This window comes from Symphalangus syndactylus, chromosome 22 (genome assembly GCF_028878055.3).
Source record: "Symphalangus syndactylus isolate Jambi chromosome 22, NHGRI_mSymSyn1-v2.1_pri, whole genome shotgun sequence".
NCBI classification, from domain to species: domain Eukaryota; kingdom Metazoa; phylum Chordata; class Mammalia; order Primates; family Hylobatidae; genus Symphalangus; species Symphalangus syndactylus.
Window position 1 is genome coordinate 50,685,001 of NC_072444.2, and position 60,893 is coordinate 50,745,893.

Genomic DNA, 60,893 nt, shown 5'->3' on the forward strand with positions numbered 1-60,893 from the left:
GGAGAAACAAGTGCCTGTTCTGTGTGTGGACGAGTGTGCCGGGGGCAGGAGGTGGCACCAACGATGTCAACAGGGAGAAAGAATTACGTTGAAGCCCATGGAGTGAAGAGTGTTCAAGACAGAGATGGGAAAGCCTGGGCGTGAGGAAGGCACAGATTGCAGTCAGTTGTTTAAGGACAGAAGAAGTTAGGAAAACACTGCCCTGGGTGATTTGCCTCCTACACAACAAAGGTTTCCTCCAAGGCTAGTGCAAGCTGGCAGGAAGCCCGGCATCTTCCGTGAGCCCAGCCACATCAGCGGCACGGGCTTCCACCTTTGCACCGCTTCAGAAGAGCTTGCTCAGTCTGGCTGTGGCTGTTAAAAGTGTGCTTGGCTTTCTAATTAAAAATAAAACCCCAGTCCAGGGATGAAAGAAAGTGCTTTGGAGCTCCTCCAGGGACCCATCGCATACAGGTGGGGAAGGAGGAGGCTGGGGAGGGAAGGAGGGCCAGGGGAGGCTGACACAGCACCCGCATCCATGAAGAGCAGAAGCCGGAAGATGTCTTTCCATGCACAGCCCAAGGATCTGTGGTTTCGGGAGCGCAGAAGGAAAGGCGCAGGACAGGAGGGGAGAGGTGTGAACATCTATGGCAAGGCGAGTCCAGCTATTGTTAGCTGGGTGACAAGGAGCTGCTACGACAAGCCTGCGTGGAGATTTAGGCAGCAAATGGTCACGTTTCATTACGTGCAAGTGGCTTTCTGCTGCCAGCTCCGTCCGGAGCTCCTGGAGGCAAGGCTGAACTGCAGGGTCTGGAAGGTGAGCGCATTTCCCAGACTCCACAACCCCCGCAGTCAGAGACAGTTTCCCCACACCACAGCTCTAGGTCAGACGCACGTGGCTGGAACAATGTAGAAGGACAAAATGACGTGTAAGACAAGATGGTCACCACGACCTGCCACGCACCCAAGCAGAATATGCCAAAAGTGCCCCATGGTCCAGCTCACAGGTCACGGTCAGAAACCACACAGAGGACTGCCCGCGGGTGGGAGTGGTGCGTCCCCCGCCCGGCTGCCCCAGACCTCTAAGGTCAGCTTGCTTGGGTGTGAGAGGGCAGTCCTTGAAGTAAAGGCCATTGCGTCGGATCACAGCGGGTGGGGCCCGGGGCGGCCACTGCACCGGGCTGCTGTTGACACGGCGCGAATGTTTCTTGAAATCAAGGTCTGCTGCTCTCTGGGGGAAGGCAATGGAGCCCGGTGCTCCTCGGGGCGGGCGTGGCTCCGCCTGGCTGTGGGGTCCTCCTGCTTCTGTTTCACCTGGAGGAAGAGTTTGCTGGGATTCCAGCTAAGGGCTAGGGCCTCGCTTTACTCTCCAAACCTTTTCTCAGTAAACAAAACTCAGTGTGGGAACAGAATTCCTATCAATTACAATACAAACTGATTGATGCCATAAAGGTGCGACTGAAATCACCGGCCCTCACAAACGGTGCGGCTTATGTTGTCTGCCCCGCTCTCCGAAGGAAACCTTCCCTTCAAGAGTTTGTGTATTGTTCACCTCTTCTTGGCACGCACACAAAATCCAAAGCCTGTAACGGCGCAGGTCATGAAATGAAACAACTGCACTTGGGCCTTTTTCAAGGGAGTGATTCAGGCAGGTGCTCTCCTCGCGGAATCAGTTTACAAAGCGTTATCACAGCTACCTCCGCTGAGAGGGGAGCAGGCCAGCCACGCCGCGTTTTCTCGGGAAAACGGACTTTCCCGTGGCCACTAGGTGGAGCTAAGTGTTTACCAAAAAGGGCAGCTTGCGCTTTGGTGCTTCTGGGGACTTAACGATATTAAAATGTCATTTTTATATGCAACTACCCTTTACACATAAAAATGAAATGGAGTGGGAGCTATAAGAAGCACCTGAAAGTTTCATACTGGGGGAAGCCCCCCAGATGTGGTCAGGAAGGAGTGCATGTCTCATTTTTTTTTTTTTTTTTTTGAGACGGAGTCTCGCTCTGTCGCCCAGGCTGGAGTGCAGTGGCGCAATCTCGGCTCACTGCAAGCTCCGCCTCCCGGGTTCACGCCATTCTCCTGCCTCAGCCTCTCCGAGTAGCTGTCTCATTTTAAGTGCGGAGAATGGGAGGAAGGGAGGAGGTAGAGGAACCCTTCAGAACCTGAGGCGCCACGTAGTCCTGATTCGCCTCTCTCCATCTCCCCACCTGAGCAGTCCTGAGAATGCGGAGACCGGCACCATTCACTGCGCAACTAACTTCAACGCCTGCTGTGCTAGGTCACTGCGCCCAGGGACCCACGAACCAAGAAGCAATGCTGACACACTCCCTGCCCAGCAGCTAGGGTTGCCAGGGGATGTGAAAGGATTCTGAAAAGATAATGCAATCTTCAGACGTTGTTAGGACTGTTTTGTTATTTATTATCAGAAAACAGACGTAAACTGAAGAGGGAGACGTAAAGCATTGGCTGTGTGATAGGTCTTTTTCAAACTCATGTTTTCTGACACTTTTTAACACACATCCTCGTTGATAGAATTTCCTTCTCGTCCGAGCGTGATGGCTCATACCTGTAATCTCGGCACTTTGGGAGGCCGAGGTGGGTGGATCACCTGAGGTCAGGAGTTCGAGACCAGCCTGACCAACATAGTGAAACTCCATCTCTACTAAAAATGCAAAAAAAATAGCCGGGTGTGGTGATACATGCCTGCTTTAATCCCAGCTACTTGGGAGGCTGAGGCGGGAGAATTGCTTGAACCCACAAGGCGGAGGTTGCAGTGAGCCAAGATTGCACCACTGTACTCCAGCCTGGGCAACAAGAGCGAAAGTCCATCTCAAAAAAAAAGAAAGAAAGAAAAAAGAATTACTTTCTCGGATAACTTTAGAAAGAAATCATGGCAGGGGGCATAAGTTTGTACATGGTAATCAAGTATACAAGATAACCAGAGCTCAGAGCAGCCCCGTCCCAGCAATCAGGGATGGTGAATGAACCCTTAGGGCCAGGATCTGCAAGGCCACAGTGGAGTCACCTGTGAGGCTTCTTCCTATAGGTGGGCAGAGGATGAGCTAGAGGGCCCCAAACAGCTTCCAATAGGAATCTCTGGCTCCGTTTATGGCTAATCAATGATGAACCAGAAGAGGAAAGCTAGTTGCTAATTTCCAAACAAACCACAAAAAAACATAAGAAATGATAAGTTTATGAAAGCAGCATGCTTTTTAAAAAGAAGTCTAATTTTTCGGCTGAGCCCCGTGGCTCACGCCTGTAATCCCAGCACTTTGGGAGGCCGAGGCGGGTGGACCACTTGAGGTCAGGAGTTCGAAACCAGCCTGGCCAACGTGGTGAAACCCTGTCTATACTAAAAATACAAAAATTAGCTGGGCATGGTGTTGTACACCTGTAATCCCAGCTAGTCGGGAGGCTGAGGCAGAAGAATCGCTTGAACCCGGGAGGTGGAGGTTTCAGTGATCCAGGATCATGCCACTGCACTCCAGCCTGGGCGACAGAGACTTCATCTAAAACAAACAAACAAACCAGCCAGTAGAGTTTGGTTGAAACAGTAGCAACAAGTCAACAAGAAAAGACATGATGGAGAGGAGATTCCATCAAAAATGTACAGTCAGGAATGCAAAGACCCCAAATTTGTCATTAAACCTTTTCGGTGACCTAGCTAGGCCTCTGTGCTAGGGCTTAGCAATTGATGTGGGAATCTCAATCTATAGAACAGGTTTCTGAAAAGTCATATGCAAATGAAGCATTATAAGCAAATAAGCCTGAGACAGAAAAGAAGCAACTCTATTTAAAATAGCTGCAGCATCACAATGGAACTCTTTGTGGTGTGATTACACCCCTGGTGTGTATTTGGGCAGCCAACACCTGTGCTTTGTTCTCCTTTGATCCTAACCACAAGCCTGGGAGAGGGTAGCCCCAGAAGTTCAGCACCTCAGAAACAGAGAATGGCTTACTGCCCCCCTCATTTTACAGATGAGGAAGGTGAAGCACAGAAAAGTCAAGTGAGGCCGGGCACGGTGGCTTGCGCCCGTAATCCCAATGCTTTGTGGATTTTTGTTGTTGTTTTTTTAAAAAACTGAGTCTCGCTCTGTCGCCCAGGCCAGCCGGAGTGCGGTGGCGCGATCTTAGCCCACTGCAGCCTCTGCCTCCCGGGTTCAAGCGATTCTCCTGGCTCAGCCTCCAGAGTAGCTGGGATTACAGGCGTCCCCACCACGTCTGGCTAATTTTTGTGTTTTTAGTAAAGACGGAGTTTCACCATGTTGGCCAGGCTAGTCTTGAACTCCTGACCTCAGGCAATCCACCCACCTCGGCCTCCCAAACTGATGAGATTGCAGGCGTGAGCCACCACGCCCAGCCCATAATCCCAATGCTTTGGGAAGCTGAGGCAGAAGGATCACTTGAGCCCAGAAGTTTGCGAGTAGACTAAGCAACATATCGAGACCCCAACTCTACAAAAAAAAAAAAATCAAGCAATTAGCTGGCCACACCTGTAGTCTCAGCTACTCGGGAGACAGAGCCAGGAGGATTGCTTGAGCCCAGGAGATTGAGGCTGCAGTGAGCTATGATGGCACCACAACATTCCAGCCTGGATGACAAGCGAGACCCTGTCTCAAAAAAAAAAAAAAAAAAAAAAGAGCCAAGTGACTTTTTTCTTTAAATTAGAAAGACAAAGTTCTCATATTCAGTGTTAAAGATTTTTGTTAAACTGTTAATTATTTATGTCAAAATTTTTTGTAACTTCAGAAAATGGGGAATGCTGAGTATTTTAAACAGAAATGAGAAAACAGCTACTGAAAAGTTGATTTATTTTAAGTGTTGAAAATCAGTGTAGAAAAATTGGCCGGGCACGGTGGCTCATGTCTGTAATCCCAGCACTTTGGGAGGCCGAGGCGGGCGGATCACCCGAGGTCAGGAGTTTGAGACCAGCCTGAGCAACATGGAGAAACCCCATCTCTACTAAAAATACAAAATTACCTGGGTGTGGTGGTGCCTGCCTGTAATCCCAGCTACCTGAGAGACCGAGGCAGGAGAATCGCTTGAACGCAGGAGGCAGAGGTTGTGGTGGGCCGAGATTGCGCCATTGCACTCTAGCCTGGGCAACAAGAGCGAAACTCCATTTCAAAAAAAAAAAAAAAAAAAATCAATAAATGTGTTACTACCCATTCTGAGGAGACAGAACATGAGAAAAGCTGAGACAGCATCCAAAGAATGCCAATGTCAATCCTTAGACTACCCAAACCACCTGCTTACCTAGAAAAAGCAAATCTCATGAGTAGAGTACAGGTTTCTACCAGCACAATGTTTACTGCAGTGTGAACTCAAGCCAATTCCCCTTGCCCCTGGGTCCCAAAGAACAGGACATGATGCCCTTGGCCTGCAATGCCAGGGACCCCCTGGCACAGGTGCCCAGAGGCAGGTAGCACGAAGAGGCTGCCATGCTCCAGGCTGGGCAAACTAACCCACTTCTAGCCAACAAACAACTCCTCTAACAGCCAACAAAAAACTAAAACTCACTTTTTTTGTTTTTTGTTTTTTTGAGACAGTCTTGCTCTGTTGCCCAGGCTGGAATGCAATGGCACGACCTCGGCTCACTGCAACTTCAGCCTCCTGGGTTGAAGTTCAGCCTCCCGAGTAGCTGGCGCCTGCTACCACGCCCGGCTAATTTTTTTGTATTTTTAGTAGAGACGGGGTTTCACCATGTTGGCCAGGCTGGTCTAACTCCTGACCTCAGGTGATCCGCCCACCTCAGCCTCCCAAAGTGCTGGGATTACAGGCATGAGCCACCGCACCCAGCCTAAAACTCACTTTTATAGCTGCAAGGAATTGAATTCTGGGAACTTGGAAGTGTATTCTTCCCATGCCGAGCCTCCAGAGGAGAAAAGCCCAGCTGACACCTTGGCTGCTGCCTTGTGAGACCTTAAGCAGAGGACCCAGCCAAGCAGCACCCACATTCCTGACCCACAGAAACTGTAAGATATAATAACAAATTTGTGTTTTCTGAGCCACTAAATTTGTGCAGCAAGAGGTAACCAATACGTCACCCAAACAAGGGTGTCCAATGTCAGAGATGGCACTTGACATATACAGAGAATCAGTCAGTGGTCACAGCAGCACAGCAGACATGGCAAATGCAGGAGGAGGTGCTGAGTCCCAGAGGAGCTGCTAGCAGGGAAGGGAGCCCCAGGTGCCTGGTCCTGTGGGGGCAGGGGATAGTCTGTTCACCAGAGCCCCGAAGCATCCTACTTGACATTCCAGTCCTACAGGGCTGGCTCTCACATGCACCCTCTCACAATTCACTCCCTCCTTCTCCAGAAATCTGCTCATCTCCCCGTGGCCTCTGTGTCAGATGGCATACCATGAGCCTTCCAATCACCTGCCAGGGAAACATGGAAGTCACTGTGAGGCCGGGCACGGTGGCTCACGCCTGTAATCCCAGCACTTCGGGAGGCCAAGGCGGGCGGATCACCTGAGGTCAGGAGTTTGAGAACAGCCTGGCCAACATGGTGAAACCCCATCTCTACTAAAAATACAAAAATTAGCCGGGCGTGGTGGCAGGAGCCTGTAATCCCAGCTACTTGGGAGGCCAAGGCAGGAGAATCGGAGAATCGCTTGAACCCGGGAGGCGGAGGTTGTGGTGAGTCAAGATCGGGCCATTGCACTCCAGCCTGGGCAACAAGAGTGAAACTCCGTCTCAAAAAAAAAAAAAAAAAAGAGGTCGAGGCTGTAGTGAGCCAATATCGCACCACTGCGCACCAGCCTGGTGACAGAGTGAGACCCTGTCTCAAAAAATATATATATCTCCACATATATAGCTAGTGGAGATGAGTATCATCATGTACTGTTTTACTCAGCATCTATCATAAGTTAAATCTTGTATATAAACGCATATACACACTCATTACATCTTTCCAAGGACAACAAAGCAAAATGGCATCATCCCCACTTAAGAAAAACCATGAGAAAATGATGCTCAGAGAGATTGAGGAATTCATAAATGGGCATAGAGCTTCATTGCTAAGACTCAGGCTGCTCTATTTAAAGCCTACGTTCTTTCCACAGGCTGCCCCCGACCCTGATACAAACAATCCTTACAACCCGGCCTGCCAGCTCTGAGTCTTCCCTTAAAGATGAAGTCTGCAGGTGGCAGCACGTGGAGGACGGGTGTGACCAGAGGTTGCTTGGATGTGTTTGTGCTCCAGTGTGGTCCACTACAAGCCACTCCCCAAAGGCACTTCAAAAGAGAGTTGGGTCCCCCTCCACATGGGACTTCCCAGAGCCTGCCGCCATCTGGCCTCCCCATCTTCCCATCAGGATGGTGGGGCCGCTTGCAGCTCCCCAGACACAGCTGGCTGCTTTGCTGCTTCTATTCTGCTCATAGTCTCCTTTTGTCTTGAACAAACTTCCTCTTTTCTTTGCCTGCCTCTCTACTTTCCCACCCTTCAAGACTCCTCTCATCACTTCCTCTAAGAAGCCCTCCTTCTTTCCCTTTCTAGCCTGGGTTACTTATTCCTAACACAAATGCATACTGCTAGCGTAGAGTATTATTGCACACGATGACAGTTGTGCTAGCTAGTGCATTACTGCATGGTATTACTTTTATCAGTATACATGTTCATCTTCTCCAACAATGTGGAGACTCCTGAAGTCAGGGCTGTGTGTATTTCATTTTGTATCCCAGTGCTTAGCCCAAAGCATGAGACAGAGCAGGATGTTGGTCGAAGTGATGCTCCTGCCCAAGAAATGACCAGCAGCACTAGAAGTTTGGAAAGTAATTAAAGGCGAGGCTAATGTTCACTTATCCTTGAAGCCCTACTATCACCCACGTTAGCAGTCACCCGGCACAGGAGTTTCCACAAATAACCACTGGACAAATATTCTTTGCATAACTGACTCTACGGACCTACCCAGGAGCTTGCTAGGTTCACCCTCCTTCCAGGGAAGGAGAGTCCATGAGAGTCTCTGACAGCCTCGTTCACCCGCTACACATGCTTTCCTGTTGGCTGGACTGCCTGGTGGCCACTGAGAGGCCTCTGGATACACACTCCAGTGCCCTGGGGAGCTTCTGCAGACCTGAGGAGGCAGAAGAATGACCTCTAGTGGTCCTCGCTGCCTTTGTTCGTCCATGAAGCACTGGAACCGGGAGGGGTGTTTTCAGTGGGAAAAGGTGCAGTAATTCAAAGACAACTGTCTAGAAAGACCGCTTATCAATACACAAGAATTCTGGCAATCACAACAGAATAAACAGCTGTAGAACCACAGAGTAAATATTAAATACACCTCTTTATTACTGGTAATAAACCCATCTAATATAGCAGTAAATAAAATATATGTTATAAATCTTTTAAAGTCTATGAAATTTTCAACCTTAAAATGCTTTAAGAAGCTCTCATGAACATTCAAAATAATACAGACAACAGGTACAGCACACTGTACAGTTCTTCAAAGGCATATTTTTTTAAATAACTCATCAAAAAAAAAAAAAAGACTCTGCCCCCAACCACCCACCCCAGCAAGAATTACTATGATTTTACAGTAAGAGATTTTGGAAAAACAATCTATTAAAACCAGGGCTCCAGTTCTGCCAAAGCCACACAAAGGATCTGTATCTATCAGCATACACTCTCTTTAAATGGAAACGTTTAACTTACCCTGTCATACCTGTTCTCCCAAAGGCAGTTTGTTACCATGTAAATTCAAAGTTGATCAAATCAGTTGTCATATACTCATTTTCTGATTTGATTATCCTTGTTTTCTTTGGAGGAAGGATTGTAGTTGTTTTTCTAATGAACAGGTAGAGTACAAAAAGTTTGATTTCTTTTGTTAAACAGAAGTTCTGTAGGATTACTTTCTCCCTGATTTAGCTCTGAACTAAAGTTCATAACTACCTTCGTGGTAACAATCAAAGTTCACCTCCTGTAGGTGCTTATAAACTGCTTGCTTATAAACCCAGGGCCTCTGAAATATACTGACATATTCTCTTCACCGACCTAGGGCACTCACTTCCGTTAACCACCCACTCAGTGCCACCTGGACCAAGCTCCTCTGCTGCAAGCTTGGCCTGAGTTTGGTTCCTGGACCCAGCATCCGTAAAACCTTAGGAAAGTGCTCTGAGCCTTTGATCACAGGCTGGCAGAGCAAGCCCACCCTCTGGATTAGACAACCACAAAGCCTATATAATCCATATTGAAGGCAATGAAGTAATTATTTCACCCAGAAATAATTACTGTTTCAGGTTCACACAGGAGTTGAGTTTCACACACTTAACACATCTTCCTTGCACAGTTTGTGTGTGCAGACACTCAGCTGGTTTATCCTCATAGCTAGACATGTACATTTCACACACATTTCAAGAAGGGACTTAGAAAGAAATTTCAACATTTAAAGTTGCTTTCTAGTCGCAGGTGAGTGGTCTCTTGCCTCTTTGAAATATAAAGTTTCTTCACAGCCCATAACATGGAAAGATTGCTAGAAGACTTTTATGCAAGACAGCCAGAATATGGAATACAAGGCTCCGTGACAGGTTTAGCCAACTTCTTGTGAAAGCACCTGTAGTTGACGCTGACAGCTCCCTCTGTTGAAGGAGTCAGGTGCGACAAGGATGGACACATGGGGCAGACCCTAATCCCACCCAAGAGAATGGTCAGAAGGCAATCAGAGCACAGAGTGGAGGCAGACAACCAGGAGGAGCCAAAGAAGGCATGCCAGGGGTTCTAGGAAAAGAGCGGGGACATCTGAAAAGAGTTCAATAGGGTGACCAGGAGGGATGACCAGGAGGGGTTCAGGCTGCTGTGCACAGTGTGGAGCTCGAGATGTGGGACATCTGTGTGGAGGAAGAAGCACCTTTGCAGGGTGGTGGCCCTGAAAGGATGGGTACAACTGTGTCAGAAATTGGAGGAGAGTAAGAGTCCAGGCGGAATGAATTGCATGAGAAAAGGCACAGAGCGATGAGGGGAAAGGAAGGGGCTTTGCATAGCATCCATCTTTACAATCACCTGTGAGGCCACTCTAACCACCTTCATTCTACAGACGTGCCAGCTCACAAAGCCCACATGGGGCAGAGCTGAAATTCACAGAACTGTGTGTGATTCCTCATCCAGAGCAACCTCTCTATGCCAAGTACAGGCACTGCTCAGGGAGAAGGAGAGTGCTGAACGGCAAGGGTGCGGGTGGAGGGATGACAGGCATCCAGATGGGGTGAGGTACCTGGGGCCTTGACAGAGCGCTCCAGATTCCCTACAGAGGAGAAGTTTGGAGGAACAGCTGGGGTGGGGGATGGAGGAGGCTTATCCAAAGCTGCATTTCCACAGCATTAGTGTGCCATGGCTCACGTAGGTGTGTGTTCAGTTGAGGCAGTTCCATCGTTTGCTCCAATGCTGGCTAAATCAGTTGTACTTACTTCTGCAGGCAGTGGGTAGGAGTGCAATCTGGGTAGTACTTAAGCCAGCTGCCAAGGCAGGGGTTCCTACAGTGGACAGAAACAGGGAGAGACCTGAGTGGGAAGACCACCATGACTACCAGACCACATCTCCAAAGCATGTGAGGTCAGGAAAACAAAGAGGGAAGAAGAAGAGGCTGAAAAGTAGAAACGGAAAACTATGTTCTGGGGGATACCAGGGAGAAGGCATGCTGGCCAGCAAACATTAGGAAGAAAAACAGGGCAGAAAAGAACGTGAGGGTGAGCTCACCACCACCGGAGCTAAGGGTGGGGAGCAGCAAGGCAGACGGCAAGTGTCTACTTTCAAGTTAGCAGAAAACTTTCTCACTGAGAAAACAATCAGTCCTCCAATCTGGGTTTAGAGAAATAGAACCTGGTCAGACTTCTAAGATCACTGCTCTAGCTCTTATTTCACGATGCCTCTTGGTACCAGTCCTCAAAAGAGAGCCCCTGCTTTATAGAGAAACTTGAAGTGCTTCCTCAAGGCGACATGATCTTACATTTAAGCTAACTCATTCAGTTTAGCCAACACCTAAGATCCTGCAATGAGTCCACATCAATAGAGGGCCCGGAGATACACAGTGAACAGTGCATGGTTTCTGTGCTCATGGGGCTCACATGACAACAGGGGCTGAGAAGAGCACGAAGCAGCAGAAGGAGCCGTGAGGGGCTCATGAGGAGCGTCAGGGAAAGCCCTCGGCGTGTCCAGAAAGGCTGCAGAGCAGCTGCACAGTACTTAAGGGTGAGCAGAGGGTCAGAACGGGGCTTTACAAAGACATTTTATTGTTTGTATGTTATAGGTCAATAAGCTTTATTCTTTTTTTTTTTTTTCGTCTCACTCTGTCGCCCAGGCTGGAGTGCAGTGGGATGATCTCGGCTCACTGCAACCTCTACCTCTTGAGTTCAAGCGATTCTCCTGCCTCAGCCTCCCGAGTAGCTGGGACTACAGGTGCGCACCACCACAGTGGGCAGTAAAGGAGTGAGACCCCAAGCAGGGAGAGAGGTGAAAGGAGAAGCAGGAGGAAAGCTCAGGCACGGGAGCACTGGCAATGCTGTAAAGACTGGAAACAGCCTCTGACTGTGCAGGGGGAGGTCCCTGGTGACTCTGCCCCAACCACCCTGTCAGAAGTGGAAGCAGACTGCAATGGGGACTGACGTGTGTTTCTGGAACATGCAGCCCCTGCCCTGTGCCTGAGGTAAGGAATACGGCTTAGCCATGAAAAGACAAAAAGAAGAAAGGGATATTTTCCTACACCCATGTAATTCAAGAATCTCTGCAGGAGAAAAAAAAAATCCATACACATACCAAAAGCAATTTTTCCCTAATAAAGAACATAACTTGCACAGATGAGTTGATAAGTTGGCCAGTCACACATGGAAAAGTGCTGACTGAAAGTTACGCAGGTATCTTAGTTATCTTGACCCAGGAAGTCAGGGCCTTTAAGGAAGCCACACTCCACTGCTGTCTCCACAGCCAGAATCGAGTCCCCAGCACTTCCCCCACTTCACTGAGTGCCAGCCCCTGCAGAATGCCGCAGCCCTCCCCCAGGCTGAGAAACTCTGGCCTGGGGCTACGTTTCCAGCTGCGCGGGATGAAGAAACTTCATGGGTCAGGACATCTTCTTGTCTTAGATTCTCACTCAAACCAATGTGTGGCTAATTAAGGCAGTCTAGACTCACAGAGTTTTACCACAGGATTAAAATAATATCATACATATGTTTTCACCACATAAATCAGATTTTAGGAAAGCTTTCCCAGCTGCAACTACTGAAAATACACAAGAAGTAACTGATGACTTAGCCCGTAAGTCATCCCTTTGATTCCTGTGCAACACTCACCTTGAGATGTTTTTAACTACTAGAAATAAGTACGCTTGGTTTTGTTGTTGTTGTTGTTGCTGTTGTTGTTGTTGTTGTTGTTTTGAGACAGAGTCTCGCTCTGTCACCCAGGCTGGAGTGCAGTGGCGCAATCTTGGCTCACTGCAAGCTCCGCCTCCCGGGTTCACGCCATTCTCCTGCCTCAGCCTCCTGAGTAGCTGGGACTACGGGCACCCGCCACCATGCCCGGCTAATTTTTCTGTATTTTTAGTAGAGACGGGGTTTCACCATGTTAGCCAGGATGGTCTCGATCTCCTGACCTCATGATCCACCAGCCTCAGCCTCCCAAAGTGCTGGGATTACAGGTGTGAGCCACCGCGCCCGGCCGTAAGCTTGTTTTAACATGTGAAGTTGATGGACACTAACTTTCCTAAGGATTCCAGAACTTGAAAACCGTTTAGGTATCTGGTCCTTCTTCACTGCCACCTGAGAAGGCTTGTGGAGGCTGCACTGCGGAGAAGCAGCTTCAACCTCCTGGCAGCTGGGGGCTCCATTCCTGCTCCCAGGCCGCAGCGCCTTCACCAAGCTGGGTGGGTGGCCGAATCCTCAGCTCAGCCAGGTTTCTGTGCTTCTCAGACACAACCAGAGGCCCTGTTCCGACTTGAGCTATGTGTGTGGCAATGAATCATCCTGACAGTACTGTCAGTGTGACTGAACGCGTCTAGCTTGGTGGCACACAACTAAACAAGTAGAAATTAACAGCAAGCTGCAGTGTGTCAGGACAAGCTCTAGCGCTTGAATTAGACAAAGGCTGGGGCGGAGGGGTGTTGGAGGAAGTCTCTTTCTTCATTCATATCTACACAAATAGAGAAGATCAGCCTTAAACCCAAGGGCCCAAACTAGTTTTAAAACTTGTACTACATCCTTTCTAAAAAGTCCTCAAAGCAGGCCTCGTGTAGCAACTTACAAAAGGAAATCAGGAAGTCTGCACTGACAATAGGCATTTTAAAAAGCAGCATCACCAAGGAGCAGGTAACTCACCAACTGCGGCTGGCAGGCAGGATCGTCCCGAGCCTGAGAACAAAAAATCTACAAAACCGCTAACAGCACAGGTAAATTAACTTAGATTTGTTGAACATGTAAAAACAAGAGAACATCCCAAGTCAGCTACATTTCAAAAAAGATAAGACAAAGGATGTACTACTCCACACAGGCAGTTCAGGTTGTTACCTGCTCAGGTAATAAACTGATCACCAAGAGGTAAAGGCAAAACATATAAGTGAAATCAACACAGGCTTAGGGGAAATTCACAATTCCCTCACTTGAAAGTTGGTATCAGAAGACAACTGGCCAGGCCGGTCATGGTGGCTCACACCTGTAATCCCAGCGCTTTGGGAGGCCAAGGCAGGCAGAACGCTTTAGCCCAAGAGTTCAAGACCAGTCTGGGCAACATAGCAAGACCCCATCTCTGCAAAAGCATTTAAAAATTAGCCAGGCATGGTGGCGTGCATCTGTATTCCCAGCTACTCTGGAGACTGAGGCGGAAGGATTGCTTGAGCCCAGGAGTTCAAGACTGCAGTGAGTCATGACTGCACTACTGCATTCCACCGTGGGTGGCGAAGCAGGACCCTGTCTCAAAAATTAAAGACAACTGGCCAGACCCAGGTCTGACCCCAAATGCTGAGGTCTGTACTCCTGGAGAACAGAGATTGCCAGAGGCCCTCAAGTTCAAAATGACCCCTGTATAAAGTCAAATCAATGTGTTCTTTCTAACCTTTATTCAACATTGATCTGCAAAAAAAGGAAATTCTAAGTATTTGTGACAACGAAACCAGGGCAAAATGGAAAGCTGAGCCCAAAAGTTAGTCTCCCCTGAAGGCTCTCTTCAAATAATAGTACTAAAAAAGCCCAAAGGGCAAAGAGAATGGAAGGGTCACTAGCTGATGTGTGAATCTGACAAATTTACAAAAGCTGAAACCCAGAAGTGAGCCGTTGGATGAGGAAGGAGCTGTTGAGAGGAGGGCTGCTTGCCCAGCAGGACCGGCTCAGTCTGAACCAGCAGATGCAGCAGCAGAACCACGGTGCGTGGCTAGAGACAGCCTAGGTAGAGGTCTGTGTGGGACATGGTCCACCCCGCCCCCTGCAGGCAGCTCTGTCCATCACCAGCACTCTTCTCTTGGAAGAAACTGTCTGGAGTGAACCAACGCATCCAGCCTGGCCACTGGCCCCCAGAGCACACCTTCCCTCGATTAGGCATTAGGGGTTCCCAGCACTATGACTGGTTTTCTACCTATTCACCCCAAAGTCAAGCCTGCTATTTCACAAGCCCCACTCATGTACATGGAACTCCTGGCCGATTTTCTATTTCCTCCTAAGAATATGGCTGGACAAGCAGGAATCATTAGATACGTGAGAAAAACTGCAGCTTAAAAAATAAAGAAGAAAAAGTGAACAAAAAATACAACTTTCAAAAGATCTAATGTCCTTCGAAAGTCAAGATATTGAATCCATAAGGCCTCCAAGAACAGCTGCTATGAAAAAGGAACAAATAAAGACAAAGAAAGCTTTCGTTCACACATACACACAGTGAGCAAGTGAGAAGACAAAGTTGATCCCACTAGTGTAAGCTTCCAAAGGGCAAGGAATTTGTTTTGCTCACTGCTCTATCTCAAGAACTTACAACAGCGCTTGGCAAAGTGCTTGGAAAAACACAGGGAGGGAGGATAAATTTGAGAGAAAATAAAGATGGAAAATATAGGAAATGGATGGAGCAGATATGAATCTAGGAGGTTCCAAAGCTGGTAACAGGAGCTCTGGAAGGAGAAAACAGAAGCGATCAAAGAATTTCAAAAATACTTTTTCTAGAGCTGAAGAGCCAGAGTCTTCATTGGAAGCCTATGCCGACTGCCAAGCAGGATGAGTCACAAAACAGCCACACTTAGATCCACAGCTGTGTCCACTTCAGACCCTGCAGATAAGGAGAAGGCCCAGATAACGGGAGAGAGGGAAAGGCCAGGGCCCCCACTGCAAAGGGACGACCAGGGAGGGCTGCACCAGTTTGATCAGTGACGATGCACCCTCCAGGACTGAGCCAAGCCTTCCACGTTCCCAGGGAAAACGATTTTGAACCCAGAATTTTACTTCAAGCTGAACTAGCAATCAATAAAGGGCAAAAGTACCAACACTGTCACACATGCCAAGGGACTCTGAAAGCTCTCCAGCACATCCTTCCCGAAAATGCACTCCAGCAAAACGAGGATGAAAACCAAGAGAGGAAGACGTGAAATTCAGAAAAATGTGGAACTGACCCAAGTGTCCAATACAAATCTCACCTCCTACAAAGTAACCAGTCCAAATGAGATCGGGCAATCCATGAGCTCCAAGCAGAATATCTTCAGAAGAATGGAAGCAGACTCCAAGCGACAGAGAAAGAAACTGGCATGAGGGGGAAGAGAGCACATGAGGGTTCTCTCAAGAAAAAAAGCAGCCCAACATCAGGAAAAATGGCGAGGGGGTGAAGGGGCACTGCATAGGAAATAACCAAAGCTGAAGCTCACACATGGCATGATCCAGGCAGCTGACAACAGTCCACTGGACCAGACACTAGGAATGCTCCTTCAAGTGGCAGCCTGCACGGCACGGTGAAAGACGTGATTGCTGCACGGTGCTCAGCTCGGCAATGAGCCAGGTTCACCTAAGTTGAGAATAACCGTATCATCTGCGATTGGTGTTCAACTTTCAAAATTAATCTACAGAGAAGCACCAACGTCTGAATTATGGTCACAGAATGGAATGTCCATGTCATCCATCCTGATAATGTAAACAAAGAAGAAAGAACTGACAAGAGCTGGGAAGGAGACGGGGTCAAGAGATGGCGGCAGGACTGTTCACACTCTCCCCTTTCCAAGTGGGGAACCATGCAACGCTTTTGAGAGTTGACCAAATAAGAAAACAGAAGTTTAAATATACAGTTTTAAAGGTATAGCAGTCACCAAGAAAGGAATTAAAACTGAAATTACTGCTGACGGTCATAACTGGGGGTGAGGAGAACAGGTGAGCTAAATCCTTGTCTGTTATGTCAAATCCTTACTGGAAAGGTCTGAGGTTGAAAAGAAATAATGGCATAAGATGATTATTTAGAAATATAGGAGTACCCAATGAATGAGCTGAGAGTAGGAAGGGTTAGATGTGAGCTCTGAAGCTGGAGCAGGGAAGAGTGAAACTGAAGACCTTCTATCACAACAACTTCCAGGCCACTGGACTTTAAAGCCCATGCAGTTAGAATTTTGATAAAATAATTTTAGGCCAGGCGTGGTGGCTCATACCTGTAATCCTCGCACTTTGGGAGGCCAAGGTAGGCGGATCACCTGAGGTCAGGAGTTCAAGACCAGCCTGACCAACATGGTGAAACCCTGCCTCTACTAAAAATACAAAATTAGCCAGGTGTGGTGGCGCATGCCTGTAATTCCAGCTACTTGGGAGGCTGTGGCAGGAGAAATCGCTTGAACCCGGGAGGCAGAGGTTGCAGTGAGCCTAGATCACGCCATTGCACTCCAGCCTGGGCAACAAGAGCGAAACTCCATGTCAAACAAACATAAAATAATAATTTTGGCCAGGCGCGGTGGCTCATGCCTATAATCCCAGCACTTTTGGAGGCCAAGGCAGGCGGATCATGAGGTCAGGATATCGAGACCATCCTGGCTAACACAGTGAAACCCCGTCTCTACTTAAAAAAAAAATACAAAAACAAAATTAGCCGGGCGTGGTGGTAGGCACCTGTACTCCCAGCTACTTGGGAGGCTGAGGCAGGAGAATGGCATGAACCCAGGAGGCGGAGCTTACAGTGAGCCGAGATCATGCCACTGCACTCCAGCCTGGGCGACAGAGTGAGACTCCATCTCAAAAAGTAGTAATAATAATAAACTTTTAAAATGAAATATCAAGGTCAAGTTTACTGCTATAACATTAACATATTAGTACTTTTCAAACACTGTTAAGCTTCTATGGTGCTTTATTAGAAAGTAGCTCATAGACCAACAGAGGTGAGTTTTGTATTTCAGTTGTCATTTAAACTATATGCCACAATTGACCTAATCTAAAAGACACATTTTCTCCTACATTTTTATGTCATTGGAATCAAGATGAATTCATTTCATTGGTAGGGTTCCTAGTGGTACATAAATTGTTTATGTTATCTTGTAATCAGGGTGCCTTAGATTTAATAGGGCACTTGTAAAAAATTATGTCAACATACTTTTCCCCACATTACTTGATGAAATCAGATTGTTACATCTATTTCTAATACTCTGCTCCGGCTCCCTTGTACTCCAGCCATATCCCGGTTGTTGGTTTCTTCCTGAACACTCCAGGACCCTGGGACTAGCTGTCTCCTAGTCTGGAAAGCTCCTGCACCCAGCTCACCCATTCCTCATAGCGCTGGCTGCTTCTGGTCACCAAGTCTCAGTTTACCCATCACTCTCTCGGAGAAGCCTGTTGGCCACCCAATCTAAATCAGCTCTATGCCTTAGCGACATTTTCTGTCATATTACCCAATTTTCATCAAAGCAGTTATACTGATGTTTTCATTTCTCTTTCCTTACTAAAGCTTAAGCTCCAGGAGAGTGGAGATCTTGCCTGTCTTGTTCAACACCACATCCCCAGCACCTAGAACAGAGCTGGACACCAAGTAGATGCTCAAATAGTTCTAAAATAAATACTTTTTAAAATAGCGCTAAGCTATGGCCATAATATCTAAACATTTAGTGAGTGTGTTTCAAATTTATAAGCAGCATGGCTTCATTATTTTTCAATAGCTAAGAATCTCATATGTATAAGTCATTTTGTTAGAAGATCCATTTCTAATGGCTATCCAATTAAATTTTAGAAATATACTAATAGAATATATCAAGTATAATTTCTATAGCATGAAACAAGTCTTTTTTTTTTTTTTTTTTTTGAGACAGAGTCTTATTGCCCAGGCTGGAGTGCAATGGCGTGACCTCGGCTCACTGCAACCTCCGTCTCTGGGGTTCAAGCGATTCTCCTGCCTCAGCCTCCCAAGTAGGTGGGATTACAGGCACTCGCCACCATGCCCGGCTAATTTTTGTATATTTTTAGTAGAGATGGGGTTTCCCTCAGGCTGGTCACGAACTCCTGCCCTCAGGTGATCTGCCCACCTCAGCCTCTCAAAGTGCTGGGATTACAGGTGTGAGCCACTGTGATCGGCTCAAACTTACCCACTCTTGACTAGAACTGATATCAAATGGATGGCAAACTAGGATGAAAACAAAAAGCTTGTTTCAAAAATTCAAGAGTGCCATTACCCTCAACTTTTTAAATTTTAAGAAGAGATAGAGGAAAGATGAAGTTTAAATGACTGTTGATACTTACCATTTTATTTCCCTCAACTCAAGTATTAATTGAAATAGTTTGTCAGATATTGAAGAACGCCTGACAAGAATAATGAATAACTGGCCATTCCTTCAGTACTTGCATTTCACATGTATGACAAAAGGATAAAATTAAAAGGCTGAAATCCCGAGAAAGTCTATTTGTCTGCTTTTTTATTCAAAAAAAAGCCCGTGATTCTTTGGGAGGGGATACAGGATTGTTTTCCAGTCAGATCATAATTTCTACAATCTCTGTGATAATCATAAATTCAAAAAGTTCCCGCTCTCCGCACCCCGATTCACTTTTGGCACCTATATATGAAATGTCACTTCTGAAAAACAGGAAAAAATGTGAATACTGGGCTTTTACCACAGTGCTCCTTTCCTGATGAAAATCTTTCAGTTTGCTCAGTTTAGAATACTGATGCAAGAAAGTTTAAAAATATCTCATCAATGAAAATCTTTTTCTATCTGGCTATCTTAGAAAATAATTATATTAGAAACAGCAGCCAATTCTCAGAGGCAAAGGGGCAATGGCTTATCTCTCTCCACTTCTAATTTTAAATTTAGAATTACAGAGCAATTCTATGAGAGGTAGCAGAAGGTCTGGCACAGGCTCTGGCTTCATGATTTCAGAATACAACTTTAACTCATCACGTCTTTGGGAAGAGTGTGTGTGACACTTAGCAAGAGGCTCACTAGACCTCCATGTGCAGTGATGCTGATCAGAGAGACACATGCATTCACCACTAGTGGAGAGGAAGGGGCCTAACCAGAGGACGGGCAGTTAGGAGAGGACTTAGCCAAAGAACTTAAAAATATGTACATGAGTGGAAACGTGTGTCATTTATAATGCACACCATTCCTGAGTCTTCACTTGGTCTGCCAAAGAAAAGTTCCTACATAAAAATCAGGATGCTTAAAGGAGAAAAATAACCAACACAGATTATAATAGGCCAATATTTAAATAAGAGGAAAACAACTCACAACTTTCACTTTTCATATGTGAGGAGGATTCAGAAGCTTGGTATTGACCTATTTGGCGCAATTCAAATTCATTTTTTTAGCTGTTTCAGATCCACAGGGTATTGCCAAGAAACTTACCCAAAAAATTGGTGGATTTTTCAGTGTTTTTAGAGCTGAAGGGATTTTTCTCAGTACTATTACTAAACTGATAAAAGTGGGAGGGCATCTTACTCCACTCCCTCCTCCAAAACCCACTACAACATTTGTACTTCAAAACAAAGGATGGTAATGTTATAAAACTAGGAACAAAATAAGATGCTATAACAATTCTTTCTCTTTGTAATTAACAGCTGTTTCCTATCTGTGGCATTTTATACATAGCTAAGCTTTTGGGAGGGAAGAAGGGGAGAAGAAAGAAACTCCACAACCTCCTGACAAAGCAGCCCTTCCACTTGCATGGGGTTATTTCTTCTGCAGCCACTGAGTCACAAATATTTTTCCCCATTTAAAGAAGTTTGAGTGAATGAAGTTGGGGAGAGCGGGAAGCACAAGCAAGAAGTCAACCATAGCCTTCTCTTTACCAACGCGGCCCTGTGTCCTTAGGAGCAGCTGGCTTCATCCGTCACCTTGACACTCATAGTAAGCAACATCTTTCTTTAAAACTTTTCTTGTTCTTGCTGCTTTTCTTGCCATTCTTGTCTTTGTTTTCTGACATCTTCTTTGTTCTGATTTCTCTCATTAGGTCAAAGAACACCTGGGGGTGAGGAGGAAAGAGTAAAAAGAATAGTGAAGAAAGAGCCATTTAATGATTTTTTTCTTTTGTTAACCTGACACTGTGAACACAGCATTTAAGGATTCAATGAAATAACTTGACTAAGCAGGATATGTAGTTATATTTTAAAGCATAAAGTCAAACTGATTTTTATAAACCATATGTCAACAGAAACAATAGCTCTGGGGCAAGTAAGAAAAATTAACCTTAAGAAATTCTAATTATACAAAGCAAACATCTCTCATACAACTGCTCATATCACACAACTGCTCAAGCCAAGGACAGAATCATCGTACTGTCACTGCCATGCAACGGCAGCTTTTTTTTTTTTTTTTTTTTTCAATTCAGACAGGGTCTCCCCATGTTGCCCAGGCCGGTCTTGAACTCCTGAGCTCAAGCAATCGGCCCACCTCGGCCTTCCAAGTGCTGGGATTACAGGCATCAGCCACTGCACCTGGCCTAAGAGCTGCTTTCAAAATGATAAAATCTTACAATAAGTGTGATGAACGGTAAGACGTATTTTTGCATATAACAGATCTATACATTTATAAAATTTACAGATATTGAGAGTAATAACAGCAAGCAGACTTTCTAGCATTTCCAACCACCAGGGAAGGGAAGAATGCCATAATGAGTCCCTGCTCCCAGGTGCTCTTGACACCCCTGCATCTGATTTAATCCTTACAAGGACCCCACGGAGGTTGCAACATCATTATGCACGACAGCTTTCCCAGCTAACTCCGCAACAGCCGCCCTGGGGAGGCAGTAGGATGGGAGGAGGAGGGCGTAAAGCATCAACAACTAAAGCTCCTGCACTAGGGGACTGGGAAGACGGAGGATGAGAGATGTCCTTCTGGCCACCCATCCCTCCCCACGCACACTCCCCCACCCTCAATCTCAGGAACAACCACTCCTCCGACCCTCGTGATGTCAGCTGAGAGGAACTTTATCAAGAACTGATGAGACTTGTCCTTTGAAGGTCAGTGTGTTATTTAGATATGGATTATCCTTTTGTCATTGTAGTTTGGGTTTTGCCCTCTGCTACCAGCAATCATGCCAGAGGACTGATTATACCCAAGCAGACAAAATATGAATCCCTACGAAGAGACATTTGAGATTTCTCATAGAGAGTGACGGAGACTGCAAGTGTGGGACTGACCACAGCCCTTCAGACATTCACACAAAACCACAAGCTCCTTCATGGTCACAGCTTCTTCTTGGTGAAAAGCAAGATCAAGCCTCTGGAGTGTGGGGCTCCACATGCATTTACCACTAGCTCCAGGCACAGAAAAGCACCCCCAACCCCAGCCCCCAGCTAGATCAGGCCAACCCAAACACCCCTTCTTGCCAGCCTCTCAGGAAAGCACTGCCCGAGACAGCAACAGTGAACAGCTTCAAATGCTACAGGTTTGTCTTTTTGTCCTAACAGCAAAAGACAAGAGGAGGGGAATGGAGTGCGTCCAACTTAAAATGATGACAAAGTTGTTCATGGGCTGATCTTATCACACCTTTCATATAAATTCTTTACAAGTGAATACAATGCTGCCAGTCATAAGTCTCTGCTGATTCCTGTTTGGCAGGTCAAGCTGGTCCAGCAGACGAGGGGAGATGACAACACAGACCCCCCCACACGGCAACCCATCCAGGAAATACACATCCACAGTTCCAAGCTGAGAGAGTCTCCCTGATTTTTTTAAAATGAGCCATATTTCTGGATTTCCTGCGTGGTTTCCACAGCTGGAAAATAATTTAATAAAAATATTTTAAGTAGCACAATAATATAAGAGTGTAAGAGTTGAGAGATGACAATATAAAGAAAAGCTGATGACGGAACACGTGCTTCCCATTGCAGATTACAACTAAACGGACTTAGGTTGTAGAATATATGTATTCTATATGTATATCTATCCTACATGTGTATGTCTCCTAAGATACATGTTTTTATGTATGATACATACAAATAGATGTATCTTGCCAAAGTGCGCCTAAAGCAAACCCCTTCTAATACCAACATTCTAAATACCAATGTTCTTCTAGCATCATTTCAAGTGAAAATAAAGCTTGGATAAAAATCTCTCCCTTGTCAGGTAATGAAGCAAAGGGGAATGTTTCTGCACAAGAAAGAGAAACAGATTCAGATGCTGATGCCGCAGAACAAAAAGCAGATGTGCCCACTGTGTGGCAGCCAAAGTGCTATGTGCTTAGATTCTACAAGCCCATGGATATGCAGTGAGAGCTAGTGAATGAGGTCAAGGCAGAAGGAAAGCCTCATCTTTAAGGTACAGCGTTAAGATTTTAGCTGTGTGGCAACCACCTTGAACCTTAATTTTAAAAAGAAAAAGGCCTAACAATAGCAATCCCTGATAGGTGGATTTCCAAATTGTCAGCATTCATCATTGTCAACTCAAGGTCACCCTTTTATTAGCTTCAGAGATTTGAATGAGAAAGTATGCTGGGATAGGATAAGAGATTAAAAAAAAAAAAAAAAGATCCCAGAGAGTTGATTTCTGAGAGCAAATACTATTTAGAGACCACACTACAAAGATGGAACACCATGGCTCTGTCAGTGAACAGTAAGGTGAAAAGAACAAATCTGACCAATAACTCAATGAGCAAAATCAAGAAGCTCCACGTATCTTTCAAGGGCACCTCCAGCGGAACCTCCTAGAAGCAGCCAGGCCCGGCACCCTGCTCCTGAAGAGCAAGGCTGTGGAAGGTGAGAGCACACACAGAAGTTAATGACGTCCATCTCTCCAGCCCAGCCTTCACAAACCAATGGCCTCATCCCACCATCCTTCCCAGGACCACACCAACAGGAAGCATAGTCAGCTGGGTGTGGTGGCTCACACCTGTAATCCCAGCACTTTGAGAGGCTGAGGGAGGCAGATCACTTGAGCCCAGGAATTTGAGACCACCCTGGGCAACCCATCTCCACAAAAAAGAGCCAGTGTGGTGGTGCACACCTGTAGTCTCAGCTACTTGGGAGGCTGAGGTAGGAGGACTGCTTGAGCCCAGGAGGCAGAGGTTGCAGTGAACTGAGATCACACCACTCCAGCCTGGTTTCACAGTGAGACTTTGTCTCAAAAAAGAAAAACCCAAAAGAACACATTAAGCATACTCTAATGAAGCCTCATGACAAAGTGAAAGGTTCTGTGAGTTGTCTGAAATACAGGGTGACATCCTCTCAATGTTTCTCATTATAATCATGATAATGGCTTAGACATTCATAGGAATCAGAATCTTCACGTAGTTTTCATGAATGGTTCCCTAAAACCCAGCAGATAAGATGGCTCCATTCTGCTGTTTCTCAGGTCTGTTTCTGAGAAACACACAGAGTGCACGCCTACCTTGTCCACGTTGGCCCGCGTCTTCGCCGACGTCTCCACGTACTGCACGCCCCACTCTTCGGCTTTACTCCTGGCCTCCTCCACAGGCACCTGCCTCCGCTCCTCTAAGTCAGACTTGTTTCCCACGACGAGCAATGGAATTTTATCTTCTTCAGCCTTCACACGGAGAATCTGTTCCCTAAGGTGTTACACCAAAAATACAGCAGCTAAAAAAACTAAAGAACGAACCCCAGTTTTGTGAACCCATCTAAAATAAAAGGCTTTCCTAAGGCAGAAGGAAAAAAAATCACTAGATTTAGGGCATGTTCTGAGAAAGCACTCCCTAGAGGCAGTCATGAGCGAGACAAGTGTTTTCCAAGTCTGCTTCTCAGTTTGCCCGCATCAGAATCCCCTGGGATGCTCATCACAAATGCAGATTTCTGGGCTCAGTCTTACAGAAGTAGGTGTCTGGATAGGAGCCCAGGATTTTGCATCACAACAGGGTCCCTAACTTATGCACAAAAAAAAGAAGAAAAATGGTCAATCTCTGCAATAAAAACAAGTTAAGGGAACTATCTCCACAAAATGCTTAATTCCCCTGAAAATATTTCTTTGTGACATAAAAGCTATGAAATCCAGTGTTTTCTGTATGGAAGGTGGCAGCCTATTAGTGGATCACAAAACCAATCTAGTGGGTCACAACCAGCAGTTTCCCCCCCTCAATGAAATAGATTATAGAATAGAACTGAACAGATCAGAAATATCCAAGGGAATCTCGAGTAGGAAAGGTGAATATTGTTTTGTTTTGAAACTTCGGCTTTGATTAGATCTGCATGTGCACACGACAAGTATGTCATCCCACCCCCAGTTTCTATGCAGACACAGTAATGTTACAGGCCACAGAACTGCGACAGATACGTTAGGCAGTAATCACATTCCAATACGTATCATTTTTCTACTACAAAGTGAAAAAAATGAAAGGAAATACTACAAGCCCTACGGAAAAGTACTTCCAAAGTGTCTTCTATAAAAATACCATTACTCATAGCACATTAAATTTTACATCTACTGAAAATTATCAGCTATCTGAAAGTACTAATCAAAACCAAATATTTAAAAAAATTAAATACCCCATTTCCATTATTTTGGTCCAATGAGAGTATTCCTACTTTTATATTCCAATACATTCTAAAAAGAGTCCCCTTCAAAAATGTAGTAGAGATCTGCATTGATTTTTATATGGTATAGGGTAACATTTCACAATAATAAAAATATTTTCTAGGCCAGGCGTGATGGCTCACATCTGTAATGCCAGCACTTTGGGAGCCTGAGGAGGGAGGATCACTTGAGCCCAGGAGTTCAAGACCAGCCTGGGCAACATAGGGAGACCTTGTATCTACAAAAAAAAAAAAAAACAAAAAACAAAAACTAAAATTTCCATGTAGTCAATTTAAGTGCCAGATATCAAATATTTTAAGACAAACTAAAAAAGATGAAAAGATGCTTGAAATTGACTTTGTGTAGCCTTGTTATACCCTACATTTGAACTGGGGTCAAAGAACATGACACATTTAAAGTCACGTGATCGTGTGATCAATATAAACTATGAACAATAAAAACTGATAGCTTTCTGGCTCATTAGTCTTGCAGGGGCACACAAAATTACCTCATTGATAAACGTATTGATCCAAAAATGGGAGTACCAAGTTCTGGTCTCTTATGACAAGCCTATTTATCTTAGTTCATAAAATATTTTCCAGGAAAAGTTTCAAGGAAGACAGCATATTCACAAGTTATTTTATATTGGGGCCTTTCTATTTGGAAGATAATACAGAAATGCTGTTTTAAAACTGCTAACAGGCATGAAGTAAAGTGATTGAGTTTAGCCACAGGGCTCAGATAATCAACCTGCATTCTTCTGTTACTAACAACGTGAGAAACCTAAGCAGAGGTCAAGTAAGAAGAACTTCCCCTTCTTTCTGGTTTTAGGTATTCATCTGTCCTTTTTCTTCTAAGGATCTCTGTTTCCACCTAACAACCAAAACCCTTTTCCACGATGAGGGGAGCCCTGCTCCAACTCTGTGAGAACGCCCGTGTGCTATCTGTGCATGTGTGGTGACTGAGGAGAGGACAAGGGGCACTTGAAATACCTGTATTTCTCCATATCCTCTGCAGAGGACTCTCCTGCCCACCTCCCTTCTAAGTAAGTCACAGAACAACAGGAAATCAAAAGGCTCGGGACAGGGAAGAAAAGAAGAGAGTGTGTGCATCTGTCCTGTTTTACCTTCTATGAGGCATTAAGAACAGGACTACGCAGATGCAAACAATTATAAATACATGGGCTACATTCAAACACAGCAGCCCTTAGGAAGGTCTGAAATGTCTAAAAATTAATAGAACTTCTCATAATGAGTCATAGTCATTTAACTGGTCACTGCACCACACGCACTCTGCTTCCAGAAAAGTAGGTCTTCTTCGACTCTGAAGCCTGGAGCTATGAAGCATCACTGAGGCACCTCCCTATTATCTTTCACTCGCCCTGCTGGGTGACCTGAGCTCACCCGAGGCCTCCCTGGCTCAGTGATGCTTCCATCCAAGTCCTGGAAGGATAGTTAGCTTTCTCCTTTTCACCTCTGGTTGACCACCTTACTGTCAGACCAGAACTTGCTAAAGAATGAAAAAAACTGATTGGATTTTTGGGTTTTTTCTCTTCAGTTCCCTACTAAACTCTAGATCTGCTTCTTAAAAAGTCATCTAGATAGATATGTTTATAAGAAGAACAGATCTTTTAAAACACAATTATGTAGGAGAAATGGGAAGGGCAAGGGGTAAAGAGACATTTATAGAGCATAAGAATTATGCCCAAAAGGCTATTTCTTTACAACAAAATGAACTTAAGGTATTTTTCACTGCTATATTTTCTTTTTCTTTCTTCTCTAACACCTTCGTGGAGAATAGCTGCCATATTTTAAAATAAGTAACAATGGATATTCTACTCACTATGGAAGCACCATGCGTCTACACTGTGACAGGGGACAATGGAGGGTAGCCAGGTTCTTGCCCACATGAAATTCACAGTCTAATGCATCCTTTCATTTCATTTCTCAATTCACAAGTAAATTTCCAGAGAAAGAAACAAAATTCCGACACTAAGTAAACTTGCCCATGGTCAGTGAGCAGCAAGGCAGGGATTCAAACCAGGTCTCCTGACTCTAAAGCTGCGTTCTCGCCCCTCCACTGTGCTAAAAGTCCTTAAGTAGCAGCAAATGGTCATTTTGACTCACATCTTTCACTCTCCAGTCATTGTTTCATAACCTTCAAAACAGACTAAACCTGCTACTTTTTTTAGTAAAATTATTTAAAGGATAGATGGTTAATTTATCGATGAAAATCTCTGAGTATTTATAGGAACAAAATTATATGTTCTTGAGTATATGGAATAGCTTCATTGTTTTCGGGGACAATAAGACTCTTAAAATTATTTTATTCAGAAATCACAGATCAGGAAAGCCCAAAGAGATTATAATCATCATGGTCTATAATGTGCCAAGATTCAGAAAGCCCCAAAAGATTCTTTAGACAGAATTGTTCCTGAGAACAAGCTCAGCCCTCTCCTAGTATGCTTAGTCCCGAATTCCTTATAAGCCTAAGACATATGAGAAAAGGCAAAAAGCTTCCTGGGGGCTTCTGCTATTTCATTTCAGACATACCTGAATTCAGCAGTTGCTGTAAAGGATTCATGTTCTGTGATTGAGAACACAAGAAGAAACCCTTCCCCACTCCGAAAGTAGTTATCTCGAATGGCTGCGTAGTCCTCTTGCCCAGCGGTGTCCAGAATATCTATTTGAACTTCTTCCCCATCAAGAACCACTTTCTTTCTATAACTGTCAGCTTTGGTAGGTTCATAGTCTTCTACAAACTGAGGAAATAAACATTATCTGTAATTAACAGGGTCTTAAGGGGAATAAAATCTGCCAAAAAACAAAATTCCACATATGGGCACTTCACACTATAAACAGGACACTATAGAAGTAACATTTTACATAACATTTCTGTTCTTTATAGCTTCATTTTGCCATTTTTTGTTTTTAAACAATAGGGGCAGATATCCCAGTTTACAGATGAGGAAACCAGGCACAGAGCAGAACACTTAGCAATATTATTGTCAGTATAAAATTATAATGCAAACACCTGCAAGGGTGAGAAATTGGAGTTCTTTTTTTTTATTATTATACTTCAAGTTTTAGGGTACATGCACACAATGTGCAGGTTTGTTACATATGTATACATGTGCCATGTTGGTGTGCTGCACCCATTAACTCGTCATTGAACATTAGGTATATCAAGAAACTGGAGTTCTTGTTCATAACAGAAGTATAAAACTCATCTGAAAAGTAATTTGGCAAGATGTATGAAATGGTCTGGTTCTGTATCCCCACCCAAATCTCATCGTGTAGGTTGTAATCTGAATTATAATCCCAATGTGTTGGGGGAGTGACCTTATGGGAGACAATGAGATCATGGGGGCGGTACCCCTATGCTGTTCTTGTGATAGTGAGTTTGTTCTCACAGGACCTGATGGTTTCATAAGGGGCTTTTCCCCACTTCACTCTGCGCTTCTTCCTGGCGCCTTGCAAAGAAGGACATGTTTGCTCCTCCTTCTGCCATGATTGTAAGTTTCCTGAGGCCTCCCCAGCCCTGTGGAAGAAAAGAGGCTATAAACCTCTTTTCTTTATAAACTACCCAGTCTTGGGTATTTCTTCACAGCAGCAAGAGGACAAACTAACACAGTGTACCAAGAGGCTTTCAGTGGTGTGGGTTTTTGAGAAAGGAATGAAGTACCAACGCACGCTGCAACATGGAAGAACTTTCAAAACATGATGCTGAGTGAAAGAAGTTAGACATAAAGGCCACATATTGTATGATTCCATCTATATGAAATGTCCAGAATAGGCAAATCCACAGAAACAGAAAGCAGTTGCCAGGGGCCAGGGGTGGGACGGGGAAGCAGTAACGGGGAATGACTACTAATATGTAGGTTGGGTTTTTTTGGAGTGATGAAAGTGATCTAAAATTAGATAATGGTGATGGTTGCACATCTGTATGAATATACAAAAAAAACTATTAAATTGTACACTTTAGGCCGGGGTGGGCAGATCACCTGAGGTCAGGAGTTCGAGACCAGCCTGGCTAACATGGTGAAACCCCATCTCTATTAAAAATACAAAAGATTAGCCAGGTATGGTGGCGCACGCCTGTAATTCCAGCTACTCAGGAGGCTGAGGCAGGAGAATCACTTGAACCTGGGAAGCGGAGGTTGCAGTGAACCAAGATTGTGCCATTGCACTCCAGCCTAGGCAACAAGAGAAAAACTACATCTCAAAAAAATAAAATTGTACACTTTAAAAAGAGCGAATTTCATACGTGCATTACATCTTAATAAGGCTGTGATTTAAAAATTTTTTAACTTAAAAATGGAATTGAAAATGTCCAAGTGAATTAAAGGTTATTTGAGGAAGACTGTTAAAAAGAGCCTTGTATTGTCAGTTAACAGCTACCCAAAAATAAAAATATTGAGACATGTTTAGTATTAGGTTCTCTTCAATGTGTACTAATAAATTATCTGGAAATAGAGATGTGAAAACTTGCCTGTGCTTTCAAGTGTACTTCTTTTAACTCCTTTCCAAAAAGAAAAATACATGCCAAAAAAATCCAAAACACGACTGCCCCCTGAAAATCTCTGAATTCTACCATAAATTATCTCAGCTGTATATTTCTGAGCTTCCAAGGACAAAGCCAGCCAGAGTTCCACTGGCTCCTTTGACACAGAAGTCAGAATGTCCTGCTGTACCTACATACCTCTGTACTCAATGAAAAGTATGCTGATTACCCCAACATTCCACTACAACCCTGATGTTTACATTGCTCTGCTGGAAACAGAAAATCACAAAGTCTTTGTATCCATTAGCATGATCCGTAGGTATCCCCTACTGGCTTGCAGAGCTCTGTATGGCTCATTTCAGAAGCCCAAGACACAAGAGTGTAAGACAAACTTCACGCAGACCCCTTCTTTCTAAGCTGACATTCCTCTAAGCTGACTTTGCCAGAGACTGAAAGTCTGAAACGGTTGCTGCCAAAGCCTCTCTATCCCCAAACTTACTCTCCCAAAAAAGGCAAAAACGAGTATGTTAGGCCGAGCATAAAGAGCTTAAGATCAAAGTCAGAACTCAGACAAGAATAAAGACTCTGGGACTACGGCTCCTTCCATAATCTAATCTTCATGAAAATTCCATCATATAAGCTAAAAAATTTTAAATAAGGGTTAAGCATGCACTATGAACAAAGAGTCTGAATGGTGCAGGAGACTTTAGACCAGGGGCGTCCAATCTTTCAGTTTCCCAGGGCCAAATTGGAAGAAGAATTGTCTTGGGCCACACATAAAGTACACTAACACTAACAATAGCTGATGAGCTAAAAAAAAAAATTGCAAAAAGAATCTCCGAATGTTTTAAGAAAGTTTACAAATTTGTGTTGGGCCGCACTCAAAGTCATCCTGAGCCACAGGTTGGACAAGCTTGATTTAGACAGCTGGCCTCCCGGAACATAGAGCTCAATTTCCTTTACGGTGAAATCAGGCTTGACTAGATGATCTCTCAGGCAGGAGTTGCCACGCCTGGCCATGCGGCAGAACCACCAGGAGAGCACCATTGAAAAAGTCCCAGTTCTCCAACTCCGCCAATATTATTCAGGAGGTTTTTTTGTTTTTGTTTTTGTTTTTGTTTTAAGTCTCCAGGAAATTCTATAATCAGCTAGGTTTGACAATTACTGCTAAGGTCTCTTGGAGCTAAAAAAATTATGATTCTAGAACCATTCTGTCCAATATAGTAGCCACCAGCCACATTTCAAATGCACAATAGCCACATGTATTGGACAGTATAGATACAGAACATTTTCATCACAAGGAAGTTTCTATTAGCACCGTTTTAGAAAATCCATTAGAACTCCTCCCCCAAACATACATCACTTCATTTTTTTCCTTCCTTGCCCCAATTTTATTTTACAATTTCTTCAGTAACTGGCACTTTCCAGTTCTCAAATATGTTAGCCCATGAGAAAAACAGACTAAGGCCAGGCACAGCTTTCCCTGGTCTCTGTGAAGAGAGCAGAAAGAAGAGAAAAAACTCTCGAATCTTCTGCATGCATCTGCCCCCTCCTCTTACCCCCCCTCCCCCCGCAACACACACACCCCCGGAAACCTCCAGACCAGGCTCTCCTAGTCTCCTCAGCAGTGCTAGCTCTGTATCTTTTTTTTTTTTTTTTTTTTTTTTTTTGAGATGGAGTTTTGCTCTTGTTCCCCAGGCTGGAGTGCAATGGTGCGATCTCGGCTCACTGCAATCTCCATCTCCCAGGTTCAAGCGATTCTCCTGCCTCAGCCTCCCAAGTAGCTGGGATTACAGGCATGCGCCACCACACCCAGCGAATTTTGTATTTTTAGTAGAGATGGGTTTTCTCCATGTTAGTCAGGCTGTTCTCAAACTCCTGACCTCAGGTGATCTGCCCGCCTCGGCCTCCCAAAGTGCTGGGATTACAGGCATGAGCCACCGCGCCCGACCCCAGCTCTGTATCTGAACTTTGCTCTTGGAACTGGCAACCCAGGGCCTCTCAATCACTAACACTGCAGGGGAATCTTCTCTCCTCGGATCTGCCATGGCTCTGCCTCTAATGCAGGTTTCTCAACAGTGGCATTGTGGATATTCTGTGCTGGTTAATTCTTTGTTGGGGGCTGTCCTGTGTGATGTAGGATGTTGAGCGCATCCTTGGCCTCCACGCACTAGATGCTGGCAGCATCTTCCCCCAAGCTGTGACGGCCAAAAATGTCTCCAGGCACTTATGAATATTCCCTGGGGAAGCAAAATCCCCCTTCTCGCCTCTGTTAACAACTACTTCTCTAATCCTATCTCCCTAATCCTAATTCCCCTACTCACCCCCTCTTCCCCAACCTCTGTTATAGTGGGGGAAAAAAGCTTTAGTAAGCAAATTAGAAGTTTTTGAGCAAAAACAAACAAAAGACCTCCAAAGCAGATGCAGATCTCCCAACCTGCTTCTCTTATGCAAAAATGTTTTGGGGAAATTCGGCAGATTACATTAGATTTATCAGAATAAGATAAAGAAAAGCAGCTATCAAACACAAAAGTGTCTTATTATAAGACGTGGGGAGCATGACCCAGGAGGATATCCAGGTTTGGGTTTGAAGCTTATTCATTATGGGGGCCCTTCCTTAAGATACAAAATTACACACGTAATACTGGACATTAAAGTAAATGTTGACATAGAATGAGAAATCGTAATCCATTATAAAGTTTTAAAGATGAGTACTCCAGCGATCTCACCCCCCGGTGACTCTCAATGAGGTGAAGGGAATACCCCCATGATTCCATTTCATTTTATAAGACCGTCTTGTCTGGCTGGAGACTGGAGACTGTCCTGCTGGCCTTGGAGAAGCAAGCCACCATGGTACGAGCTGCCTGTGGAAAGGGCATGTGGCAGGGGCCTGCAGACGACTTGTAGAATCTGAGCACCTGTGTCCTACACCCACAAGGAACTAAATTCTACCAACAATTAGGGAGCCTGGAAGAGGACCCCCAAGCCTCAGAAGAGGTCAGAGCCCCAGCTGACACCTTGACTGGAGCCTTGTGGAATTCTGAGCAGAGGACGCAGCTGAGGCTCCAATTCTGGACCCATGGAAACTATGGAATGATAAATGTATGTTGTTTTAACCTGCTAACTTTGTGATTATTATACAGTAATAAAAAACTAATACAAATAGCACTGACATCACAAAATCCAGCAAAATAACAATATTTTTATTAATTAATCAAACTGCCTGACATACCTCTAGAATACCTTCTACTTTTTTGTTTGCTGTATACTCTTTCTTGTCATATGCCAATGATTTTGAAATATTCCTATAGAAAATAAAAAATAACTTAGTCTTTCCTTTAGCATGGCTAATGAAAATGTCTTTTGTACTGACAGTTTAGAAGAGGTTCTTTCAACTTCACAACTATATGACTTTTTTTTTTTTTTACTTTAAGTTCTGGGATACATGTGCAGAACATGCAGGTTACGTAGGCATACATGTGCCATGGTGGTTTGCTGCACCTATCGACCCGTCATCTAGGTTTTAAGCCCTGCATGCATTAGGTATTTGTCCTAATGCTCTCCCTCCCCTTGCCCTCCGCCCCCCAAAAGGCCCTGGTGTGTGATGTTCCCCTCCCTGTGTCCATGTGTTCTCATTGTTCAACTCCCACTTGTAAGTGAGAACATGTGGTATTTGGTTTTCTGTTCCTGTGTTTGCTGAGAGTGATGGTTTCCAGCTTCATCCATGTCCCTGCAAAAGACATGAACTCATTCTTTTTCATGGCTGCATAGTATTCCATGGTGTGTATGTGCCATATTTTCTTTATCCAGTCTATCTTTGATGGGCATTTGGGTTGGTTCCATGTCTTTGCTATTGTAAATAGTGCTGCAATAAACATAAATGTGCATGTGACTACATGGCATTTCTAGTAATGAAAGTTTTGGGATTATTGCCAAATTTAGGAAACCTCTATTGAGCTTCACTGTACGAGTTGTAAGATCTGAAAGACTTTTCTGGCCCAGTTTCTAGCTTCTAGCTCTCACACAGTTGTGTGAGGTGCCACAGCACAGGTTCATATCGGGATCCACCTCTGGCCCTGCACCTCACATCACGATGCTCTCGCGTCAGCACAGTGGGCGGTTGGAGTACTCCTACAACCAGGGATAATCGCAACATGCTGCGTGACTCCAAACCACACCAACACATACCACTATTCCCACCTAACCCAGCCCAACACAACTTCCCTCAGCTAGAGGCCGAAAATGCCCATGGCCACTCCAGCTGCACCCAGCATAAGAGGAAGCAGGGCAATGGGAAAGTCTAGTGAAAACAGATAGTGATCTTAACTGACGTGGTTGCAATAGCTTTCTTTCGCAAATCTCATAAAGCCATGTGGCCACAATGCAAGTGAGAGGCCCTGAGGTTTAAGCTCTGCTCCAAACACTCTCCCTCCTTAGAGAAATGGCTCCAGGACCCCCACCAGATATCGAAATCTGCAGATGCTCAAGTCCCTTACTTAAAATGGCACAGCATTTACATATAACATCCTCCCATACACTTTAAATCATCTCAAGATTACTTATAATACATAATACAATGTAAAGGCTAAGCAAATAGTTGTTACACTGCATGTTTTAATTTGTATTGTTTTTATCATTGCATTATTTTTCATTTTTTTTCCCGAATATTTTCATTCCGCAACGTTTCATTCTACATTGCTTGAATCTGCAGATGTAGAGCCCACAGTAGGCCGAATATCCTAAGCAAACCGCTCAAGCAAGGACTTTTGTGGCTCCGGGGATCAAGGCTGTGTTGTCACACTGAACTCAACGCCAGTGATGTTATCCACATTAAGTAGGTGACGTACATTTTGGGCAAGGATAGTGCAAGCTTTACCTTGCCGAACGGGAGAGCTGGATCTGATGTCTATCACTTGGGAAAGGATTAAGTTGTATGACAACTCAGCTCCCCTTTCACTCTCTCCCATGCTGACAATCGCAAGCCTAAATGCTTGTGTTGTTTGGAAAACCTGTACAAAGGCTCCTCTCTCCTCCCCTGGGCTTTTGTCAGAAAGAAAGCTCTCAGTGTAACAATGGAAACGATGCAAGCAGAGATCTCTCACATCCCTGCCAGAGTTGAAATTATTTACCTAGAATCAGCAATCCAGATCTTATTCTGATTAGACCTTCCTAGGAAGCTATTCAGAAGCCACCTCAACACAGACTTGCTCCGTGAACCCCTGTGCACGGGAGGAGCGGCACAGAAACAGCGGGAGCAGGGACACTGCTACGGCCAATGCCATCGGAAGGTGGTCTGTGCCTAGCAGGGCTTACCTCGTCATACATGAACTGAAGCGTCAGGGCTGACTTGCCAACGCCTCCGCTGCCAACCATGATCACCTTGTGGAGGGCCAAGGAGCTCTGGCCCTTACTCTTGTTGGCAGCCATCTCGCTGGTCTTCTGAGGCTGTGACACACAGACAGATGACCCAGTGAAGAGCTGCTGATGACAAAGACAAAGACTTAGAGGCGATCTGCTTTCAACCTAGCTAAAACCAAATGTCATTCACATCCTCCATTAAAGCCTAACTAACCCAGACATTCCAAAAGGAAAGTAATCCTTCCAGGCTCAGGGCAGAGATGCGAGCCCTCCAACAACTCTGGAAGTCACTTACCCCAGCAGAGCTGGGGCGAAGCCAAGGCTAGAGGGGAGAAACGGGAGCGCACACCCCACACCCGCCTGACTGAGCAGGGTGGAGAGGACACCTACTCACCAAAAATCATCAGACCCTCAGCAGGGCCTCACTGAGGCAGAGACCAAACCGCTCTTAGCTCCAGTTTCCTACCTCTCTGCTCCGTTCTCGGCTGCCGCGGAGAACAGCCCGGAACCTCAATCCCCAGCTCTTTAGCTTCATTCCTCGCTTTGCCCTCGTACCCTCTACCCAACACGCACACACTCACAACACGCTCACACACCCTCTCACATTCACACTCACACACACTCACACCTTCACCTTCACACTCACACAGTCACTAACACACTCGCACATGCCGACATTCACACACGCTCATGCGCACACATACGCTCACATTCACACACGCTCACGCTCACATTCACATTCACACATGCTCACTCACGTTCGCACACTCACATTCACTCATGCTCTCATTCACACATTCACTCATTCACACACGCTCACACTCGCTCACACTCACACGCACATTAACACATGCACACACACGCTCACACACGTTTTCACAATCACTCATTCTCATGCTCACACGTTCTCACATCCACACACTTGCTCTCACACACGCTCTCACACTATCACACGCTTGCACACATGCTGTCATACATGCTCACATTCACACACAAGCTCTCACACTATCACACACGTACTATCACACACATATACACACTTTCACGCTCATAACATTCACAATGCTCTCACAACAAACGTGCTCTCATATGTATGCTCACAAGCTCACACGCTCTCACACACACTCTCCATACACTATCACACACATCCTCTCACAGGTGCACTCACGCTCTCACACAACACACACACACTACACATATACGCTCTAACACACATACATGTTCACATGCTCATACCACCCATACGTACATGTTCGTGGTCACACCACACTCTCACATGCTCTAACACGTTCACATGCTCATACCACACACTCACATGCTCTAACATGCACATACGTGTTCACATGCTCTGACACATACATGTTCATGCTCACCACACACGATCTCACATGCTATAACACATACATGTTCACGTGCTCATACCACACATGCTCTCATGCTCTAACACATACACATTCACACAACACACACGCTCTCATGCACGCTCCCATGCACTCTCATCCTCTCATACACATTCTCACACACACACATGCTCTCACACTCTTACACAGCCTCACACAACCCTCTGGTTGATTAAAGAAGTGAGTTCAAGAACAAATACCCCTTCATGACACATGAGAGTTAAAAGGAGAAATCTCAAAATCAGTTTGCCCTCATCAGAAGGAAGATAAAATTGAGTAGAGCAACTCCAGTATTGTGGGACGACAAAGCATCCCAAGTAAGTATATTTAACAGGGACCTGGAATCTACTGTAACCCAAGTGCCAATCTTTATTTTAACCAATTTGTATGGAAAAATCTATTTCACTACACCAAAACACAAGAACAAAGGGCAGGGCTTGGGAATCTGGCAGGCCTGAGTTTGGTTCCGCCATTTGTGAGCTGTGTGACCCTAGAACTAGTTCAATTTCTCCAAGCCAGTTTTCTTATGTGCATAAAACCAACCACCACCTACCTTGCAGGAATGTTCTGAGGACTAAATGGGACATACATGGAAAAGACCAAGGCACAGACCCAGCACACAATAGGAATGAACCAATGTTGTTTTCCATCCCATCTAATTGTAAGAGTGATACAGGAGGTAGAAAGAGACCATTTAGGCAGATAGTGAGGGCCAAGAGTCCTCGGCAGAACTTCCTCCTTTTTTTTTTTGAGACAGAGTCTTATTCTGTCACCCAGGCTGGAGTGCAATGGAATGATCCTGGCTCACTGCAACCTCTGCCTCCCGGATTCAAGTGATTCTCCTGCCTCAGCCTCCTGAGTAGCTGGGATTACAGGCACGCACCACCCTGCCTGGTTAATTTTTCTATTTTTAGTAGAGATGGGGTTTCACCATGTTGGCCAGGCTGGTCTCAAACTCCTGACCCCAAGTGATCCACCCCCTGCTCAGCCTCCCAAAATGCTGGGACTACAGGTGTGAGCCACTGCACCTGGCCAGAACTTCCCTTCTAACGAAAAGCAGCCCAAGAAATCACTTCTTTTCTAAAAAAGAGTAGCCTGGAAGATTAGGCTACGAACATAGATAAGAAAGCTGGAAGCTTGCACAGCTGCATGCCAGCAGCTGCACCAATAGAAGGGCTACCTGGGGCCAGGCATGTCCACCATGGGGGTTCCACCTCCCCCATTTTTAGCACATGCTCAATAGGAAAGAAGCAACATGGAGTAGCTCAGGCTGAGGACTTGCCTGCATAATAAAAGACCGTGGTCGGTGCTGCCAGAGATTCATGCCTTATGCAGATGGCACACTTGGTCCTAACCGGTTTTCCACACCCTATGTAGATCAGATACTGCCTCCCCACTAGCACATCTGTAAAAACCCCTGCATTTCACTGCAGGATGGCAACCCTTTTTCTGGGACCCCTCTCTGTAGCAGAGAACCGTTCTCTCTCTTCTATTCAATTTCTCCTCTAAATCTCACCCTTGGTGTGTCTGCATCCTTGACTTCCTTGGCCATGAGACCAAGAACTCTGGGTGTCACCCCAGACAACAAGGCCGCTTTAAGAGGGTGTTCATTCCAACTACAACATGGTGGACTCCTATTTCCATTACTGCTGACGAGATAGCCTGAAAATATCCCCACTAGAAAAATAAACACACACAACACACACACACACACACACACACACACACATCATTGGGTGAAATAAAACAACATCATTTTAAATCAGTGGTTCCCATTCTTAGCTACACAACAGAATCATGCAGGGAGCTTCAGAAACATCCTTACGCCTGCGTCCCACCCTAGATTCTAAAAGAATTGGTCTGAGATGAAACCTGGGCACGGGAAAGTCTAAAAGATTCCCAGGTGATCCTCATGAGCAGCCAAGGCTTAGAATTGCTCTTAAATGCACAGCTGAGCTCAAAAGAAAGTAAGGATCCCCAAACAGGAGAGAATCAGAGCAGTAAGAACGGCACTTCCTGCAGTTCTGGATGGTTGCTGTTCTTGGTAATTTAGGATTTAACATACATGTGTGTGTGTGCACATGCACACACACACACATTCACATGGCTGGGAGACCAGACACACACACAAGGTAGGAGTTAGAATTGAGACACCTTTTCAATTGAGAACTGAGAAGTCAAGACCATCTGTGCGCCAACAGAGGAAAATGACAAGGAAGCTTGTCTGCCTGGGCTCTGGCTGTAGGGAATTCTCCCCTGAAAACCTATACCCACAACACTCCTCCAAAGCCAATAAAGTAACAGAACAGTGGTCCCAGGCTGCTCATAGTGCTGGAGCCCCAGGCAATGCTAAACGAAACCTCTCTGGGGGAACAAGGGGCAATGAAGAGTGTTCGGGAGTGTCATAGCTAAAGCCTATAATTCCAACTCACAAAACACAAGCAAATCGCAATTCATGAGAGTCAACAGCAGTAACAAGCAGGACTCTTCAGGCAAGTATTATAAAAAGTATTAGTTGATCAATTTTAACAAAGACAAAAGCAAAATGTGAAAAAAATGGCATCATTGAAAAACCAGATGGAGTTGAAAAAGAATCATTCTGAATGCTTAAAATACTTTTTAAGTATTTTAAATGAAAAGTAACAATGCTCATAGCAAATTTACAGAATACACATAAAAAGCACCTATGATCCTACCACCCAGAGATACTCACTATTAACTGTGTATACAAGAATTGTATCTATACATTCCTATATTTAAAACCTGTTTGAGACCATATTTATGTAGCGTTGCAAGTTACTTTTCATGTATTAGATTTCTCTGTCTTCTGAAACAGCACAGACTGAACATAATCAAGCTTTCTCTTGACGATCTCAGGGCACTCATCAGTTAGTGAGAGGCCTTGGCTGCCAGGGGTCCAGATCACATTTGCTCTTCTCCCCCCTACTCTTGACCGCCTGCCTACACCAGGCGTTCTTTCCACTCCCCCTTTGCGAATTACGTGCTTTTTTTAAAAAATAAGTGAGCTAAGCAATTAACTACATAAGTAAGCACATCTGAAATGTGGCTAAAATAGAATAAATGGGATAAGAGGCAGACCTCCCCAAAAGGCTTGAGTTTAGGAAAGTGAAACTACTACTGGCCTCATTTCTGGTCCACACCGTTTCCTACAGAGCTGAGGTTTGTGAATGAGGTTGGAACCTCCAGACCATCAACCTGTCACACAATTTCTCTGAAGCAATCCTGGTTCTATGAATTATTATGGCTGTCTGAAAAGGATATTTTTCCAGGCTAGGGGGGGATCCTTTCAAACACGTGTAGTTATCTAATTCTGAACTGCTATTTTCAAAAACAAAGTCAATTTTTCTAGAAGAAATAATAAATGAATTGAAAACTATTCAACACACCCAGATACTTCCCAAAATATCTGTGCTTAAAGTTCAAAAACTGAAATAACCGTGGTGGATATTTCCAGCCTATATCACTGCTTCAGTCAACTTGGCATGATTAAGGGAAAGAACAGGGAAGGTAGAGGTGCTGACCACTTGCCCCTCACTGAACCAATCCTGGAAACAGCAACCTCCAGACGTTGGGTGAAACTGCCTTTGCAAAGATTCTGACAGTGAGAGAAGCTCAAAATGCTGACTCCATCTTGCCTCTGGTCTCACAGGTTGGCGTCTTCTCTTATTCCTGGGCACAGGCCACACCAACCCTGAGAGGAATTTCTAGTTTAACAAGGATAATAATAGTCCCTCCCTAAAATTGATCCTTTTCTTGTTCAGGGACTGAAACTGCCTTTATAAAACTAGTAAAAGGCCATGAGATTAGGATTATGGGAGGGGCCGGAGTTCTGCTAAAATATAGGCCTCCTTTCTATAATCCCTTACTGCCCAGGAGTCATGTGGTCAGAGGTCACAAGATTTGGACTACCCCAGTTGCTCCTATAGATAACATCAGTATTGTAGAACCTAAGATTGGTCTTTTGAGATGTTTTTCAGACTGACCCCACCTGGACTTATGACTCAACCAGTCCTGTGGTTCCTCGCCACCATCCAGAGGTGGACTCAGTGCACAAGCACCATTTTCCACACCCCTATAATTGCATCCCCAACCAACCAGCAGCACCCGTTCCCTAATCCCCTGCCTACCAAAACATCCTTGAAAAACTCTAAACTCTGAGTCTTTAGGGAGACTGATTTGACTGATAATTCCAGTTCTCCCATATGGCCAGCCTCGAGTCCACTGAACTCTCTTTACTGCAATACCATGGTCTCAGTGAATTGGTTTTGTCTGTGCAGTGGGCAGGAAGACCCAGTGGGCGATGACACAGGGTATTAGAGATAAGAAACTTCTAACTGTTTAAGCCACAGAGAGTCCACTGTTGTGTTTGCTTTTTCTTGTACCAAAAACATTCCAGAACATACTCTTTGCCCTCAAAAAACTCAAAGACTAGTGCTTCAGACAGATTAGTAAGTAAATGATTACAGTACAAGATAATAAATTCTATGGCAGAAGTATGCAAGTGGTGCCCTGGGAACATGGAAAGACATATCTACATCAGGCTGGAAGGTCAGGGGAAATTTCCTGGAGGGACGTCGTATGAACTAAGATCTGAAGGAACTGACTAGATAAAGACAGGAGGAGAAGAAGCAGGAAGGAAAAAAAAATCAGTTAAGTTTAGGAAGCTCACATTAATGATTTAATAGCTATAATGGGAATGCCTAGCCAATAAATGTGTTCTTAAAAAAAATACAGGTATCTTCCCCAACATTTTATCCCAAAAAGTTTCAAACACTAAGAAAAGTTGAAAGAACTGTCCTGTGAATCCATACACTCACCGCCTGGACTTTACAATCAACATTTTGCTCCATTTGCTTTATCACAAATCCATTCATCTGTTGTCCCTCTCTCTACCCATCAATGCATCTCATTTTCTGATGTATTTCAGTGTAAATTGCAGGTATCCGTATACTTTGTCCCTAACATGAAGCACAGACATTCATTTTCCCCAAAGCAATTAGACTTCCCCCACTGAATTCACTAACAATTTCAGAACTACATCTGTGGGGTGGGGACCACTTGCAAACCATAAGGTCATAAGGGTAGGGCCCTGATCCTATTCGATGGGTGCACTTACAAGAGGAGGAAGCGATACCTGGGCTCTTTCCACCATGTGAGGACACACTGAGAAGGCAGCTCAGGTATCTCTTCCTCTTCTTATAAGGCAGGAAGACAGCCCTCACCAGAACCCAACCATGCTGGTGCCCTGTCTCAGACTTCCAGCCTCAGAACTGTGGAAAAATAAATTCCTGTTGTTTAAGCCACCCAGTCTATGGTATTTTGTTATGGCAGCCTGAGTTAAGACGGCACCCTTCAACATGTTTCTATCTACTCACCCAAAAGCTCTGTTGTCTGACTCAAGTTTGTTCAAAAAACATTTGGGCTGTACTTTGTGCCAAGTTTTGGGTTTCTCCCCTTAGAAAATTCCGTCTTCCCAATGAAAGACTTCTATAAATAAAGCATTTTAATGTAATTTCTCACATGCAATGATAAAGATGGTACAAGATATAATGGAAAGCATAATGAACTCCAGGAAAAGGGAATCAGGAAGGCTCCAAAGGTTAATAACAGTCTATTCAGCAGATGGGAGTGAGAACATATTCCAGCTTAACACACAGCACGTGCAAAGCAACAAAGGCATGAAACATCACAGTGGGTTCAGGAGTCACATAATACTGAAGCATAAGGTATGGGATGGGAAGTGCCTGGGTAATGAGTCTACAAAGATAGCTCTGTCTGTCTACAAATGGGCCTAAAGTGCCATCTTAAGAAACTTTGATTCTAGAGAAAACAGGGAGTCATTGCTAGGCGGGTCCTCCAGCCCATCTTAGCTTGTAAGGCACTGAATCAACAAGGATACAGAATAACAAGACACTCCAAACTAAGGATGCCCACTTAGATGACTTGTCGGGAAAGCAGGGCAAGAGCACTGGGAAATGGTTTTTCTATGTAATGTTATACGAAACACTAATATTAGATAGGGCTCTCTACCACTTAGCATAAAACCAAATACTAGAACATATATTCACTTGAGAAGCAAAATGTATTTTGAAAGCAAATCACAGTATATAAAACCATACATGTTAGGAGGAAGAGGTGGTTTCTACTAGCCTTAGTCCCATAGGCTAATATAGTCAGTCTTCTGTTAAGCTTGAGCAAAGAGGAAATGCGTTGGTAAGTCGTGTCCAAATGCCACCTTGCAGTATCATATGGTTGTCATGAAAATCACAAATGAGAATCTGAAAACCTAGGGGAATCCTAATCTCTCAGTCCCCCTCCTAAAATCCTGTGTCCTGAGTATTATGGCAACAGAAGCACACAGCAAACAGTCAAACATTATACACCTGCAAATAACTGCATTCAGCACTCCTCCAGACAGTATGAACTGAAGGTCACCTAGTACGCCATAATAATAATATTTGAGTCTGGCAATCCTAAAGCTGGGACAATGTAGGGACAAAAACAAGAACAGTATTGAAAACAGACCCCTGAAAAATTAGGAATCCAGAAATCCATAACTACAATAAATATTAAATAAACAAGGGAGAAGGGAGGGCTCTGCTTCGGGAGAACACCAAGGGAAGACTGGTCAAGAGGGAGGGCACACCTGAGTCAGAAAATTCACATTTTCCTACAATCACAGAAATGACTTTTCCTTTGTTTTCATCCTTACAACAAAAACCCGATTTTAACCAGTTATTTTCCATTGTTCAGTCTCCCTGTTCCGGCCTTACAAAGAAAGTAACTTTGAAACGACCTATTTTGGGTTCTATGTTTCTGCATTTTTCAGCCCTTTTCTTTCCACAAAGCCAGCCTCCTCTCCTCAGCTCACTCGAACACAATCTTATGGAATCACATGCTGCCCAATACCAGAACTGCAAATAAAGCCAGCTAAGTTCTTTTTTTTTTTTTTTTTTTTTTTTTTTGAGACGAAGTCTCGCTCTATCACCCAGGCTGGAGTGCAGTGGCGTGATCTCGGCTCACTGCAAGCTCCGCCTCCCGGGTTCATGCCATTCTCCTGCCTCAGCCTCTCCGAGTAGCTGGGACTACAGGCGCCCGCCACCACGCCCGGCTAATTTTTTGTATTTTTAGTAGAGACGGGGTTTCACCGTGGTCTCGATCTCCTGACCTCGTGATCCACCCACCTAGGCCTCCCAAAGTGCTGGGATTACAAGCGTGAGCCACCGCGCCCGGCCTCAGCTAAGATCTTTAAACTACATTTGTGATAATTTTGTCTTTTGACTTTACAAAAGCTCATACTCAACAGCAGAGTTAAAATTCAACTTCCTGTTATTTTTTTCCAACAAGCGTTCCCAACAGGAAGCAATAATGGAAAAATGCAGGGAATCAAAATATAGTAAGAAATGTTTAATTCAACAGCTAAAAAACAGGAAAAGAATTTGAAAAGCAAGGGAGAACTATAAGAAGAACTGAAAGACAAACAGATTAGGAGAAAATATTTGCAACACAAAACAAAGTAATATCCCTAATATATAAAAAGCCCTTGCAAAGCAGTTAAGTCAAACAATCTAATTTTTTAAATGGGCAAAAAATGAAGAAGTACTTCACAGAAAAGTGGGCACAGATAACAAACATATGAAGCTAAACCCAATTTCTCTAGTAGTCAAGGAAATGTAAATAAAACATTAGATTGGTTCATCAAGAGTTTGGGGAAATGAATACTACTAATAATAATATTAACTGCCACAACCTTTTGGGAAAAAATAAGCAACTACTAAAAGAATTATTTGAATGTAAAACTCTTCTAGGAATTTATTCGACAAAAGTATAAGGATATAATCACAAGAATGATTTTTTGTCACTACAAAGAATGCTATAATAATATTTAAAATTTCCATCAATGGGGAATTCTTGCATAAATTGTGATAGTAAGAGGTGAAGCCAGCTGGACTTCCTGGGTCGAGTGGAGACTTGGAGAACTTTTCTGTCTTACAAGAGGATTGTGAAATGCACCAATCAGCACTCTGTAGCTAGGATTGTAAAACGCACCAATCAGTGCTCTGTGGCTAGCTACAGGTTTGTAAAATGCGCCAATCAGCACACTGTAAAATGGACCAATCAGCGCTCTCTAAAATGGACCAATCAGCAGGACATGAGTGTGGCCAAATAAGGGAATAAAAGCTGGCCACCCCAGCCAGCAGCAGTAACCTGCTCAGGTCCCCTTCCACACTGTGGAAGCTTTGTTCTCTCGCTCTTCACAATAAATCTTGCTGCTGTTCACTCTTTGGGTCTGTGCCAACTTTGAGAGCTGTAACACTCACTGCGAAGGTCCGCGGCTTCATTCTTGAAGTCAGCGAGACCACGAACCAACAGAAGGAACAAACTCCAGATACATCTTGGGAACAAACTCCAGACACACCACCTTTAAGAGCTGTAACACTCACCACAAAGGTCCGAAGCTTCATTCTTGAAGTCAGTGAGGCCATGAACCCATGGAAGGAACAACCCAAATGAGAACCAAATTTTAGATTATCCAGCTATTAAAAAGAATGGGGAAGTGCTATATGTACTGACTGGGAACAATGTCCAGATGTATCCATTTAGGAGGAGGTACAAAATGGCAATGACCCAAATTCTATCAGAAATGTGCAGAAAACATATAATACAATGTCATTTGTTTAAAAAAATTGTTTATATATAAACAAAGAATTATTGCAGGATACACAGTTAATACTATTAACAATGAAGTTGGACTTTCCTTTTCTTTCCTTTCCTTCCTATTCTAAAGCTTTTTGATAAACTTTCACTCCTGCTCTGAAACTTGCCTTGGTCTCTTCTTCTGCTTTAAAAAAAAAAATTAAAAAACACATACTCCTTATTTTGCCTAATTTGAACAAAGTACATTGAGGAAATCTGAACACTGATTGGATTTTAATTATTTATTTTAGGACAGGTTCTTGCTCTGTCACCCAGGCTGCAGTTCAGTGGTGCGATCGTGGCTCACTACAGTCTTGACCTCTTGGGCTCAAGCAACACCCCACACACACACTCCCATCCTGGGCCCTCTGCCCCCAACTCCAGAGTAGCTGGGATTACAGGCGTAAGCCATGGCATCTGGTCGGATTAGCCATTCATTGACTGATGGTGACAAGGTAGTGCATTATGTACTATTCCCTGTACTTTCGTATATGTTTGAAAATTTCCACTAAAAAGAAACATAAGGTAAATTAACTTATACCACAAAGGGGATTTACTAGCAGACTACTAGTGTATGTCACTGACTCAAAACGAAAAACTATGCTACAGGAAGGAGGCCAAGGATAGGGCTGGGACTCAGGAGCAACTGGACACAGGGCCCTGAGAGCTGCCAGACCATCCCTGTGATTCTCGCCACGTGCTGGCTGTGTCTCTCTTCCTTGCTGTGGATCAGCTTTCACCACTTGGCAAAAGCAGAGATGCCAATTTGTAAAATTTGGTGGCCTGTAGACATGCTTTGTTTGCTCGTATAGTGCTTTTAAAAATTCATTTAGGCCAGGCGCGGTGGCTGATGCCTGTAATCCCAGCACTTTGGGAGGCCAAGGCAGGTGGATCACGAGGTCAGGAGATCAAGACCATCCTGGCCCACATGGTGAAACCCCGTCTCTACTAAAAATACAAAAATTAGCTGGGCATGGTGGCTTGTGCCTGTAATCCCAGCTACTTGGGAGGCTGAGGCAGGAGAATCGCTTGAACCCAGGAGGTGGAAGTTGCAGTGACCCCAGATCGTGCCGCTGCACTCCAACCTGGCAAACTGAGCGAGACTCCATCTGGAAAAAAAAAAAAAAATTCATTTACTTACCTTTTTTAAAGAACGATTTCACATAAAAGTCCAAATTTTTGGCATCTCTTAAAAAAATCAAGAAGTCTAACATTCCTAAGTCCCACTCGGTTGGTGCTGTGGAGCAGCTGCTGCTTTTGGAAGGGACATACACTATCTGAAAGCCAGCGTTAAGCCTGCTACACTCTTACTTCCACCTGCCTCACTCGTTTGCCTGGCTCCCTGACCCTGCTTCAGACATGATGGACCCAGCCCTCTGGATTTCATACCCAGACCCTGGCCTGAGTCAAGTGACCTCCTTGGTCAAGTTCCCCTTCCCCTGTGTAGCTGCTATTCTAATTAGCACCAGGGAATGGAAAATGTTTATATGCTCAAACACGTTATGACTCACTTTCCATGTCTATAAAAATCAGAAAGTTGAATTAAGTGACCTAAATTATCTTTTAATTTTTGACTTTTTTTCTGAAATTAGATATGCAAAACAACTCTAATTAGCCCTTCTGTATGCCTAAGGAAATTTGTTTTAGGTATTTCTAGTCCCTAACGGTTACCTCTTTACCCGTCTCTTCCCAAGCCCCCCCTCCAAAAAAAGAAAAACTAAATTAACAAAAACAAATGAAATTAACTAAAACAAAACCTAGAAGGCTTTGGAGTCCCTTCTTATAAGCAGGAGGCTGCTTCTGGTCTGTACCTCTGTGCACATGCTATTACTTCTGCCAGGACTGCCCTTCCTCCTGATGGAGGAGGATCGCCTGTAATTTAAGACTCAGCTGCAATATTTCCTCTTCACCTTCCTAGATATCCCCCGGCCAGCTCATCCTCCCAGTCTCAGGGGGCCCCCATGCCTGTCAATACTGTCTACCATTTCACTTAGGGAAAGTGGTGATTTCCCCCGAGATGAGGTCTGTTTCTCCCACCACACTTCAAGCCCATTCATCTTTGTGTGCCCAGCGTGCCTGGTACTTAGGGGACGCTCAACATTTCGTAGATAAAACACCAGAGCTGGTGTTCTCCACCCGGGTTGCGAGGCCTCAAAAGGATAAATGGTAACTGGTAAGCTTTTTATGTATTTATTTTCTTTTTTGAGACAAGGTCTCATTCTGTCACCCAGACTGGAGTACAGTGGCGTGATCATGACTCACTACAGCCTCAACCTTTGGGACTCGAGCAACCTTCCCACCTCAGCTTCCCAAGTAACTGGGACTACAGGCACCCACCACCACGCCCAGTTAATTTAAAAAAAATTTTGGCAGGGCACAGTGGCTCACGCCTGTAATCCCAGCACTTTGGGAGGCCGAGGTGGGCGGATCTCGAGGTCAAGAGATTGAGACCATCCTGGCCAGCCAACATGGTGAAACTCCGTCTCTACTAAAAATATAAAAATTAGCTGGGCGTAGTGGCACACACCTGTAGTCCCAGCTACTTGGGAGGCTGAGGCAGGATAATCGCTTGAACCCGGGAGGTGGAGGTTGCAGTGAGCCGAGATCGCGCCACTGCACTCCAGCCCAGGCGACAGAGCAAGACTCCATCTCAAAAAATAAAATAAAAATTTCGTAGAGACTACGTTGTCCAGGCTGGTCTCAAACTCCTAGCCTCAAGTGACTCTCCTGCCTCAGCCTCCCAAAGTGTTGGGATTACAGGCATGAGCCACTGTGCAGATTAGTAAGCTCTGAAACATTAATTCATTTTTCTGATAACTTTCCTGAACTACAAAGCAACAATAAATGGTGGGAGTAATTTGGAAGCTTATTTTAATATAATTATTTCTGAAATAAAGTCCCCCTCCACCCACCCATGGAATCTGGGATTCTGCTAGCCTTAGAGACGGTTACCAATTTACACAGATTCACTCTGAAGTTCCTGCTACCTGAAGAGGCAGCCGTGGAGACATTAGAGCTACTGGACTCCTAAAAGCTGAAGGCAAATTTGGAATTAGCATACATGTCCCTATCCTGAATTACTTATTCAAATAAAATCCTATTTAGAGACTTAAACAGATTCTACTACTACTTCTACTTCTATAGCATCTCTAGTATATTGCATATTCTCAGACACAGTTTGTATGATTTGTCCAGGGTCACTTAACTAGTGGATGGCAGGGCTGGGACTGGAGCCCTAGCAGTCCACACTCTGAGCCACTACATGGTCTGTGCTCTATGAGTGGATTAGAGTGGGGTGGGGAAGAGCTTCAAGTATGATGTGAAATGTTGAAACTTATTTCAAGGACACAGATCTATGGGTCAGAAAGCTCACTGAAGAGGGAGAAAAATGCATAGGCAGGCAACACAGAGCACAAGCTCTAAAACAAAGGCCTGAGGGAAAATATACAACAAAAATAGTTGTTATACAGTCATGCACCAAATAAAGACGTTTCAGTCAATGACAGACCACATAATACAACGGTGGTCCCATAAGATTATAGTACTGTACTGTTACTGGGCCTTTCCACGTTTAGATATGTTTACACAAATACTTCCCCATTGTGTTACAACTGCCCACGGTATTCGGTACAGTAACATGACGTGCAGATTTGCAGCCCATGAGCAAATGGCTGTACCATACGGGCTAGGTGAGTAGTAAGCTACATCATCTAGGCTTGTGTAAGTATACCCTGACGTTTGCAAAACAATGACATTGCTTAACAGCATTTCTCAGAACGTATGTGTCATTAAGTGATGCGTGGCTGTATATACAAAAGAACTGAAAGCAAGGACTTGAACAGATATTTATACACCCATGTTCACATCAGCATTATTCACAATAAGCAAGAGGTGGAAACAACCCAAATGTCCATCAGTAGATAAACAGATAAATCAGATATGGTGTAAATGTAGAATATTCAGCCTTAAAAAGGAAGGAAACTGACACATGCTACAACATGGATCACCCTTGAAGATGTTATACTAAGTGAAATAAGCAAGACACAAAAGGACAAATACTATGATTCCACTGATATGAGGTACCCAAAACAATCACATTGGGAGACAGAAAGCAGGATAGAATGGTGGCTGCCAGGGGGTGGGGGAAGAGGGGAGTGGGGAGTCAGTGTTTAATGGGTGCAGAGGTTCAGTTTGGGATGAAGAAGTTCTGGAGATGGATGGTGGTGATGGCTGCACAACAAAGTAAACATGCTTAATGTCACTGACCTGTACCCCCAAAATAGGTAAAATGTTGAATTTTATCTTATGTACATTTTACCAGAATTTTTAAAAAGTAGTTATATACCAACCACAGTGTGGGACAGGAAAACAAACCCTTGACTTGAATTCTGCCATTAAGAAGCTAATGGCTTTAGTTAACATTTCTCGTCCTCAGTCTGATCGACAAAATATGGGACAAGGCCAGGCGCAGTGGCTCAAGCCTGTGATCCCAGCACTTTGGGAGGCGGAGGTGGATGGATCACTTGAGGTCAGGAGTTCGAGACCAGCCTGGCCAACATGGTGAAACCCCGTCTCTACTAAAAACTCAGAAATTAGCTGGGTGTGATGGTGGGTGCATGTAATCCAAGCTATTTGAGAGGCTGAGGCAGGGAGAATTGCTTGAACCCAGAAGGCGGAGCTTGCAGTGAGCCAAGATTACGCCACTGCACTCCAGCCTGAGTAACAGAGTGAGACTCCATCTCAAACAAATAAATAAATAAATAGGCTAGCCGCAGTGGCTCACGCCTGTAATCCCAGCACTTTGGGAGGCTTGAGGCAGGTGGATCACCTGAGGTCAGGAGTTCAAGCCCAACCTGGCCAGCATGGTAAAACCCCATCTCTACTAAAAATACAAAAATTAGCCAGGCGTGGTGGCGTGCACCTGTAATCCCAGCTCCTAGGGAGGCTTAGGCAGGGAGAATCACTAGAACCCAGGAGGCAGAGGTTGCAGCGAACCTGAGATCGCACCATTGCACTCCAGCCTGGGCGACACAGCAAGACTCTGTGTCAAAAAAATAAATAAATAATAAAATAAAATAAAATATAGGACAGGCCAGGTGCAGTGGCTCATGCCTATAATCCCAGCACTTTAGGAGGCTGAGGCGGGTGGACTGCTTGAGCTCAGGAGTTCGAGACCATCCTGGGCAACATGGTGAAACCCCATCTCTACCAAAAATACAAAAAATTAGCTGGGTTTGGAGGCTGAGGTGGGAGGACTGCTTGAGCCTGGGAGGCAGAGGCTGCAGTGAGCCAAGATCATGCCACTGCACTCCAGCCTGGGTGACAGAGCGAGACTCCGTCTCAAAAATAAAATGAAATATAGGAGGGCTATATCCTTAGGACTGTTATGAAGATTAAACGAAGGAATACCTATTAAAAGAAGTTCTCAGTAAGCACTTAGCTGCTTTTTAAATATCATTCTAGCTTGGGCACAGTGGCTTATGCCTGTAATCCCAACATTTCGGGAGGCCAAAGAAGCAGAACGCTTGAGCCTAGGAGTTTAACACCAGCCTGGGCCACGTGGTGAAACCCATCTCTATAAAAATTAGCTGGGTGTAGTGGCGTGTGTCTGTAGTCCCAGCTACTCAGGAGGCTGAGGTGGGAGGATCACTGAGCCCAGGGAGGTCAAGGCTCCAGTGAGCTGTGATCTCACCACTGCACTCCAGCCTGGGCAACAGTGAGAACTTACCTCAAAATAAATAAATAAATATCACTCTAATATTCTAGAAAGTCTTGAGAAAGAAACTGGCCTCAGAGACAAATATATGCTAAGGCAGAGACAAGCTGCCAGTCCATAAGAAACAGATAAGGCGAGAGACTTTTTGCTCAGATGCAGTCCCCCTTGTCCTGAGGAATGAAGGGGCCTGGCTTCGAGTCCTCCTTCAGGCACTGACTCACTAGAGGATTCGGCAAGTCACTCCCGCTCACTGACAATATCTGCCCTGCCTACATCTCAGGGCAGTGGCGAGGGACACATGGAAAACGTGTACCAAAGGCATACTCCACCCGGAAACAAGCACAGGCATATTCTCATCAACAGAAGCCCTTCACACCCTTCTTTCTTCATCACCCAAAACACAAGGTAATTTGCCTTAGAGGCATAACCAATGGGCATTTCAGGATGTCCCTGTCCTAAATCTCCCCAGCAACTCCCGAAACGGCTCTAACAGAAACAGTCTTGCCTTCTCTTCCCTGCTATGTCAGTGTGTGAAGCCTAAGAGGATCACACAAGGAAGCTGCCACCTCCCCAGCCACGTTTGGGAACTGCGGTGCTAGAACAGGACCACCCTCCTCTTAAGGGGAGCACACTGCTGAACATCTGTCCTGAACAGTCACCACCAGAAGTGCAGGCGTCCCCACTCTTCCCTATGACTAGGGCTCTCAACCCAACAGAACTGCATCCATCTCCTGAAATGGCTAACCCACCTGGTCCCTGCAACCTCAGGCACCCCAGCACACCCTTCGAGAGCCTCCACCTCTTCTAAGAATGTTCCTCTACCTTCTAGCTCTGAGACCTGGGTGTGCCCTGGGGACACCACATCAAGCAGATGCTATTTCTCCTCCCATGCCATGTGCTTCAGGGCCAGACAGACCAGATATGTGTCCTTCCTCCCTCCCCAATGTCACCTGCACTTCAGTACCTCTGTTAGCCCCCTCCGTCTTACAAAAGCCCCCACACCTTTGAGGCCTGGGCTTTCCAGACATAATGGCCGGTCCTTCACCTTGTTACTATCAGCTACGGACCTCCTGGTCACTTCCCTCATTTATTGAGGACATCTGCTTCTGGTCTGGAGACTTCCATTCTACCCAACTCCTGTCGTCCTCCCCAGTGACATCTGTGCATATGGATGTCCCAGCTAAGCTTGGCCCCTCTCAAGTCCTTGATCCTCTCTTCTCCGAAAACCCTTTCCTTCCTTCTATCTAACATTATCATGGTCATAACCTGAACTTCACTGTCACCAGAAACAGTTATCTCCTCTAACCCTCTAGCCTCAGCCTCCATCCTTCTTGCTCACTTGTTCAAATACCGCCCCCACACACAATTCTCTGCCCTCTTGACACCTGCAAGCACTGGCCTCCAGCACACTCTCTCTGCATAACAAGACCCTCTGGGCTGCACTGCTTCCCTTCACTAGCTTAGATCCCAAAGCCTGACATGAGAAAAGCCCTCTTGCAGATACCTCATCTCCCTGCTCCCTTCCCCTCCGTCTCACTCGCTGTTTTCAGCACCTGCACCCGGCATGCAAATGCTATTGTCCAAGGAAAGAAACTCAAGAAAGCAGCCTCCCAGCACTCCACTCTCAATGCACTTATGATCACAAACCACGAATGGTCATTCCCCCACACTTCCTAGTAATCTCGCTGTGACTCTCCCCTGTGCCCCTCCTCTGCTCACTCTTGACAGATAACCTACAGAACACCAAGCCATTAAGCCCAAACTCCCTCAGAGCTCCTTCACCAAATCTACAAACCTTCCACGCCCTTCTTCTCCTTGTCTCCAGCCTCACGGAGTGCACATTTCTGCTCTTAGCAAAGACCAAGCCCTCCACCACCACCACGCCCAAGAACTTAATTCCTACCACTACCCTTTTTCCTGCAGCATCAATCAGTCTTTACTTTGCTACAGGATCATCCCCAACAGCGTGTAGACACGTTCTACTGAATCTTCACCCTAAAGATTCGCACATGCGTGCACGCCTTTGACCCCTATATATCCTTCTAGCTAATGACACAACTCCTCTATAGGAATTATCTATGCTAATGCTTCTCAAACTTTAACACATAGTTTACCTGGGAATCGTGTGAAAACGCATATTCTGATTCAGTAGGTCTGGAGTGGAGCCCAAGATTGGGCACCACTAACCTAGTCTCTAATCATGCTCCTGACCCACAGACCCCACACTGGGTAGCAAAAGCCTTTGTTTCCTTCCTTCACTATTTACGGAAACCATTCCAATCCAACTTCCTCCCAACATAAGCTCACAGAAATTTGTGAGATCAAGATCACCCACAAACTCCACGTAGCTAGCTCCAATAAAAACTCTTCTTTCTTCCTTCCCATGCCCTCCTCCTCTTTAAAATGAGCAGGTAGAAAGAGTGATAAAACACTGCCTGGAAAGGGAAGGCCCGCAGCAGGCCAGTATAGGGCCCCTCCCAGCATCCCCCCCGCCCCAGGCCATCTCTCCTGGCTTCCACAGCCCACATTCTCCTACAGGCTGAGTGCTTCCCGGGTGGCTCTCTGGGCCCTTTCTCGGCGCCACTTGCCAGGCATTCCTCCTCCCCCTCTAGATGTCAGCACTTCTCAGAGCTCAGTCTTGCTCCCTCCTCATCTGCACTCTCTTCCCAGGTGACAGCACACAGCCCAGTGGCTGTACAGACAACTTATGAACCTGAGGAAGCAGCCCTGACCGCTCTCCTGGCCCCAGGCTCACAGCCTTGCTGCCGCCCCTGCCCACTGGGCTGCCACAAGATTCTCAACTTATTCCCAAAATAGAACTCTTGATGCTTCCCCCTTAAAATCTGCTCCTTCACTATCCCCCATTTATTAGCTACTGAAGTCACTACTAGTATCCATATCATTACCAAAGCCAGGGACTTGGAAGTCATTTTTGACTCCCACTGTCTCTCCCCAGCTCAATTCATGACCATTTCTAGCAATTCCATTTCCAACATACATTTCAAATCCATGCACTTCTTCCATCTTCTCTGCCACCATTCATTCAACAGCCCCAGCTTCCTAAGTGACCCCTCACTGCCACTCCAGCCCCTCTTCAATCTGTTCTCCACACAGCCCTTCCAATGGGGCTTCTAACACTGCACATGAAACTGTGCTTAACGCTCCTTAAAGGCTAACCACGAGCAGCAGCTAAACCCTCCACTGGCCACAGCCTCCGTGGCCTTTTCCTTGCCTTCTTCCAGCCCTGTGAATGTGCCAAGCGCTTTCCTACTTAGGACTCCTCCACACCCCCCCACCCCCACGCATGCGTGCCTGCACACACACACACACACACACACACACTGCATTCAGGAAGGCCTGAAGCAAGAGGAAGCAAAGTCCAGTCAAGAAACTCGAGAAAGACCTTCACAGCTATCTGCAGCAGAGAGAAAGAGGCGGAGCCCAAGTACAAGATGCCACTGAGGAGGTAAGGAAGGGCGGGATCATTGAAGACCCCAGTGTAGGCCAAGTTGAGGGATTTGGGACATTTGACTGAAAGCACTGGAAAGCCATTGAAGTGCTTCAAGTAAATGGGTAACATAATTAGGCTTGAATGTTGAAAAGGTAATTCTGGCTACAGAGTAGAAAAACAGAGGGGTCAAGACCAGATGTGGGTATGCACCAGGCCACGCCGCAACACGATGGGGACTAAGGAGACAACAATGCACATGAGGAAAGTGACTAAATTTTAGACCTACTTAGGATGTTAAAAAACGGCAGTGTTTACTACATGAACAGATATAATTTGAGATTTTTAAAAGGCCTGCCATGTAAGTATTACTAGAGGTATCACATTGGCTAAAATTCATTCCTAACAATAGGATCAGCTATCAGCAGTAAAGGACTGGCCACCAATCCTTCCTGTGGGAGGAAGGAGGGGGATTACAAGGAAAGTAGAATGAAAGAAAAGAAAGATACTAGCTCATAAATTAGGGCAGAGGATGGGCAAGGGGCCAAAAATAGGAAGCAGAGGAAGTGCAAATAGTGCTGACTTTTCAACTCTGCCTAACAGTGACTCTAACAACCTTCAACTGGATTGGGAAGAACAAAAGCTATTCTCAGAAAAGCCTGTCTTCTGAGGTTGCAATTTAACATGATTAATGAAATATTTTGTTATAAATATGCACTACTCAAAGGATATTCGTTATAAAAAAAAATTAGGATCATTGAATTTTTAGAGATGGAAGGGACTTAGAGGTCATTTAGCCAGGCTCAGGCTCAGGATTCAGAAACTCTTCTCTCCACCAATAGGCACTTCAGGAAGATTTCATCTGGAGCTAAAAGAATAGCGCCCTTCTATCCAGGTGAATAATTAAAATGTATGAGGGTCTCAAAAGTGAACTGAAGAATTGCTAGGCAAACAAGCAGTATCCAAAGCTTTAAAATAATGGGGAGGAGTAAGAGGGTTTAGGTTCCCCAAAATTTTTCAGCTACGTTGCCAATGAGTTTTATTTTTAAGAACACACAGATAATGAATGACTAATTTTAAGCCATTCATCAAAGGAGATCACTTTGGCAATATTTTTTTTATCAACTTGTTTTGGGGTTAAAGAAAAAAATTCAGATGTTCCTTTTGGTTTAGGGACCAGCAAGATCTGAATTTCTAATTTCCAAAGCTACTGCATACTTGGCTAATTCCAGCATCTAACAAAGAACCAGAAGAAAGAACATAAAAGTTTCACATATAGTATTAAAGCTTCTACAATAGTAAAGACCTCAGCTGTGTTTCCATCTCCTACAGTATACTTCAGTAAACATCTGAAAGAAAGATTTTCTCAATGATGTCTGGACTAAACTTTAAAAAAGTTGAGGTGGCTAGCCTCCAAGAATACTGATGTGTCCTGACCTCCCCTCTTGTAGTCCTTTCCCGTATTGTACCAGGCCTGGTCTGAATGCTGGTAGAAAGGATGGTATGCCATCTCCAAGATTAGACACTGGATTAGTCTGTTCTCATGCTGCTGTGAAGAAATATCCGAGACTGGGTAATTTATAAGGGAAAGGGGTTTAATTGACTCACAGTTCCGCAGGGCTGGGGAGGCCTCAGGAAACTTACAATCATGGCAGAAGGCACCACTTCACGGGGCAGCAGGAGAGAGAATGGGTGCCAGCAGGGGAAATGCCAGACGCTTGTAAAACCATCAGATCATGTGAGAACTCACTATCAGGAGAACAGTATGGGGGAAACTGCCCCCATGATTCAATTACCTCCCACCGAGTCCCTCCCACAATGTGTGGGGATTATGGGGATTACAATTCAAGGTGAGATTTGGGTGGGGACACAGCCAAACCATATCAGACACCAATATACTGCTGCATCCATCTTGATCATTATCATATTCATTCTCTCCCTCTCTCCCCACCCCCCTCAGATCACTTGCTCTGGGGAGAAAAGCCATGTTGTGAAAAGCCCTGTGGAGAGGCCCACATGGTGTAGAACTGAGGCCTCCAGCCAACAGCCATGTGAGTGTGCCATTTTGGAAACAGATCCTCTGGTCCCAGTCGAGCTTCAGATGACTGCAACCTCAGGAGAGACCATGTGCCAGAAGCACCCAGCCAAGCTGTCCCCAGATTCCAGAACTTCAGATACTGTGTGAGATCATAAATGTCTGTTGTTTTAAGCTGCTAAGTTTGGGGAAATTTGTTATGCAGCAACAGAAAACTCATTCAAAAGGTGGGCAAACTTTACAGGCAGCCAGGCACGCAGGACCAAACTACTATATTTCCTTCAACTCATGCCGTATACTCAGTAAAATCACATAGCTTGGAACAATGCTATATATAAAATGCCCACAAAGCACTGACCAAAGCAACAATGAAAACAATATATTGGCAATTATCAATTAATGGCACCTTTTTCTGCATTTAGATTTCAACTAAAAAACAACTAGCCACCACCACCACCAACAACAACAAAAACAAAAACAGCCAAGAGAACACTAAGGAAAATTATAAGCAGCTACTTTTTTTAAAGTGACAAACTTGAAATTGAGACCTGGTTAGAATTTTGCAATTGCTGTAGTAAGCACATATACCTTCCCTCTTTGACACTCATTTCCACATCCTTTTAATGTTTCTTTCCACTGTCACCTATCCAAGGCTCATTAACCCTCTTGCCTACTGGCCCCTCTGCTTTTTGGAATATCTAAGAATATGTGTACACATACAACAATATTTATATTCCTAGGTACCAAAAGAACTGAGGAGCTAAAGGAGACAGCCCATGGTCAAATCTCCAAGGCCACATATTTAACTGGTATGGCGTGAATCAGTGGTCTGTGCCAAGCAGACAGCTGATGCTCAGTAACTGTTAGTTTCTCTCCTTCTCCTTAACTACTCTGTCATGTGATGAAGGAAGAGTTCCTTTTCCTCTGTGCTCGGCTCTCTTTGCGATTAACATTCAGAACAACATGCATTCATTTAAAAAAAAAAAAAAACCAAGCGTCTTGCATGTCTAGAGCAGGGGCTGTTTAGCAGTAACTGGAGCCAAGGAAAAGTGGGACTCCTGTATACCATCTGGAGACAAGTTACACTGGAAAACTACAGAGCTCACCTAGATCTCTTCGCACTCTAGTCTTACATTGTCTCCAAATTTAGCTTTCAAGAAAGGTCTCTAATGATGTTTCTAACTTCCATAAATTACATGAGGGGGGTAAGAATTTAGCAACTAAATGCAAAGAGGCATAGTAGGATTACGTGATTTGGAACAAAGGATTATCCCTGCCAGACGGGGTGGCTCACACCTGTGATCCCCAGCACTTTGGGAGGCCAAGGTGGGACGATGGCTTGAGCCCAGGAGTTCGAGGCCAGCCTAGTCAACATGGTGAAACCCCATCTCGACAAAAAATACAAAAATTAGCTTGGCATGGTGGCGCAAGCCTGTAGTCCCAGCTACTCGGGAGGCTGAGGTGGGAGAATCACCTGAGCCTGGGAGGTCGGGGCTGCAGTGAGCGGTGATCACACCACTCCACTCCAGCCTGGGAAATAGCGCAAGACCCTGCCCCAAAAACAAACAAAAAAAGGATCACCTCAATTCTCAGGCTTAAAATTTTTCATGGAATCTCAAGCCATCTTCAGTCAAGGCAAGAATTTAGAACTTTTCTACTCTCCTACCAAAATCTCTTTATATGCCGTGAAAGACTCTAAATCCTGTTTCTCTATCCTTATGGTCTAGGTCCCAAGTTCCCAAAAGATATCTAATAACTTACATTATTTTCCACACACAATCCTGGGAAAATGTTCTACTCCTCGGGCAGGGGAAATCTGGCTGAGATCTCCGATAAGAGTGCTGTTTCCAATGGGAAGCAACGTGAATGGGCAAGGAAGGAAAGCCCCAGATGTGGTCAGAATAAAGCAGACCGGCTGACAACTAAAGCCACGTACAAAGGATATGTCTCCCTGGCCTTCTTCTCCCCCGCTCCTGTTTCGTTTAATCCTAACAATTGGGGTAACTATCATCACCCTGCTACAGTTGTTGACTCTGGAGCTCAGAGGGGGAAAGACCGTGCTCCACATCATAACACCGGTGAACTCTCAGAACCCGCATCAAACCTAGGTCTTCAAACTCACCCCTCCTGTTTTTCCCAATATGCAGTGCTACCTTTCACGGTTGCCCCATTTCTGGGAACTTCGATACTGTGCTTCTATTGCTCCACGTTTAAGGAGCATTCTGAGCCTTGACCGGTTCTGAGCTTTGACATCCAACAATCTTATGGCTCTGCTTGGAACATCAGTCATTGACACCTCTAATATCCCCTCTGATACTCCATGCCCGCCATCCATCCCCAAAACTTCATAAGAAATGAGGTTAGGAAACCAGGACACAGCAGAAAGTGCACTGTTCTACAAGGGCTGAAGACCAGCCACAGGGTAACCCAGATGAGCAATCAGCCAAGTCTCTTCCACGGCCAATTCACTCAGTCCGCCAGGCACAAGCACTTCTCTCCCGAACACTAAGCTGATAAGAACACCAAAGTTCCAACGCTTCTCGTTGGAAATGAGCACGGAGAGGACACTGCTCACACAAGCAGTGTGGACGCAGACAGCTCCGCGCCCCGCAACCCTGCACCGAGCACGGTTAACCTCACACCTCCACAGGCGGCGAGAACCGGGGCGGCGATGCCCAGTCCAGGCGCTTCCCCTTAGAAGCCCCTTCACCGCTGGCCCCTATCAGAAAGGAAAGAGGAGAAGGCTGGGGGAGAAACAACTTTATGCTCATCTGCAAGACATGACCAAAACAAAACCAAAAAACCCTTTAGGAACACCGCCCAGTTCACGGCGGGCGCAAGTTCCGAGGGCAGTAAGTTTTTGCAACACTTTCCAGCCCTGACCCTGCCCAAGCCGCGGCCGGAGGACTGAGGAAGTGGACGGTCCTGGGCGGGAGGCCCGCGGCAGGAAGTGGAAGCAGAGCCATCTGCGGGACAGGGAAGGAACCGCGGCGACAAGGAAGAGGTGGAGGCCGCCCCCACTTCCTCAGCCCCAGGCAGCCCAGGAGGCCGAGACTCCCCCAGGGAGTCCCCCGGAGCGGAGCGGGGCCGCTGCCGGGGCGTCGCCCTCCGTCGGCCTCGCGACGCGACGTGTCCGGCCGCCGCCCGGCCACAGCCCGGCACCGAGGGAGCAAGCGGCTGCGGGCGCGCGGCGTACCCCACTCCCCAGCCCGCGCCCCACCCCGTCGGGGTCCCGCGGGCGCCGCGCCCTTACCAGGGACCAGTCCCGCCGCCTCCGCCGTCCGCACCCGGCCCGCCGCTCTTAAACGCGCCCCGCCCCCTCCCGGGGCCGGACCCCAGCCGTCCTCTGGCGATTTGTCATTGAGCAGCCGGGCTCGCTTTGCCACCCCCCGAGCGCGCCCCCGGCGTCGCCTAGGCAACCCCTCCTCTCGAGAGCGCGCCCTAGCTTCCGTTCTTGCCCTTTCCTCGGAAGCCACGCCCGTCGAGGGGCTGTCAGCCAATCCGAGGCGGATTTTCCAAGCAGAGGGCGGCCGGGGAGGAGGTTTCACCAATGAGAAGCTTCCCCAGGCGGGGGGGGCGGGCCCGGCGCGCCTGCCCCGCCCCCCACTGTTTCCTTCTTTGCCCCTCGAACACGCAGCTGGTGACCCTGCGGCAGTGGAGGAGCTGCTCGCCGGTACTGAGGGCGGGTGCGGGCGCGCAAGGTGGGGCGCCAGCTGTGGGATTCAGGCCAGGGCCAGGACGAAGTAATGGAAAGCAAAAGCGAAGGACAGACCTGATCATACAGAAACAGAAGAAAATTACGAGGTGGCGAAGAGTGCTTGAGCGCGGCGATGGGGACGCCGCCAGGGGGTCCTGGGGCGGGACTCCACCTGCCGCCACCACTCGCTTCGCTGATGACATCCCATTAGCAGTAATGGAGTTAATGAGTGCATCGCGGTGACTGGACACAGGCCGCCTACAAGGGCCAGAATCCCACCCTAGCCATAGCCTCGAGGCAGGAAGTGCAGTGGGCAAGCTCCCTGCCAACAGGTTTTCTCCTGCCAAAGCCCAGGAACGTGTGATTTTGTATCTAATACAGCTTCATCTCGGTGGATTTTTTCCCCCCTAAACACCTCCGCCTCCACAGGTTTTGTGACCGTGCTGACCCCTACGCAGACCTCATGAGAGTCACAAGGCATCGCAACAGTTTAAATGTCCGCCTCTCTTTATCTTTAAGGAAGGGAACTACCTCTTATGCAATGTGATATCCATGGCTGCTAGCACAGTCTAATTAATTCATTGCTGATCATTATAAGTTAGGATGCATGTGTACTATATTGGAGGCTTTGGGCCATGATTAGATTGCTATGTATCTACCAGATCCAGTCCCTCCATCAGCATCTATATCAAAAAGCACAGAAGCTTTACCTTAGTCTTAAGTGACCAACTTAACAAAAAAGGTGCAATCAGAAGAATATCCTAGTGTTAGCCTACTATTTTAAGTATTCTGTTTTTACCATTCTCATTCACATTTAAAACTTTTATTGAGTGCTAATTGTATGACAGACACTTTGCTAGGTACAGTAAGGAGATGCGGTAGGAGGCTTCTCAAAGAGGAAGCTCCCTAGTATTTATAATCTAGAAGAGGAATCAGACCCAAACCTTTTCCTACTGAGTAACAATTAAGTGCACAGGTTTGGAGTCTCGAAGCATAGGATTAAAGGAGGGCTCTACCTTATGACTAGCAGTTACTTCATTAGGAAACTACTTCTGTGGGCTTTAGTTTTGCCAGCTGCCCAACAGCAGCATCTCCATGCTATAGGTATGAAGATGTACATGAAAGTCCACGTAGAGCTCTCAGTACAGTGCTAGGAACTTGTTGAGTGCCTC

At 45.5% G+C, this 60,893-nt stretch overlaps 1 protein-coding gene across 2 annotated transcripts; it reads right to left on the reverse strand.

Annotated features, from left to right (window-relative positions):
- Positions 1-18,781: 18,781 nt before the first annotated feature.
- On the reverse strand, positions 18,782-59,429 carry RALB (RAS like proto-oncogene B). Of its 2 annotated transcripts, none has more exons than XM_063631304.1 (5): positions 59,278-59,429; positions 34,663-34,794; positions 27,399-27,607; positions 23,710-23,887; positions 18,782-20,344 (listed from the first exon to the last, which is right to left on the reverse strand). In XM_063631304.1, exons 2-5 carry the CDS (start codon positions 34,774-34,776, stop codon positions 20,225-20,227), a joined length of 621 nt encoding a protein of 206 aa, XP_063487374.1. In that variant the 5' UTR covers positions 34,777-34,794; positions 59,278-59,429; the 3' UTR covers positions 18,782-20,224. The 2 variants fall into 2 exon arrangements, with proteins under 2 accessions (XP_063487374.1, XP_055117690.1); XM_055261715.2 differs by having other exon boundaries at positions 34,663-34,827; positions 59,278-59,428.
- Positions 59,430-60,893: the final 1,464 nt, after the last annotated feature.

Excerpts from the sequence above, each read along its gene's own strand:
- RALB (XM_063631304.1), bottom strand. The coding sequence starts at position 34,776 with ATGGCTGCCAACAAGAGTAAGGGCCAGAGCTCCTTGGCCCTCCACAAG. Across the intron at positions 27,608-34,662 it reads TTCAGTTCATGTATGACGAG|TTTGTAGAAGACTATGAACC; the intron begins GTAAGCCCTGCT and ends TTATTTCCTCAG. Across the intron at positions 20,345-23,709 it reads CGCGGGCCAACGTGGACAAG|GTGTTCTTTGACCTAATGAG; the intron begins GTAGGCGTGCAC and ends CCTCACCCCCAG.